Here is a 72,089-nt window from a genome sequence, read left to right as displayed (position 1 = left end):
TGTACCCTAAGATTTTTTTTTAACTTGAATAAGAATTTTACTCATATGATGAATTTAAAAAATAATTGAATTAGATTCTCTTGCTAAATAAAATTAAAAGATTTAATTATTTGGTTTTAACATAAAAAACAATTTATTCTATGCTGATCAGATCTTAATATTAGTTCATCTCTTGTTTTGAATATTTAATATTAATTATAATTTTATCCACTATAAATTTTATTTTCAAAGAGTAAAATATTGATATGACATTTCACTTTTAGATCGTTACGCCTGTAGAATCATTAGTGGTATTGACTCTTACCAACCATTTTTTTCTTTCTCACACATTTATATTCTTAAATATTTTCTTAGTTTCTGTTTAATAATTGGGTATTTTTTAATATTACACAAAAAATTGATAAAAAAAATTATTTGAGTAGGAAATAGTTCAAATATAATATTAAAATATATTACTGTGGGAGTATTTTTTTCCCCTCAATTTTGACTCTTTATGTGGTTCATTTAATATTAATTTTATTTTTTTGGTATTGGACATTATGGAGTGATAATGTATTGCCAATACGGAAAATTCTTATGAAATTAATTTTATTAAACCTTCCTACATATTTTTAGTAAGTATTTAATAAACCAAAAAGTATTAATTTAACATATTAAATATTAAAAATTAGCGTAAAAGGTTTGTAGTCCAAAAAAAAGTTATTGCAGTTATATCCTTTCCCTATGAGTTCTTCCGTTTAATATTTTAGCGCTACTTTGGTATATTAATATTGTATTTATGCTTTTATAATAATATAAGCTCTCTTTTTTCTAAATGGATTTAGACAATATATTACATTCTCAAGTTAAATTAGTAATAGGACATTATAATACGTTTTCAAATTAAATTATTAATAGGAATTTTTAAGAAGTATATTCTAAAAGTAATAGGATTACATGACTAAAGACATTTACTTATTCAAGTTTATATGAATTAGACATCCTGAAAGTAATTATACTAATAGAATTCCTAACGTGTAGTATTATGTCCTAAAACCGATATGATTATGAGGCTAATATCTAGAATTTCGGTTATGTGCTTTTATTATGAGTATATTATACTTAATATTATATGGTTATTTTTGTAAACCGACAAGTTAGGTTACTTATCATTCGGACATGACATTAGCTTTGAGTCACGATGTAATTTGTAAGAATTTTTTATTTACTTACTATATTTCAAAATACATGAAAATAGATATAAGTAAGGATAAATTAATCTCGATATGTGCATCTCGATATGTGCATTGTGTATGTACCCCATCAATAACTATTCAATGTTGAAAACCCACGTAAATTTTACATTAAACAACATATTTGATTTATGGTATGAAAAGTAAATAATTTTTTTTTTTGTAAATGTTAAATGTTGATTCTATTTAAATAATTAAAGATAGAAAAAATCATGAAGATCAAACAACAAATAAAATAAAATAATCTTAAAACTAATTTTAATTAAAATCGACATAAAATGCAACTACAACTTTTATGAAGGAACTGTATTTTGTTCAAAGTAAAAAAAAATATTCCTTCAATTTATAATATAAATAAAGAAGGTAAAATATATATATTATTATTAGTTTTTAAAACGTTGAGTCAAAGTGGACTCTTGAGTTTACAATCTTTCGATTTTTTTAAATCTAAATTTTTTCAAAGCCTTTCCATACGTATTTAGACCATTCTCTCTTTGAGTTCTTCCAATACAAGGTTACATTTAATGTTTTTATTGATGAATTCTTACCTAATTCAATAAAAAAAGTTTTAATAACTAAAAATTAATTAATTTTAAAGTCATAAATATTAACGTGTAGTATTATGTCCTAAAACTAATAGGATTATAAGGCTAATATCTAGAATTTTGGTTATGTCCTTTTATTATGAGTTATCATACTTAATATTATAAGGTTATTTTTGTAAACCAACATTGTATTCATGCTTTTATAATAATATAGATGAATATTTTGAAATTGTTTTTTTTTTTTCAAAAAGTAGGTTTAAAATTGTGTACCTTTTCAAATGTAAGGTACAATATGTTATACGAAATTAGATGGACGAAGCATAAAGAAAGGGTTAATTTTACTGATAGTCATTCAACTATCTTTCAATTTTACTAAAGTCATTCAGCTATTTTTTGTCACTTAAAAGTAATTAAATTTTATCGTTGTCACTTAAAAGTCATTTTGGCTCAAATCCCTACCATAAATATGACATGACATAAGGTTTAATGAGAAAAATTCAAAAATAAGTGTCACATAAGCCTAAATGGACCGTACCCACTTTAGATCCATTTCTCTCTTAATATGATTTGACCCATAACCCAAATTGTTTCAACAACAACAACAACAGCCCAGTATAATCCCACTTAGTGGGGTCTGGGGAGGGTAGTGTGTACGCAGACCTTACCCCTACCCTAGGGTAGAGAGACTGTTTCCAAATAGACCCCCGACATCCTTCCCTCCAAGAACTTCCCACCTTGCTCTTGGGGAGACTCGAACTCACAACCTCTCGGTTGGTACTCATAACCCAAATTGTTTCGAATTAAGAAAATTGCAGTCCACATTAGTTTAAACTAATTATCTTATATTACAAAATTCTTGTCTTTTTTGTTACATAATGGCCATTTATCATTATTCTATAATAAAAAATTCTTATCTTGTTTGTACGCTCCATCTGAGTCGTTTTGTAACTCTACAAAAGTTAAAATACTATTGTATCCAACTCACATAACATATTATAATTTTCTAGTAAAGTTAAAATAGTATTATATCTATCTCACATAACATATTAATGTTTCGTAAGCATACAAGAATAATAAGGCTAATAAGAATATATTTTCACAATGAGCATGCAATTACAGACAACCTATTACAATTGTTTATACAAAAGAAAGATTACATCTGTACGATCAAAACCCCCCCAAAAAATCACAAGACCTAATTTTATTAGGGGTGTGCGTTTTTTCCCCCTGTCGAAACTCATTTGATTTATGGATCAAATCACATTAAGGAAAAAATGGATTTAGGGGGTATGACCCATTTAAACTTATATAGTAGTATTTATTTTTTGATTTTTTTCATTAAATTTTGTGCCATGTCATATTTGTGGTAGGGTTTTGAGCCAAAAATGACTTTTAAGTAACAATGATAAAGTTTAGTTACTTTTAAGTGACAAAAAATAGTTAAATGACTTTAATGAATTTAAAAGATAGTTGAATGACCATCAGTGAAATTAACCTCATAAAGAAAAGGAACTTTGGCTACCTTAAGGGGTCGTTTGGTTGGAAAAAAGTTATCCAGGATTAATTATTCTGGGATTAGTTATTTCATATTTTTATAGGGATAAAAGAAATACTCCAATCCCGGGATAACTAATCCCAGGATTAGTTATACCGTAATATTCTTCCAAACAAACATGAAATAAGCTTTTCTTAAATTTAGTCTCGGAATTAATTATCTCTTATCCCTCGTGCCAAACGTGCCCTAAGTTGACAGGTAGGTGGTTAGTCGGGAGTGTTCTTAGTTTTGAAAAGGACTTATTAGCTTCCTTGAATGGTGTCTCAAACCAAGTAATTTTAGAATTTTATTTAAAAATATCACTTAATGTCATAAAAATTGCATGACTCTTTGTTGCATTCACAATCCATAAATAAAATTCACCTTTTTTACGGAATAACATTAAATTTGATGATACAATATAATTGCTTATTCTTTTAACTACGCCCGTTAGTTATACTTTATTTCTTTTCAAAATTAGTCCCCAAAAGTAATTTTTAAAGATGCAGCTTTCAGTAGTTATGGTCAAGATTTTTACGAACGAGAAATACTTTAAATCACTTCTCAAATGCTTTTTTTTTTCCCACTTCCCAAATGCTATTGAAATGGTTTATAGCGTGTTTGGCCAAGCTGGAGAAATCAACTTATTTTGAGAAGTGCTTTTAAAAAAAGTACTTTTGGAGAGAATCAGTTTGTGTTTGGCTAATCAGTCTGGAAAACACTTTTGAGAAATAATTTGTGTTTGGCCAAGCTTTTCAGAAAGTGCTTTTAAGTGTCAAATTACGAATAAGGACATGAATAGATTTACTTAATAATTAATATTATAAGTAAATAAATAATATCAAAATTTTATTATTACATGCAATAATTAAAAAAAATCATTTTATTTAAGTAAAATATGAAAATAAAATTAAAAAGTACTTAATTCTTTTAATATAAGTTAAATATATTAAAATTCCTTCAAAATATAAAAGCATTCACCCCTAAAGTCAGTATATATTAGAAAGTTTCCTAAAAATAAGAAGAAATATTTATAAATTAATATTCTAAGTATTAGGTTTAAGGGTTATTTTGGTATATACTATATTTTGTTAAGGATATTTTAGGTAAGAAGAAAAGCCAAAACTGCTTCTGCTTTTAGAAAGAAGCTATTTTTTTCTGCTTTTCTGAAACTGCTTTTGCTTTTTCCCAAAAGCACTTTTTTTCCGAAATAAGCTTGGCCAAACACCTCAAATTAGGAAAAAAAAATGCTTTTGAAAAAAAAAACACTTTTTTTGTCTTAAGAAGCTTGACCAAACAAGCTATTAGGTTGTGTAACGCAAGGGCAAAATGGTAACTGAAAGGGGTATTTGATTTGTTTCAGGCATCAGCAGATTTACAGGTTTGTCGGCCTACTTAAATGTCTGGTAGCACTTTTGGGCACTGATCAATGTTTTATTTTATGTAATCAGATCTAGCTGGACCTGATTCATATAATCTATTGCCTATAAAGTTATTCCTTATGGGAATAATCTTATTCCAAACTCCTTTTTCAGTCACTTATTGTTTGTATCTGGGTAAACCACCAGCCCACCATATTCCTCTTGATTTCGGAGTAGGCAAAGCATCTGCTCTTTTCCCCTTTCTGAGTTAAAACTGTTGCATTTTCATTTAGAATTACGTTTTATTACAATGATGTTAAAAAAAAAAAAAAAAAAAACACGTTGAATGTTTGATAGACTCTTAAGTAGTTTGTCATTGTCCTTTTCCGGTTACCAAATCACACTTAGCTTAATTATTTAATTTTAAATGACCTAACCGTATTGTATACGGTCAAAATCGAGTTCCTCTATTGCATGACAGATCGAGATTGAAATATGAAGGGTTGAAGATCGACCCCGGGTTCCATCGAACTAGGATACAAAGCCAGAATGCCCGTCCTCAAGAACATCGAGTCCATGACCCCGGAATGAGCTCGAGGCAACATTGCCAAACCAAATAAAGAAAGGCCGAAATATCCGTAACCGGTTGAGTATCACGGCGGGAATCTCGACACTATCAATGAGAAACCGGCTAATCAGTAAATCATGAAATTTTTACCTTTTATAGAATTGCACCTAAAGTAGGATTCCCCTACTATATAAAGAGGGTCTGATTATTTGTAAAAGACATTGTAACACGCATTCCAAAGCAATATAACATTATTTTTTTCTGTAAGCTACTATTCTTATGTATTTGATATCATTTGAATTACATCCATTTCAAGTGAGACTTACTTTTCAAGGCTATAACTGTTCAAGTTGTACAGTTTGAATTTACTTTATCATTGTTCGCTTTAATTACAATTCAATTTAGCACTTTGTATCAATTTAATCTACGTATCCTTAACACTTACAAATCTAATTGTTATCCGATTTTGATGGTAAACAGTTTGGCGCCAAACGTGGGGCTAAGGATAATAGTGGTTATTTGATACAAATTTTCATAATATACACTATTTTACACTTGTTCTTTGAAGTGTCTCTAATTTCAGGTTAAAGCTCAAAATGTCAAACTCACAATTGGTACCCCTACCTGTTGACAATGAGTTCGGTCACCACGGTGAAAATAACAACATAGCGCCCGATAACGAGATACCACCCTCTGATCCCATCGAAATTCCAGTTGCGGGTCCGTTGGATGCTAACTCGCTTGTGGCTATCGACACAAACCTGCTCACCGACCCCGAGAATAGCATCTGTGGTGGAGCCCGGTCGACAATGTAGAATACTCAAAACAATGGAGGAGACGAGATCAATCTACAGATGATCTTCGAAATGTTACAGGCTCAACAGGCGGAGATAGCTCAGTTACAAAACCAAAGCCGCACAACCAATCAGAATTGAACCCGATCTATTTCGGGAAATCACCCGCAGGGAAGAACCGATCGCAAAGAGGTTGAATGGAGATGAGTCGAGGACTAACCCGAGATTATAAAATGCTTGAGGAGCTGACGAAAAGGATAGAATCAGGGGAAAAGAAAATCAAGGCAAATGACAAGAAGGTAGAAACCTACAATTCCAGGGTCGACCAAATCGAGGGAGCACCACTTGTACTGAAGGCTTGGATTCCAAGAAGTTCGTGCAAAAATCTTTTTCTCCGAGTGCGGCCCCGAAACGGATCCCTAAAAAATTTCGTATGCCTGAGATTCCTAAGTATAATGGGACGACCGACCCAAATGAGCATGTCACTTCCTACACATGCGCCATCAAAGGTAACGACTTGGAGGATGATGAGATTGAGTCTGTTGTGTTGAAGAAATTTGGAGAGACCCTGTCAAAGGGAGCTATAATATGGTACCACAACTTACCTCCTAATTCTATTGACTAATTTGTTATGCTTGCAGACTCTTTCGTAAAAGCAAACGCCGGGGCTATCAAGGTCGAGACTAGGAAGTCGATCCTCTTCAAAGTAAGACAGAAGGATAATGAGATGCTCTGACAGTTCGTGTCCCGGTTTCAAATAGAACAGATGAACCTGCCACCTGTCTCTAATGATTAGGTCGTTCAAGCTTTCACCCAGGAACTCAATGTTCGAAGCTCGGTGGATTCACAATAGTTAAAGCAACATCTGATAGAATATCCGGCTATCACTTGGGCCGATGTACATAACCGGTATCAATCAAAAATTTGAGTCAACGTCGACCAACTCGGGGCTCCTTCAGGGTCCATTTATCCCGTCAGAACCATTGACAGAGTCAAGAGAGATATCGACCGTGAACCGAGGTCAAGTAGGGATTGATATCGGCCTTACAATGGAGATCGAAGAAGTAGTAGGTCCGGGCAGAATTCTATGCAAAGTGAAAGGAGAAGTGATCGAGGACAGAACAACCGGGGACTCATGAGAAAGAACGGTTTCGATAGGCCTACCGGGCCTAAGGAAGCACCGAGGTTATCAGAATATAACTTTAACATCGACGTTGCCGCTATTGTATCAGCTATCAGACTCATCAAAGACACTAAATGGCCTCGACCCCTACAATCCGATCCTGCCCAAAAGGATACTAACCAGATGTGCAAATATTATGGTACTCACGACCATAGAACATAGGATTGCCGACAATTGAGAGAGGAAGTAGCCCAGCTATTCAACAACAGGCATTTTCGAGAATTCCTAAGCGACCGAGCCAAGAAACATTTCAGAAATAGGGATTCTAATAAATAGACGGAGCAAGAAAAACTTCAACATGTAATTAACATGATCACTAGTGGGGTAGATGTTCCCCAAGAGCCGATGCTGAAACGCACCAAAGTATCCATCACAAGGGAAAATCGGACTCGAGATTACATACTGGAAGGAACTTTGTCTTTCAATGATGAAGACGCAGAAGGGATCATGCAGCCCCACAACGATGCACTGGTAATATTTATACTCATAAATGGATCATGTAGCCCCACAATGTTGTACTGGTAATATCTATACTCATAAATAAATCTCGAATTAAGCGTGTGTTAATTGATCCAGGTAGCTCAGCCAACATCATCCGATCGAGGTCGTAGAACAGCTCGTCCTACAAGATCAAATCATGCATACAGTCCAATTTCTAAATGGATTCAATATGGCATGTGAAACCAATAATGAAGAGATAACATTACTAGTAAATGTTGTTGGGACCATCTAGGAAACCTAGTTTTATGTGATCAAAGGAGAGATGAGGTACAACGCCCTGATTAGGAGGCCATGGATTCATAACACGAGGGTAGTGCCCTCGACTCTTCACCAAGTGTTAAAATTCCCAATGCTAGAAGGGATTAAAACAATCTACGGGGAGCAACCGGCCACAAAGGAAATGTTTGCAGTCGAAGAAGTGATTCCAGTATCAACACTGACAACATCAAATGAATCAAGTTCGGATACAAAGCAAGAGACTAAATAGCAATTATCGACATTGGCCATGATCCAATCGGATAAGCAGGGGACTAATGAAGATGATGATAACGAGGTTCCCAAATCTTTTATAGTCCCCGACGATTCCGACGATACTAGATCAATGACCGAGGAGCTGAAACAAGTCACATTGATCGAGCATCTACCCGATCAGAAGGTATACTTGGGCACGGGGCTAACCCCCGAGCTCAGGAAAAAACTAATTCAATTTCTTATAGCTAACATAGATTGTTTCGTTTGGTCCCATCTTGATATGACAGGGATCCCACCGGAGATTACCACTCACAAGATAAGCCTGGACCTGAAATTCCACCCGGTCAAGTAAAAGAGGAGACCCCAGTCCGAGATCAAACATACTTTTATCAAGGACAAGGTATCTAAACTCCTTAAAATAGAATTCATTCGGGAGGTGAAATACCCGGTTTAGCAAACGTAGTGATATTCCCTAAAAAAGGGAACAAATTAAGAATGTGCATAGACTATAAATATTGTAATAAGGCATATCCCAAGGACTCTTTCCCTTTGCCCAACATCGATCGAATGATCGATGCCACGTCCAACCACGAGATTCTCAGTTTTCTCGATGCTTATTCCGAGTACAACCAAATACGGATGAACCCGGATGATCAAGAAAAAACCTTCTTTATCACTAAGTATGGCATATAATACTATAACGTGATGCCATTCGAATTTAAAAAATTCCGGTGCCACTTATCAATGCTAAACCGTATGTTCGAATAACAAATAGAGAAATCAATGGATGTTTACATTAACGATATGTTGGTTAAGTCCATGCGAGCAGATGACCATTTAAAGCATTTACAGGAAACCTTCAACATATTGAAGAAATAAAATATGAAGCTGAACCCGGAGAAATGTGTGTTCGAAGTCGGATCGGGTAAATTCCTCGGGTTCATGGTATCTAATTGGGTAATCGAGATCAAACCAAAAAAATCAAGGCCATCGAGGATATCACGGTGGTGGACAACGTGAAGGTCGTACAATGGTTAACCGGGCACATTGCTGCCCTGGGACGATTCATCTCGAGGTCTTCCAATAAGAGCCACCGATTTTTCTCGCTACTGAAGAAAAATAACAACTTTATATGGACCCTGTAATGCCAACGGGCCTTGGAGGAACTCAAACGATATCTATCGAGCCCACCGCTGCTTCACACGCCGAAGACATATGAACAAGTATACCTATACTTGGCAGTATCGGAGATAGCGGTAAGTGGAGTCCTAGTCTGGGAAGAGCAAGGTACACAATTTTCAATTTACTATGTTAGCAGGACTCTAGATGAGGCCGAATCTAGATACCTACTAAGTGCCTCCAGGGAACTGAAGCCATATTTTTAGTGACATCCTATATGTGTTGTGACTACTTATCCATTACAAAATAAAATCCATAAACCCGAACTCTCGGGACGATTGGCCAAATGGGTCGTGGAAATCAGCGGGTACGATACTGAGTATCGACCACAGACAGCCATTAAATCTCAAATTTTGGCAAATTTTGTGGCCAACTTTACATTGACCCTAATACCTGAGGTTGAAAAAGAGTTGTTAGTAAACTCGGGGACGTCTTCAAGGATTTGGATATTTTTTACGGACGGCGCCTCAAATGCAAAAGGGTTCGAACTTGGCATTGTATTGAAGCCACCCACAAGCAATGTAGTTAGACAATCTATTAGAACTATGAAATTGACTAACAATGAGGCCGAATATGAGGCCATGATTGAAGGTCTTGAACTAGCCAAAAGCTTGGGGTGGAGGTGATCGAAACTAAGTGCGACTCCCTCTTTGTGGTGAACCAAGTTAATGGGACCTTCGAGGTCAGAGAAGAACAAATGAAAATGTACCTAGATAAGTTGCAGGTAACATTACACCGGTTCAAGGAGTGGACTTTGCAACACGTACCTCGGGATCAAAATAGCGAGGCCGATGCCCTTGCAAAATTAGGGTCATTGGTCGAGGATGACGAGCTCAACTCGGGGGCAGTCGTACAACTCATAAGATCGGTGGTAGAAGAAGGTCATGTCGAAATAAACTCTAGAAGCTTGACTTGGGATTGGAGAAACAAATATGTAGAATATTTGAAGACTGGGAAGCTGCCCTTGGATCCAAAAGAATCGAGGACCCTACGAACAAAAAAGCAGCCCGGTTTAGCTTGTCCGAAGATGGAACCTTGTTCAGAAGAACATTCGATAGCCCACTAGCAATATGTCTAGGTCCAGGAGATACCGAGTACGTTTTGAGAGAAGTTCACAAGGGCACCTGCGAAAATCATTCAGGTGCCGAATCATTGGTTCGAAGGTAATCAGAGCCAGCTACTACTGAATAGATATGGAAAAGGACATAAAGGAGTTCGTACGAAAATGTGATCAATGTTAAAGACATGCTCTGATGATACATCAACCCGGAGAACTGTTGGATTCCATTTTGTCACCATGGTCGTGCATGAAGTGGGTAATGGACATCATTGGCTCCCTTCTATGGGCATCTGGTAAGGCTCAATTCATATTATTTATGACTGACTATTTTTCTAAGTGGGTTGAAGCCTAGGCATACGAGAAGGTCATGGAAAAGGAAGTCATCAACTTCATTTGGGACCACATCATATGTCGGTTCGAAATGCCATCCGAAATCGGGTGCGACAACGGGAAACAATTTATCGGCAACAAAGTGACCAAATTTATCAAAGACCATAAGATCAAAAAGATCCTATCAACACCTTATCACCCTAGTGGGAACGGACAAGCAGAATCAACCAATAAAACCATACTCAAAAACCTCAAAATGAGGTTAACTGATGCTCAAAAATGGAAGGAAATCCTACCCGAAGTTCTATGGGCATACTGTACAATCTCGGAGTCCAGTATTGGGGTCATCCCATTCTCGTTGGTTTACGCCGCCGAAGCTCTAATACCGATAGAAGTAGGTGTACCAATTATTAGATTCTGATATACACAAAAGAAATCGAATGATGAGGCCATGAGTACGAGCTTGGAATTATTAGATGAAAGGTGCGAAGCTGCCCTCGTCCAGTTGGCCGCCCAAAAATAATGGATCGAGAGATATTACAATCGAAGAACCAAACTTCGACACTTCAATATAAGGGACATATTACTAAGGAAGGTCACATTGAATACCCGAAACCCGAACGAAGGGAAGTTGGGGTCGAACTCGAAAGGACCATACCAAATTCTTGAGATCATCGAAAAAGGATCGTACAAACTCGGGGCAATGAACGGCAAACGACTATCGAATAACTGGAACATAACTCACTTGAAGCGATACTACTGCTAAGGTACTTTAGCACGACCCCATTCATTTCCTTTTTACTTATTTTTGAACTAACACTTGCAGGTAACTAACAAAAAGCGGCACAAATTTTTAGGTCTAAAAGCACGTGTTGCATTCTTTTTCTCTTGAACTAGTTTTGTCTCAATTGAGCTTTTCCGGCAAGATTTTTAACGAGGCAATAGTGGATCGTGCTAACTTAGAATAGAAGGCCAATCATGAACCGGTGTCAAAGATTGCATCAACAGTATCTAAGGCTTCTCTTTATGATCAACCTCGAATACTTGGGGCATTACCCTCAGATATCGATTTTAGCAAGGAAAGAAACTCCGTGATTGAAAGGTCTCGATAGATAGGATTTATTGTAAGGTCCAAACGGTCAAATGAACCATGCCCGCATAGACTACTCGAGCCCTAGCATAAAGTATGTACACATGTATAATTATTTTGCACAAGAATAAAAAGAAGTCTCTTCCTTGCGGATAAATATCTTGTCCTTTGAAAAAATATTCCTTGCATTTCTCAAGGAATTTCCTACATCCGATCCCCTAAAGGTATCGAGCCCAAGGTCCACCTTAATCCGAATTAGAACAATCACTCTCACTCGGGGACTACCATCCGAAAACAAGCTCGGATGGTCCGGGCTATCGGAGTTCGTGGGCATAAAACCTATCAGGCAACACCCGAATCTTAAAGGTCATGGTCATCCCCACTCGGGGACTATTATCTTAGGCAAGTCCGGATAACTCGGGGTGACAAGTCCACTAGGCAGCACCCGAATTAAAAATGCTACAGCCAAATTAAAAACGCTACAGCCGAATTAAAATGCCTCAGAGACGTCCGAGACTCGTAACAAAAATAACAAGGCCTTAAAATTTCTTAACCGGTTCTAAAGGCTACCCTTGGCAGATTATGACCTAAAAAGGTCTATGTACTTTGGGGGGAAAAAAATCCCGGTCATACCGAACCTCCGCAAAGCCTTAAAACAAAATAAAGTTGAAGGCAAGGTTTGTTCGGACCTCCGAACATAACCTAACTATTGCATGCTAAGGCATTTACATCTTTTACAAATATAAGTAAATAAAGCAAATAAAAAATTCAAAAGTTGTTAAAGGGAAAAAAGCCTTGTATACATAATCAAAAATTCTTTCTACAAGAGCCGAACAGCCCCAATGCAAATTTTTATAAAGTCCAAACGTCCTCAACAAAAAAGATAATACAAGAAACAAAAATATCTAAAAAGGCCTAAGTGGCCTAGTCTTCGTCAGGGGCAGCATCATCACCTTCGGGGTCTCCACCACCCTCGGACTCGCCCAAATATTTGGACTCCTCGTCGACCTCGGGATAGGCCAATTTTTTGGCTTCGGCTTCAAGCTCTTTGGCACTCTCAATCTCAGCCGATAAGTCGAAACCCCGAACGTGAATTTCTTCAAGAGCCTTCCTTCGAGATTGCCACTTTGCATGCTCGATGAGATCCTTCACTCGAACCTGAGCCACCTCAACATCAGCCTTATAAACGGGCATCATCTCATCGGCATCAACTTTAATTACTTTGGCCTCTGACTTGACCATTTCAAGCTTATTGGCCAGATTTTCTCGATCAGAGATGGCCGAATTCAACTGGGACTGGAGCTCTTCGATCTTCTTGGCCTGCACCAAAGGACTTCTTCTTTATAGCTCGAAGATGGACCTCAATCGAAGTCAGTTGTACCTAGGCGGTCTTCTTTTCTGAGGCCAGGCGGTCCATGTTCTTCTTTCATTCTTCGGCCTCGGCCTTTACCGCATCCACCTCTACCCAGAGCTATCCGATCTGGTCAAGCTTCTGTTGGACCTAGGGGTGTTCAAAACCGAACTAAAACCGAAAACCGAACCGAAACCGAAGCTTAATGGCTTATTGGTATCGGGTTAACTGTTTAACGAGCGGGGAACGGATTGAAATTTTTTAATTAACGGCTTATCGGTTTGGGGGCGGATTATTTAATTTTCTTAACGGATAATTCGTTAACCCGTTAAGAATATATATCTATATATATATAAATATATAATATTATTTTTATCCATGTTGAACTCATTTACTGCTGCTCTCTAAACTTTAGAAGAAAGATTTATTTATTTATTACCAGCGTGGGAGGTTTCATAATAAATAATAGTAATACATGAATAAATAAAAAAGCAATATAAGCACGAACCAACACCTGCTTAATAATTTGAATGTTTTGCAGGTTGGCAACCAGCTTCTTGTTAGCATTGCTAGCAATGTTGACTACTAGTATGGCTCAAAAAGAACTGATTGCCAACATCACCATAGTTCACAGTGCCACTGCTCAAGACGCAAGTAAACTACTTCACTACATAATACATTAAGCAACAGAGAGTAAAGAGAATCACATGCAGACTTGTATGAGTACTAAGTATTTATTTGTTTATGAGACATCAAACATTGTGCCTCGATGGAAGCCCGCCAGCATATTATCTTGATAGAGGATATGGTACAGGACTTCGCAGCTGGATTATCAAATTGGTTAAGTTCAATTTTAACCAAGTTGTGTTTTTGTTTTTTAACAGTTTGTCATCTCCTTAAATAATAAGAAATTTGTTCAAATGATACTGTTGATGTATTCTGTTGTGCATTTCTCAATCCCTTACCATCCACTTTGAATGCAGTGTGAGAGGATAAAAGAAGTATTTGATATCCAGTATTTGATTCTAGTAATATGGCCTCATGGTGTAATTTAGTTGATATGTACGAATGAGAAATGTTGACTATATTGTTGTCTTAGGGATGTACTCCCCAATACTGTGTTGAAGGATGTTAAGTTTCAATCAACTGAAACTAAACCGATAACCGCCCGATAATAGTTAAACCGATACCAATCCACCTGATATCTTATCGGGTGGATAGCGGATTAATACATTTAAAAAGCGATAACCGAAATCGTTAAGAGTAAATAACTGTCCAATCCACCCAATAAGCAACCCTAGTTGGACCTACGTGTTAGGACCGTTAGCCACTGATACTTTGGTATTTTACCAACTTATCTCGTCGTTAATCTTAGATTTTTGTGATGTTTGATTGAGTAAATTGCGTATTTAATGTAGTTTACATCCATTTTACAGATTTTATATGATTTAGAAGTGATTGTGAAGAAACCAAGGGAAAAGGAGTTAAAATGAAAACAGGAACACTCCCTAGTAAATTACCCTTCGCGAACGCGAAGGGCTAAACATGAATGCGAAGCTTCAGGAAACAAACATTCGCGAACGCGAAGTGCTGCCCACGAACGCGAAGCTGGAAGAAACAAACCTTCGCGAACGCGAAGGAATAATCGTGAACGCGAAGATGAAGGAAACAAACCTTTGTGAACCTGAAGGTATAATCGCGAATACGAAGAACAAATAGGCAGAAAAACTGGGCAGTTATGGAAATTCGCATTTTTTACCCCAAAACCATTTAATATACGAGCTAGCTCATTTGCAAAACATCTTTGGCAGTCTTTGTACATCTTTGACATATTTTGAGAGGAGAACACAAGTTTTGGAGCAAGGGTTTTTAAGCACACACTTAGATCTTGAAGATTTGAATCTTTTAGTTGAGAATTTCTTACCTATTTATATTCATTTCTCCATTTCCTTGCTTTGTATGGTATCTAAGTGTATAGTATTTTTTCAACACTTGAATCTTGTTTATGAGAATATTCATATTTAAAGTGTGGATTAAATATCTTGTTGTGCTTATGTATTGAACGATTTTTATTTATATTGAAGTAAGTTATTGTTTCTTTAATTATTCTTGTTCTAATGTTTCCAAAGGGATTAGCTAACACTAGGACTCGCCCATTTACTTCGAATTAATTTTGGGAATGATAATTTGGGGTTGTCAAAGATTAATTAACAAGAACTTGAGGCATTAACCCTCACTTTATAGATTCTACCTTGGGATATGATTGAACTACTTGTGGCCATATTCGGGTGTGCTTAATCTCTTAATTGTTTTAGGGATAATTCAATTAGAAAGTCTTGTTAGTCTTTGAAAGAAGCTAATATAAAATTATTACCCGAGATTAATTAACATAAACTCGCTCATATTTGTAAAATCGTGAAATATATTGGATCGTTACTTGAGTGTAATTCCCATTGCATCGATACTTGTAGCCATTGATCATTTTACTTGCTTTCTAGGTTAGTTTATATTTTCGCAATTAGTTATAAATATTTTCACAATCACCTTCTAAGTGTTTGGCTTATCATAATAAGTGATAATTCTCTTACACGCTTAATCGCCTACATATTATTCTTTGTGGGATTCGACCCCGACTCATAGTTGGGCAAATTATATTGCATGCGATCGTGTCCATTTACTTTTTAATAGTGAATTTGAACGTCATCAACCACCGTATCTGACTCATCATCACTAACCTCAAATACTCTCCTTACCTGCTCGACCAGGTTGATATGCTCCTTCCTTCCGAGCCGCCTCTAACTCAGCTTGAAGTTTCTTGACCTCCCCCCCACCCCCCACGTTGCTCACTGAGAAGTTTGTAAGTATCCATCTTCTCAATAAGCCCTCGGATCTCGGCCTCATGTTGGTTAAACTCTTCTCGATATCGGAGAAAAGTCTCATTATAGAGCACCGAGGCCTACAAACACAAAGGAAAGAGTTACAATTTTTTATGACTGTACATAATAAAAGTCATCATGAGGCATTCAAAGTTACCCGATTGTTGGGCTTCGTTGAACAGTAGGGTGCATCCACCTCGTTCATCTTTGCTTGATCCTCTTCGGTCACCAGGAACCAAAGATAACTTGCGACTCCCACCAGGGGTAGAGAGGACTCGGGAATCCTCCCGAATAGACATAATAGTTGACCGCTTCCAGTCAGGATCTGCGCTCGGAGCTGGGAACCGATTTACTAGTTTCGGACTTGAAGAAGGCCTACTAGTTCCCGGAGATGGACTCTTCTTTGGTACCGGTAAGTCACCCAACCCGGTGACGTCCTCCAAGGCAATAGAATTTAAACCTTCAAAAAAGTTTTGAAAGGGCTCTGCCACCCCTTGGGGCCCCTCGTTTGGGGGTCCTTTCAACATCTGGGACTCGTTAATCATGGAGTCAGTAAATGAAGGCAACTCAGAGAGATCTATCACCCCAAGTGCATCCTTCGGGGCATTATCCTCTGCCCGAGAAGCACCAGTTGCGGTCTCTGTATCAACCTCCCTAGCTTAGGCAAAACAACCTCGCCCCTCTCTAGTTCGGATAAGGGTGTTAATCGGGCCGGGTTGGCTCGTTCACAACCCGGTTCAGCCTAGTACTGTAGCATTTGGGGCCGGGCTGGGCCGGGCTGGGCAGGGAGCAGGTTTTAGACAAAAAGCTTCTGGATACCGGTGCACCAGAAGCCGCTAAGCCCGATAACCCATTAACGGGTTTTTAACGGGCTACAGCCCGTTCCAACCCGATTTTCGTTAGAATTTTTTTGTATAAATTTTCTGGACCGTTGCCAACGGTCAAATTTAAAAATGACCATTGGCCAACGGCCCTTTTTTACAGAAATAGCCATTTCGGCCTAGCCCCGTAAGAAAATAGCCCCCCCTGCCCCTAATATTTGCTAAATTATAGTTTTAACCTTTTAAAAAATTATAAATAGCCCCCCTTCTTCTTCATTTTTCCTCACGATTCACTCTCTTGCTGTGAGCACGTGATTTTTGTTTTCGCACGACAATCGCTCCAAAAAGAAATAAAAAAAATATAATTGGCCCTGCTGTACAATTTCGGATTTCTGTGCGGCACCCTGTTGATTTATTTGTGACTTTGGCCCATTTTTATTTATTTACTTTATTAAAATGAAATTCAAAAAATATATGTGTCCTGCATAATTCAAACCGTAATCCGGTCGTTAAATAGAAAATCATGAATAGGCATTTTCGTCCGTTGATTTTATTTGGTTTGACTTTACCTGTTTTGAAATATTTTAGTGTGTGTGCAAATAATTGTATTGAGTGTGTATTTAATTTTAATTTGATTTTTTGGCTTAGTTTTGTTTTTAAAATAAATAAGAAAAAGGAAATAAATAAAATAAAATATAATAAAAAAAAATAAAGAAAAGACCCCTTCCCTTCCGGACTTGGGCCAATTTTAACAAAATTGGCCCAAACAAACTCAGCCCAAACCCAGGCCTGCCCGGTCCAACACCAGTGGATGCCCAGGGTGTCTAAACGACACCGTTTTAATCCAGTGTGGTCTGGGCCGTTGATCTCAGATTGATCAACGGCCAAGATCATTTCCCCACAACCCACTGAGGAACCCGACCCGTTTCCACCCGGACCAACCCAAACCCCTTACCCTCGAAACGACACCGTTCCACTTAAGCCATCAGATCCAGACCGTAGATCTAAATTGATCTAACGGTCGAGATCCGCCTACTCATTCCATATATAAGCCCTTAACATACCCTACCCCCCTATCCAATACCCCGACCTCCGTCTTCAACCTCATCCCCCATCAAACCCTAGAGCCGCCCCTGTATCCTTCACCATGGAAGCCGGCGGCATGAACGCCGGTGACCCTCCCCTTAACACCCTAGAACGCCCTTGCCATCCTGAACCCAAATCTATCAACCATGTAGTTCGAATCCCTCCCCACCTTCTCGAATCTTCATTTGAAGATTCGAGTCAAAACTCGATCTATTCAGTTTAACCCCAGTTTCATACCAGACACTCCCCAGACCCCCCTCGTGACCAAACCATACTTGGTTTGGTCCGAATCTGATCAGGGAAGCATGAATCCCAGATCTGAGTTTTGGAATTTGTTGGTTCTTCGTCACTGGTCCATATCCGTTCGAACCGAAGAGGTTAAGGTCTAATGGACTTTAATCAAAGTGTTTCTCAATTTGAGAAACACTTCGATTAAAGTCCGTTCAGCCTTAAGAAAGGTCTGTCCGAGTCCGGTTTGAGGTTTTGATTTTTCAAGGTTTAAGGTGAGTTCTTTCTTTTCTTATTTGTGTTGGTTCATCTGATTGTGGTAAAGGTTTGTTCATGTTTTGTTTGTGTCCTTGACTTTTAGCAACTGTGCCTTGACCACTTTGCTTGAACCTCTGCTGTTTGATTGAGTCTTTCCATTTGTTTTGATAATGTGTATGTAAGTGTTGGGCAACTAGCTGATTTTCAAATTTGGACTGACTAATTGATTCCTCGGGTACCACTTTGCTTAGTCAGTGTAATTCAAATCATGTGTCGATACTGTTAAATGTCTGATTTTTGGTTACGATTGTATGTGTTATAACTAGTATAGTCGAGTCGACATATGTTGTCAATTAGTTTCAGTTGTCCGAACGATAACAAATCAATGTACTTTTGATAAGCATGGCTTGAATCACTTAGGAACTGAGTTTAGTGCTTATAATTAGTAATTTGAATCAGAAGTGTATAAGAGCAATGTTCTGTTTAGTCACAGTTCTGAAATTGGAGAGCATGTGCACTTATGCACAACATGTGCATTTTGTGCACAGCCTGTGCCCTGCCTAAATGTTTTTGAATTAAATAGTTTGACAGCATGTGCTAGCAGACTACATTCTGCTGCCCATTACCTTACTTTAGTTCAAAAATATTAAACCTTACCTAAAAGTAAGTCTGCCAGGGAATATCATGGGCTGGTGTTCTTATTTAAATAGTAAGTGGAATCTGAAAATAAGGGAGCACATGGGAGGATGTTCTGATTGATGATGGGAGGCTGATATAAAAGGGGGGATTGGGATAAGAGAATAGACAGAGACAGACAGACAAAAAAGGGAGGAGAGGAAAAGGATACCATCTGATAATAGAGGTCAGAGAGAGCATAGATAGAGGAGAGTTGAAGTTCTGGAGATACAGACAGAATTAGAGGCAGAGGAAAGGAAGATATACATACACTGTGAGAATAAAAAAAAAAAGAGATACAGAGAGAGGATCAGACCTGAAAAGAAAATATACACACACAGTGAGGAGACATGGAACCTTAGGAGTTGAAAAGGAAAAAACACAAACACAGATAGAGAGAGGTGAAGGGATAGAAACTATACAACCAACAATCAGAAACTTTTTCCTCCTATTATTACTGGGTTTCAGTTGTTAAACCTGTTTCAAATCAATTCTGATTCTTTGAAATTCCAGTTGTGTCTATTAGTCGAGTGTTTTCATTGGTTTACTACTGGTCTGGTCTGTTTGGATTTCTGTTTCTATTCCACTGGGTGTTGCTGCTATTTGGCTATTACTTTCTATTGGCCATATTTGCATCTCTGCACTCGAGCCTGTTTCTTGCTATTTGTTTTGCCTGCTGCTATTCTGCCCTGTTGCTGTTGGTACTGTTACTGCCGCTGCATTTGTTCATTGTTACTCTACTGATTGCCCTTTTTCTTTAATTGCAAATATTCCCAGGTACACAACCTTTGAACCTTGTATTGTTGAAAGTTTGAAGTTGAAGCAGAAATAAAGGAATGAACGCCAGTTTATGTTATAGCATTGGTGTAAAAAGATAGTTCGAATGTTGTTTGGGCCTGTATTCTTACTGTGAACTGCAAATATTCTGTAGGAACTAGCATACATTTTGTTTAAGATGAACTGTTAGATAGCATGGATCAATAGTAATGACAGTATGACATGGACAGCATGTTTTGATTTAGTATACATTCAGTTCAAGTATAACACTTGTTTGATTTAGTATGACTGTATAACATAGAGTCATGGTAAGCATTGTATGTATTTTGCCTAGACCACTGAATTGACAAAACTGCGATACTGGGGTCCGGGATAAATGTATCCCCAAACAAACTCCCATACAGTCACACTAAGAGTATGGCTATGAATGCCAGTTCTCTTGTCAGTTCATTCGTTCCAATACAGGTTCGATACTGGGTTTCGTTACAGATTTTTATTTCGAAATGATGTAATGATTGTTGAGAAAAACTGATAATCATTTTTGAGTTCAATTAGTAGTAATTTTTTCCTAATAAAACAGCCGATTTCTTTATCAATTTCGAATAGGTTAGAGTGTTAAGAATAGAACTTGGAGGTCGTTAAAACATAACTCAACATATGTTGTTAGTTTGTTTGCAATCTCACTTAGCGAATTAATAAGCATATTCACTTGTTGAAGACAAAGCATGCCGTAGCTCTCACCTCATGAACAATCAATCAAGTAATCAAACAAGTTTAGGTTCGGCAAACATAATAAGGATTCAGTCCGTATTTGTCTAAACCAGCAAAATTCGGCATCATCCTTCCCTTAAAAGATAAATGTAGTAAAATGTAGTTCTTGTAGGGTACCCTTCTAAAATAATGAGACGAGCCTCGCCAAATCAAAAGGCAAATTGCGGGGCCCTCAATAATTGGTCATAATAAATACTTAGAATTTGGGACGGGCTGTTTAGTGAATTCCACTGCCCTCCCCGAAGACAATAACGCGTTAGATTCTTTAGGCGCGACTTAATCAAATCACATTCTTAAATTCGGGTGCGCATTTATGTGACCCAATTTCAAATCTCAACGGAGTCGAAATGTGTTAACAACTACGGGTGCATTGATTGTGACGTGGTTCGAGATACATTTTCACGACGTTGCAATTCTATAAAAGTAAATGATAATAATAAAAACGGTTTAAACTTAATAAAAGCACATAAGTCACAACATGTATTTAAATAAGATATTTAGCCATTATAACAATTTAAGCGACCGTGCTAGAACCACGGGATTCGAGGGTGCCTAACACCTTCCCTCGGGTCAACAGAATTCCTTACTTAGAATTTCTGGTTCGCAGACTTCATTTGGAAAAGTCGAAAATTTCCTCGATTTGGGATTCAAGATAAACCGGTGACTTGGGACACCAAAAGCCAAACCTTTCCCAAGTGGCGACTCTGAATTAAATAAATAATCCCATTTCGAATATTGTCACTTAAATTGGAAAAACTCCACCCGCGCATCTTACCCTTCGGGGCGGGGCGCGCAAAAAGGAGGTGTGACAGCTCTGGCGACTCTGCTGGGGATCTGACCCAGAACCACTGGTTCAGGGTTAGAATTCGAGCTTAGATAAATCGTTATATTTGGTTTTATCTGATTTTTACATGTTTGAGCCTAATGTGCTAAATGCTGCTTTTACCATTTTGATATTATTTGGACTGTACATATAAACTGTGCCGAAACCTTTCTCTTCTTACCTCCGGGGAGAAGCTCGCTGGACGAGACTCCCTATTCTGTTAGTGTTAATACCTGAAATAAGAAAGAGGTCGGACAAGTTACAAAGCCGGACGATCTCGCGGGTCCCCGGTACGTAGCCCCCTCCTCGGCTCGAGTTGTCCGCTCGGGTACACAGTCTAGAACGTATACCCAGGTTATAAGCCAGTATAACAAAACCGCTACTGGAAATTAAACCCAAAACCGCTGGTTCAGGGTTCAAGAATTCGAGTTTAGAATAATTGTTATATTTGGCTTTATTATCTGATTGTTATTACATGTTTTGGCATAACGTGCTAAATGTTGCCTTTTACTACTTTGATATTATCTGAACTGTATATAAACTGTGCCGAACCCTTCTCTCTTTACCTCCGGGGAGAAGCTCGCTGGTCGAGGCTCCCTATTCTGTTAGTGTCGATACCTGAAATAAGAAAGAGGACGGATAAGTTACGAAGCCGGACGACCTTTTGGTTCCCGGTAAGTTGCCCCTCCTCGACTCGAGTTGTCCGCTCGGGTACACAGTCTAGAACATCTACCCAGGTTATAAACCTAGTATAACGAAACCTCATGCCAGATCCCTAGTAGGAACGCTTATTTGCATCATGTTGCATTTGACTTAGGGGACTCAACACAGGGGTTGGGTCCGTCTAGGACTAGCAACCTGAAATGAAAAAGACCACCCTGTTGCATCCTATTTGTTTCTGTGCATTTATTTGTCTCGGACATGCATGCTGCTTTTGGAGTATTTGAAAAAAAAATGAAAAAAAAAATAAAAAAAATAATAATAGTGTATAGGACTAATTTTCTACTTTGAAAAATAGCAATTACTGTCGAAACTCTGCCAAAATTTTGCGATAATAAAAGGGAAAATGTTTTTTTTTCTTCAATAATTTGCTTTACTAAGAAAAAAAAAGAAAAAAAAACGAAAAGATAGAAAAAATAGTCTTTTTGGAAAGTTGTTTGTTCAAAGGAAAGAATTTTGTTCTAAAATAATTCGGTTAATTTGACCGAACTACGCGGGTCTGATTCTCACCGGATGTGAGATACGTAGGCAAACCCCATCGGTTCCGGCCCCAATTTTTTTAAAAAATTCAAAAAAAATATATATTTTTTCTTTAGAAAATACAAAAAAAAAAAAAAAAATAAAAAAAAAATAGAAGTTTTCTTTAAAATCAAATAAAAAAAAATATAAAAAAAATAAATAAATAGTCTTCTTCCTTCTGAAGTCTTTCATATGAAAAATGAAATAAGCAGCAATAAAAATCCAAAAAATACGCTTTGCTTTTAGTCTCTTTTAGTAAAATGTTTTTTTTTTTTTTAAAAAAAATATATATATATTTGAAAAATTGAATTTCGAAATATTAGGATTTTTCTTTAGAAGTGATTTTGTAAATAAATAAAACTCAGAATTTCACATCATTTTCTTAAAAGTCCCTCTTTCAAAATTTAAGGGGCAACATCATATACATTCTTTCTTCCGTAGAAAAGATAAACAAAACGAAAAAAAATCAACCAAACATATTTTCTTTTCTTAATAAATTTCCAGAATTCAAGTCAAAAGCAAATAAATTTTAGAAGTCTTTCTTTAAAAAATAAAACAAAAATCAAAATAAACAAAATTTTCTTTCTTCTTTTAAAGTATTTCTTTCAAAAATTCCAAAAAAAAATTGAATAAGTGAATAAACAAAGAATAGTCAAATCTTTTGAGCCCTATGCTAAATGAGCACTTGCTTCTTTATTTTTGTTAGTTTCGAACTACGTAATAATCTGATTCACGTAGGCATCGTGATACGTAGGCAATCCTCATCGGATCCGGTCGCGCTTCTTTTACTGCAAAATAATAAAACAAAAAGAAAAGAAAAGGAAAGAAAAAAAAACTAATAAGAGGGAAATACCGGAACGACGCATGCTCTCGTAGCAAACATATAGTAGTCCACTTAACTGTATAGGTGCATCATGCCTAACGTGAGATTAACTATCTGTTATTTGCTACAAATTAACCGTGCGCTTGTCGTTGAGTATATCCAGGGTTTTTGAAAAGACGGTTGGTTTGGTAAACGTCTGGCCTCGCACTCATACTTCACAAGGTCGAGGGGAAGTGTTCAACTGCCTGTTGTTAGGGCCAGAAGCAGTACTCACACTTACTTCACCAGGTCAAAAGGAAGTGTGGAAATGTCTTCAGAAATTCCGTTGCAAACAACCTCGGTTTCCGAGGAAAGCTCGATCTCAGCCGTCCTCACACCTGAATCCGCAACTGCGGAGGAAAATAGAATCCTACGGCTCCGCATGCTGGAAATGCTGGACGACTGGAATAGTGGGAAAGAGCCGCCAAGTGTCATCCCCGGATTCCCTGAATTATTCTCCAGGTCAAGTGGGACTTCAAATGTTCCCATAAATTATCCTGCTACCCCATTCGGGTACCCAGCCACCTCAGCCTTCTCTGCTGGATCGCCTTCTGACCCTCATCCCCGAATGTCAGCCACCGATGCAAGCATGAACATCTTTACTGCATCGCCTTGCCCGATTACGACACAGCCTGCCACGTACAAGCCAAGCTTTGACTCATCCTCTTTTACATTCCAAGCACCATCGTTCTCAATGGAACCAACTAGATTCGCTACCAGCACTAATCCTCTACCGCCTCAGTGCGAACTTGCGCCCAGGCAGGATCAGAGCCCCAAGATTGCAGAACAAAATGAGATTGCCAAAAGAATGAGAAGCTTTGAACAAAGTTTGAAAAATATGCAAGGATTGAGCGGACAGAAGAGCGTCTCTTACGCCGACCTATGCATGTTCCCTCACGTGCACCTGCCAGCGGGTTTCAAGACCCCGAAGTTCGAGAAATACGATGGGCACGGCGACCCCATTGCACATCTTAAGAAATACTGCAACCAATTGCGGGGAGCCGGCGGAAAACAAGAACTGCTAATGGCATATTTTGGAGAAAGTTTGGTGGGAGTCGCTTCGGAATGGTATATGGACCAGGACATATCTCGCTGGCATATATGGGATGATCTTGCCAGAGACTTCGTAGGGCAGTTTCAATATAATATTGACATCGCACCAGACAGAAATGCTTTGTCAAACTTAAAGAAGAAACCCTCGGAAAGTTTCAGAGAATACGCCATCAAATGGCGTGAGCAAGCGTCAAGGGTAAAACCTTCCATGGACGAGATAGAGATGGTCACTACTTTTCTCCAGGCTCAAGAGTCCGACTATTTCCAAAACATGATGTCGGCCATGGGAAAGCCTTTCGCAGAAGCGATTAAGATCGGAGAGATGGTGGAGAACGGTTTGAAAACGGGAAGAATTTTGAGTCAGGCAGCCATAAAGGCAACCTCCCAAGCCGTCCAAAGCGAGTCTGGAGGAATAGCAAGAGGGAAGAAGAAAGAGGAAACATCCATGGTAGTGTTAGAGGTGGGAGAATATCGTAATCCCGGGCTTTGTTCTTCGGAAAGAACCTCGCAACATTATTTCCCCCACCAAAATGCGACCTACGCCCCTCAGCCTTACATGGTTATGAACACCCAGCCTTATATCCAGCGGTCACAACCAGTCAATCGGGGGCAGGCCCCACGTCCTAGGAATCAGCCTCCTCACCGAAACCACTACAATCCTCGACCTCCTCAAAATAATTTCCGTCCTCGGGAACCACCCAGGAGACCCAACTACACACCAATCGGTGAACCCTATTCCGTCCTATTCCCTAAGCTTGTCCAATTGAATTTGTTGCAGCCCATACCACCAAATGGGCAGAACCCCGGATCACCATCATATCAGCGGGGTGTCAGATGTGCATACCATTCAGGGGTAGAAGGGCACGACACCAACGACTGTTGGACATTGAAACAAGCTATAGAGAATCTATTAGACCAAGGGAAGATTGTGTTAAGAGACGAGGATATCCCAAATGTGACCAATAATCCGTTGCCCGCCCACAACAACGGGCCGATAGTTGGGATGATTTGTGAAAACGAGGAAGTTGATCCGGCATTTAAAGCCATAATTGCTATTGCTGATACAGAAAAAGGACCCAGGGTAACTCCAGAGCAAGAAAAAGGAATAAGTGATGTATTCAAGCAGGCCTCCATGGTATGGGGGACGATCAAACAACCTCGGCCGAACGAGCCAGTGTTTGTCGGACGCATACCACAGGAACCAAAATACAACAAAGAGGGAGATGATGAGGTGTCCCCGCTCGACGAGAGCGAGGAAATATGTGAGGCGACAAGGGAAGAGCTATGCGAAATACACATGGTCCAGCCAGGAGAGGGCACTAGCATCGTTGAAGTATCGTACATAGGACCAAGCACCTAGTTTCAAAACTAGAAGGCTACGCCATTCTTGATCAAACGGAAGTCCTAATGAACCTGTCTTGCCACTTTTCTCTGCATCACGAGTAACCCCAGAGGGTGGCTCGGATGTTTTTCTTCAGTTTCATGTTTTAATTTCCTGAATGTCAACCTTTTTCCTTATCTTCCCCAAAATGCCAAGAAATGAAATCGTGCTTGATTACTCACTTTCTTCTTCTATGTTTTCTTTTGTGTTCTCTTCAATTCTGATAAATGCAGCTTTAAATAACATGACATGTTTGAGGACTTCATGCCCGGATCACGAGAACTCCGATCAGATTTCAAATAATGAGTCAAAATTTGAGATATAAAGAATTTGAAAGAAGGAACAACTAAAGAAAATTGGTTCATGGTTTGGAAAATGTCCGTCACTAAAGCAGAATTTGAGAGCAGTAAATGGGTTTAGACCCGTACAGAATGATAACATTAATAACTGCGGTTTGTCACGAGCAATTGTACCAAAAAGAAAGAAGGGTCCATACATCATCGAAAAACGTTACCAAATGGAGCATTTGTATCTGGGCGACGTCGGAAGAAACAACGTCAGCCTTGCTTGGAAAACAAGTGCAGTGATATGTCTAAATCACTCTGGCGATATCTTTGCACAGTTTGAGATGACGAAGGCTTTCATTCTCGCTACCCAAACACTATCAACCCTTTGCAAAACCCATTTGAGCTGGTTACTCTTCTTTGATTACCCTCTTTGGAACCTGAAAATATTGTTGAAAATAAAGTGAAAAAAAAAACAAAACAAAACAAAAACAAAACAAAAAAACAGAAACAAAACAAAAACAAAAATCCAAAAAAAAAAAACAAAATTTGATTGAGGCCTGAACTACGTTTGACTTGATTCCGAAAGGATACGTAGGCAGCCTCTCCCTGAGGTTCAGTCACACCAACAATAAAATCCCATTCACCCTGAAATTGAAAACCGGGGCACGTCGAGCAGTTGAGAAGTTAGTATCACTACCTCTCTTTACCAAGCACAAGCCTTCAAATCAATTACCAAATATGGTGGGGAATCAATAAGCGTCACAAACGAAGACCATCACACTCTGAATTGAGAGAGATAAAATGAGAGAGTCTCGGCGGTGAAAACCTTCGGGCACCACGAGGCGACAGGAGAAGAGAAACCAAAATGAGAGAGCTTGTTTAGTAAAAACTTGTAAAGAGTGCTATCAAGCGATGACAGGAAGAGAAATGAGAGAGGTCAGCCAGCGAAAACCCGCAAAGGGCGCTGTTGGCCGAAAAGAATGACGCCATCCCAAGAAAGTTTCGGCAGAATGCCACCAGTTTGGAATCACAGATCCGTTCTGATTCAGGAAAACGCAAGCTCTTAGAAGGTCAGACGTCCAGTCCAAAAAGCATGTCATGTCATTGAAAGCCAGCATTATCTTCCTCAGATAAGTCTTTCTCATCCCGAAAAGGTTACTCCTTTTCTGATTTGTTTTCTCTTTTCTTTGTTTCTTTTCGAATCCCTTTCGCATTTTAACCCCTAGTTCAGGACACACCGGAAAGGACAGGTGGTAGGTTTGTTTGCACGGAATCCCGTCTCATGAAGGAAAGCACCTCATCTCGTTGATATGATTACCCAAGCATGATGAATCATGACGTTTGATGGTGTTCCGGAGTAAAGGAAAAAGAGAGAAATCTTGAAATCTTCCCCAGCAAGTCCACCTTCGGACAAATCCCCACAGAGTCTCCCCCTGTACAAATCCCAACAGAGTCTTGTACAATCTCCCACAGAATCTCCCCAATATAAAAAAAAAAAATGGAATCTCCCCAGCACATCCCAGCGAGTCCTTTTGTAAATATTCCCCAACAAGCTTACCCCAACAAATCCTAGAAATCCCGCTTTGAAATAAATCCCCAGCATGCCCATTGTACAAAAATCCACACAAAGAATCCACTTTGTAAATATTCCCCACAGAGCTTCCCTTTTGTACAAATCCCCACAAAATACCTCCAATAAAATCCCCGTTGAGAACCTCCAAGCAAAACGGGACAAAAAAAAAAGAAAAAAAAGGGGGGCCTTACGAAGCAAGTCATCACAGAATCCAGAAATACAAGCCTGTGTAGTCTAAAGGTTTCGCCATTCGAATCGAATCAATGGCGGGACTTCGCAACAGAAGTAAAGACGCAACGAAGCAATTGGGAACGATCAAGGTCACCGAACCGACCGTCATTTCCGAACTAACAACTGTTCTTTGTCTGAGAAGTTGAAACAGGTTTTAATCCAAGACAACCGTGCAAGAAGCAGGTATCGCCCAAATAAGAAGGTACGCGGATACAAGAAACATTTTGGCAATAAGGAATTCACTCAAAAGGTAAGTTCCCGCAAAACCCCCTTTTATCTTCTATTAAAACAAGAAAACTCAAAAATAGATCGTGTAGTATTCTCGAGCTTTATCCCCAGCCAATCAGCATTAGGGTTTTAAACCCTAAACTGAATTTTCCTTTTAGTCAGCATTAGGGTTTTAAACCCTAAACTGAATTTCCCTTTCAGCCAGCATTAGAGTTTTAAACTCTAAACTGAGCTTTTTCATGCAATCAGCATTAGGGTTTTAAACCCTAAACTGAATTTTCCTTTTTAGTCAGCATTAGGGTTTTAAACCCTAAACTGAATTTCCCTTTCAGCCAGCATTAGAGTTTTAAACTCTAAACTGAGCTTTTTCATGCAATCAGCATTAGGGTTTTAAACCCTAAACTGAATTTTCCTTTTTAGTCAGCATTAGGGTTTTAAACCCTAAACTGAATTTCCCTTTCAGCCAGCATTAGAGTTTTAAACTCTAAACTGAGCTTTTTCATGCAATCAGCATTAGGGTTTTAAACCCTAAACTGAATTTTCCTTTTTAGTCAGCATTAGGATTTTAAACCCTAAACTGAATTTTCCTTTCAGCCAGCATTAGAGTTTTAAACTCTAAACTGAGCTTTTTCATGCAATCAGCATTAGGGTTTTAAACCCTAAACTGAATTTTCCTTTTTAGTCAGCATTAGGGTTTTAAACCCTAAACTGAATTTCCCTTTCAGCCAGCATTAGAGTTTTAAACTCTAAACTGAGCTTTTTCATGCAATCAGCATTAGGGTTTTAAACCCTAAACTGAATTTTCCTTTTTAGTCAGCATTAGGGTTTTAAACCCTAAACTGAATTTCCCTTTCAGCCAGCATTAGAGTTTTAAACTCTAAACTGAGCTTTTTCATGCAATCAGCATTAGGGTTTTAAACCCTAAACTGAATTTTCCTTTTTAGTCAGCATTAGGGTTTTAAACCCTAAACTGAATTTCCCTTTCAGCCAGCATTAGAGTTTTAAACTCTAAACTGAGCTTTTTCATGCAATCAGCATTAGGGTTTTAAACCCTAAACTGAATTTTCCTTTTTAGTCAGCATTAGGGTTTTAAACCCTAAACTGAATTTTCCTTTCAGCCAGCATTAGAGTTTTAAACTCTAAACTGAGCTTTTTCATGCAATCAGCATTAGGGTTTTAAACCCTAAACTGAACTTTTTCCTTTCAGCCAGCATTAGAGTTTTAAACTCTAAACTGAGCTTTCCCATGCAATCAGCATTAGGGTTTTAAACCTTAAACTGAATTCTTCCTTTGTTCGGCGTTAGGGTTTTAAACCCCAAACCGAACCTCTCCCCAGCTAGCCGGTGTCAGGGCTCCAGCCCTGAACTGAGCATGCATATCCTCTCTCATCAATTTTATGAACTTCCTGGTGAATAATTAACGAAATTTTCCTAGTGAAACTGGGCAAGAAATTTCATTCGTTTGTTTGTTTTTTCCCGCAGGTCTAACCTCAAGCCACACGGATCGAAATGACCCACGAGATGAGTCTCAACTCAAAATCAAAGAAGAAAAAGAGGTGTCCCAAGATTCGGATTAAATGGAAGGCGGATTGACTCCAGCATTTAATTAAGGTCCTTAACCCTGCCAGTCGCGCCTCACTCAGTATCCCAGAGATTAAACAGGTCACCACGACTCGCAAGCATCAAGATTCAGATCGGAGTCTGCAAGCAGAATCAGCTAAGACCCAAGATCAAGTCGTAAAAGAATCATAGATAGGAATCTTGTAACTAGCAGTTGACATACACATAAGTAGTTAGCTCAGTTTCCAATTTCCATTTGGTTGTAATAAGGCGGTCAGTAACGTAGCAGTGGCAACAGCAGCAGCAGTAGCAGCAAGCATTGCAATCCCATGGTAGTCCCAGCTACCAAAACCTCCCGAACTACATTGACCTGATTCCTGTTTAGCCCAGGATATGTAGGAAATCTTTGAAGCAAGATTCGGTCAGATCTTTCAAAAAATGCTTCATACGGAGTGTTCTATAGGCAAAAATCGCTCATACACGCTCACTTTATCTTTGCACGAAAACCCTTCGGGTTTCCGAACAAAGAGGGGCAGCTGTGAGCACGTGATTTTTGTTTTCGCACGACAATCGCTCCAAAAAGAAATAAAAAAAATATAATTGGCCCTGCTGTACAATTTCGGATTTCTGTGCGGCACCCTGTTGATTTATTTGTGACTTTGGCCCATTTTTATTTATTTACTTTATTAAAATGAAATTCAAAAAATATATGTGTCCTGCATAATTCAAACCGTAATCCGGTCGTTAAATAGAAAATCATGAATAGGCATTTTCGTCCGTTGATTTTATTTGGTTTGACTTTACCTGTTTTGAAATATTTTAGTGTGTGTGCAAATAATTGTATTGAGTGTGTATTTAATTTTAATTTGATTTTTTGGCTTAGTTTTGTTTTTAAAATAAATAAGAAAAAGGAAATAAATAAAATAAAATATAATAAAAAAAATAAAGAAAAGACCCCTTCCCTTCCGGACTTGGGCCAATTTTAACAAAATTGGCCCAAACAAACTCAGCCCAAACCCAGGCCTGCCCGGTCCAACACCAGTGGATGCCCAGGGTGTCTAAACGACACCGTTTTAATCCAGTGTGGTCTGGGCCGTTGATCTCAGATTGATCAACGGCCAAGATCATTTCCCCACAACCCACTGAGGAACCCGACCCGTTTCCACCCGGACCAACCCAAACCCCTTACCCTCGAAACGACACCGTTCCACTTAAGCCATCAGATCCAGACCGTAGATCTAAATTGATCTAACGGTCGAGATCCGCCTACTCATTCCATATATAAGCCCTTAACATACCCTACCCCCCCTATCCAATACCCCGACCTCCGTCTTCAACCTCATCCCCCATCAAACCCTAGAGCCGCCCCTGTATCCTTCACCATGGAAGCCGGCGGCATGAACGCCGGTGACCCTCCCCTTAACACCCTAGAACGCCCTTGCCATCCTGAACCCAAATCTATCAACCATGTAGTTCGAATCCCTCCCCACCTTCTCGAATCTTCATTTGAAGATTCGAGTCAAAACTCGATCTATTCAGTTTAACCCCAGTTTCATACCAGACACTCCCCAGACCCCCCTCGTGACCAAACCATACTTGGTTTGGTCCGAATCTGATCAGGGAAGCATGAATCCCAGATCTGAGTTTTGGAATTTGTTGGTTCTTCGTCACTGGTCCATATCCGTTCGAACCGAAGAGGTTAAGGTCTAATGGACTTTAATCAAAGTGTTTCTCATTTGAGAAACACTTCGATTAAAGTCCGTTCAGCCTTAAGAAAGGTCTGTCCGAGTCCGGTTTGAGGTTTTGATTTTTCAAGGTTTAAGGTGAGTTCTTTCTTTTCTTATTTGTGTTGGTTCATCTGATTGTGGTAAAGGTTTGTTCATGTTTTGTTTGTGTCCTTGACTTTTAGCAACTGTGCCTTGACCACTTTGCTTGAACCTCTGCTGTTTGATTGAGTCTTTCCATTTGTTTTGATAATGTGTATGTAAGTGTTGGGCAACTAGCTGATTTTCAAATTTGGACTGACTAATTGATTCCTCGGGTACCACTTTGCTTAGTCAGTGTAATTCAAATCATGTGTCGATACTGTTAAATGTCTGATTTTTGGTTACGATTGTATGTGTTATAACTAGTATAGTCGAGTCGACATATGTCGTCAATTAGTTTCAGTTGTCCGAACGATAACAAATCAATGTACTTTTGATAAGCATGGCTTGAATCACTTAGGAACTGAGTTTAGTGCTTATAATTAGTAATTTGAATCAGAAGTGTAAAAGAGCAATGTTCTGTTTAGTCACAGTTCTGAAATTGGAGAGCATGTGCACTTATGCACAACATGTGCATTTTGTGCACAGCCTGTGCCCTGCCTAAATGTTTTTGAATTAAATAGTTTGACAGCATGTGCTGTCAGACTACATTCTGCTGCCCATTACCTTACTTTAGTTCAAAAATATTAAACCTTGCCTAAAAGTAAGTCTGCTAGGGAATATCATGGGCTGGTGTTCTTATTTAAATAGTAAGTGGAATCTGAAAATAAGGGAGCACATGGGAGGATGTTCTGATTGATGATGGGAGGCTGATATAAAAGGGGGGATTGGGATAAGAGAATAGACAGAGACAGACAGACAAAAAAGGGAGGAGAGGAAAAGGATACCATCTGATAATAGAGGTCAGAGAGAGCATAGATAGAGGAGAGTTGAAGTTCTGGAGATACAGACAGAATTAGAGGCAAAGGAAAGGAAGATATACATACACTGTGAGAATAAAAAAAAAAGAAAGAGATACAGAGAGAGGATCAGACCTGAAAAGAAAATATACACACACAGTGAGGAGACATGGAACCTTAGGAGTTGAAAAGGAAAAAACACAAACACAGATAGAGAGAGGTGAAGGGATAGAAACTATACAACCAACAATCAGAAACTTTTTCCTCCTATTATTACTGGGTTTCAGTTGTTAAACCTGTTTCAAATCAATTCTGATTCTTTGAAATTCCAGTTGTGTCTATTAGTCGAGTGTTTTCATTGGTTTACTACTGGTCTGGTCTGTTTGGATTTCTGTTTCTATTCCACTGGGTGTTGCTGCTATTTGGCTATTACTTTCTATTGGCCATATTTGCATCTCTGCACTCGAGCCTGTTTCTTGCTATTTGTTTTGCCTGCTGCTATTCTGCCCTGTTGCTGTTGGTGTTGTTACTGCCACTGCATTTGTTCATTGTTACTCTACTGATTGCCCTTTTTCTTCAATTGCAAATATTCCTAGGTACACAACCTTTGAACCTTGTATTGTTGAAAGTTTGAAGTTGAAGCAGAAATAAAGGAATGAACGCCAGTTTATGTTATAGCATTGGTGTAAAAAGATAGTTCGAATGTTGTTTGGGCCTGTATTCTTACTGTGAACTGCAAATATTCTGTAGGAACTAGCATACATTTTGTTTAAGATGAACTGTTAGATAGCATGGCTCAATAGTAATGACAGTATGACATGGACAGCATGTTTTGATTTAGTATACATTCAGTTCAAGTATAACACTTGTTTGATTTAGTATGACTGTATAACATAGAGTCATGGTAAGCATTGTATGTATTTTGCCTAGACCACTGAATTGACAAAACTGCGATACTGGGGTCCGGGATAAATGTATCCCCAAACAAACTCCCATACAGTCACACTAAGAGTATGGCTATGAATGCCAGTTCTCTTGTCAGTTCATTCGTTCCAATACAGGTTCGATACTGGGTTTCGTTACAGATTTTTATTTCGAAATGATGTAATGATTGTTGAGAAAAACTGATAATCATTTTTGAGTTCAATTAGTAGTAATTTTTTCCTAATAAAACAGCCGATTTCTTTATCAATTTCGAATAGGTTAGAGTGTTAAGAATAGAACTTGGAGGTCGTTAAAACATAACTCAACATATGTTGTTAGTTTGTTTGCAATCTCACTTAGCGAATTAATAAGCATATTCACTTGTTGAAGACAAAGCATGCCGTAGCTCTCACCTCATGAACAATCAATCAAGTAATCAAACAAGTTTAGGTTCGGCAAACATAATAAGGATTCAGTCCGTATTTGTCTAAACCAGCAAAATTCGGCATCATCCTTCCCTTAAAAGATAAATGTAGTAAAATGTAGTTCTTGTAGGGTACCCTTCTAAAATAATGAGACGAGCCTCGCCAAATCAAAAGGCAAATTGCGGGGCCCTCAATAATTGGTCATAATAAATACTTAGAATTTGGGACGGGCTGTTTAGTGAATTCCACTGCCCTCCCCGAAGACAATAACGCGTTAGATTCTTTAGGCGCGACTTAATCAAATCACATTCTTAAATTCGGGTGCGCATTTATGTGACCCAATTTCAAATCTCAACGGAGTCGAAATGTGTTAACAACTACGGGTGCATTGATTGTGACGTGGTTCGAGATACATTTTCACGACGTTGCAATTCTATAAAAGTAAATGATAATAATAAAAGCGGTTTAAACTTAATAAAAGCACATAAGTCACAACATGTATTTAAATCAGATATTTAGCCATTATAACAATTTAAGCGACTGTGCTAGAACCACGGGATTCGAGGGTGCCTAACACCTTCCCTCGGGTCAACAGAATTCCTTACTTAGAATTTCTGGTTCGCAGACTTCATTTGGAAAAGTCGAAAATTTCCTCGATTTGGGATTCAAGATAAACCGGTGACTTGGGACACCAAAAGCCAAACCTTTCCCAAGTGGTGACTCTGAATTAAATAAATAATCCCATTTCGAATATTGTCACTTAAATTGAAAAAACTCCACCCGCGCATCTTACCCTTCGGGGCGGGGCGCGCAAAAAGGAGGTGTGACACTTACTACTCTAATTCTCTCTTGATAATATTGATTATTCTTCCTAAATTCTCAATTACTTATTATTTCAAGTTTCATCAAATATTTAGTTTAGCCATTACAAAATTATTATTATCAAATATCAAGTATTCAAGTGAAGTGTGGTATCAAGTATCAACTATCAAGTATCGGTTTATCAATTGAAGTTTGATTTTTGAAATCAAATTTATTGCAGCATCCAGAATCCCGGTACACTCATTCCATTTCGTTCTCTTATTTTGTGTATTTTTTATTTTATTATTTAGAATTATTAATTTAATTTCTTGATTTAATTTACATAATGGATATATTAAGAGCAACCAAAAAAGCGTGCACTAGTAGAGGTGGTAGTAAGAAAACTTCCAAAAGATTAAGAGGTGGTGTTGGTTCTTCTAGTAGCTTTACACATATATTTGAAAGTTCACCTGAAAATGTAAATGTAGATTATGAGTGACTTCAAGAAAATTATGGTATAGATGATGATTTAGATGATATTCAATCACCTGATAATCTTGAAACACCACCAGCTACACCTGGTAATACTAGTCAAACTCAAAATATTGGGGGTGGAGGTCGTGGTAATACAAGTAGGCCTGCCCTCCCTATTAAGAAGAATCGAAGATTAAGAAGAAAGTGTTGTAATTTTTTTGAAAGACTAGAAGAAGATAAAATGTAAGGTGTAAAATTTGTAAGGATGTATATAAACATAAGCCCGGTAAGGGAAGGGGAATGAGTCAACTTCTTAGGCACATGATAGAGCTCCACCCTGTTGATTGGGTAGTAGATGAGGAAGATGGGCAACAAAAACTTAACTGAGGTACTGGGGGGTTAATGGGTAAATACGATATTAAGAAAGATCGGGAAGAATTAGCTAAAATGATTGTTTTAGGTTGTTTATCTTTTAGTTTTGCTTCTTCACCATATCTTGTTACTTATACTCAAAGAATTTATAAGCCTTTATTTAAAGGTATTCCTAGAAGTACTTGTAGGGATGATATCTTTAGGCGTTTTGGACAATATCAGACATATATACGTTATTTGTTCGCCAGTCTTTCTTGTAGAGTTTCTCTTACTTCTGATATTGGACGTGCTATAAATGAAAATGATTATTTGACTGTTACATGACATTGGATAGATGATAATTTTTATATGCAAAAACGTAATATTGCTTTTAAATATGATGAAGATCAAAGTCATACCGGTGCATTTATAAGTAATACTATCCATGAAGTTGCTATATTTTAATCTTGTAGAAAAAGTTTTGTGTATGTCATTTGATAATGCTTCTAACAATAATGCTGCTATTACAATATTAAAATTGCATCTACACCCACCACTTCCTGAAATATTTCATGTTAGATGTGCATGTCATATTTATAACTTGATTGTGAAGAGTGTCCTTGAATTATTTAGAGATGATATCACTTTAGTTAATAGAGTTGTTGGTGTCATTCAAGAAAATAATAGAAGTGCTAGATTAAATGCGTTTAAGGAAAAATGTGTACACTATGGACTAAAACCAAGACTCATGCCCGAAGAAATAGTCACTAGGTGAAATTATACTTATTTATTCTTAAGATGTTGTTATAAATATAAAATGCCTATAACTGAAGTTCGTAATTCTCGTTGTACCGATCCTAGCCGTTTGTTAACATCTAGAACTTGGGATGTCATTGAAGATGGTGTAAAATATTTACAAAAATTTTATGTGGCTACACTTGAGTTTTCTAGAGCTTATTATCTTACTATTGCAAATGGTTTAGTTCATATTGTTGAAATTTCTGTTTTACTACATGATTTGAAGAAGAAAGAAGAATATACTTTTGTTGTTGAATCTATGCTAGATAAGTTTAAAAAATATTTCTACCAAATTCTCCCTATTTACCTAATTGGTGTCATTTTAAACCCTTCAATCAAAATGGTCACTTGTCACCAATTAATCAGTGCTTTATATACTTATATGAATATTGGACCAACTGAAACTCTTGATTTTGACACTTGTATTTCTGATCTACATAAATATTTACAAACTTTATATAATTATTATGCTAACATTTTTTTATCCTTCTTCTGTTGTAGATGTAAATATTCCTTCAAGTTCAGTTTCAACATTTAGGACCGGTGCTTTGGAAGATAATGATGTTGTTGAAGATTATTTGATTTGGTCTACACTAGGAGAGCATCAACAAACCAGTAGCAGGAATATTGATGAACTCCAATTCTACTTGCAAAAGTTACCAGAGCCCCGCACAAAGGAATTTCTACCGCTAGGATGGTGGAGGAGCAACTCAAATAAATTTCTTGTTCTTTAGGCCATGGCTCGAGACATGCTAAATGTGTCGATTTCAACAGTCGCATCAGAGAGCGCATTTAGCCAAGTAAGACAGCAACTAGGAGATAACCGTCATTCATTGCGCAATAACGCTTTGGAAATTCTAGTGTGCTTCAGAGATTGGATAATATCAGAATGGTGAAATCACGGGGGTGACGAGGTAGATGAAGCGGAAGACCAATAAATTGGAGATATAGTGGTTTATGGTTCCGATGCAACCTATGCCAGAAACCAAGAACCTCATGTTGACATGGATGAACTTAAAAAAATGATGCAAATCATGTGAAGTACTGTTTCTTATTTTTTATAATTGTTGTAAACTTTTAATTTGCAAGTTCAAAAATAAAAAAATAACTTCCAAATTAATTTGAAGTATTATATATTATTTAATAAAAATATCAAATGAAAGCCTTTGGAACTTGATCCTTACATATTGCATGTTGGTCTTATTAAATAACTTTTTGTAGCCACTTACTTTTAAATTTCAATTTTAAAATTTTAAAATTTTAAAATTCAAATTTCAAATTTGAAAGTTGAAACTTTAAACTTCAAAGTGTAATTCTAAGCCTTAATTCTAAGCCTTAAAAGTTTGCAAACACTTAAGTATCAATAACATTGAATAAGAAAAATAAAATTTATTTAAAAAATAAAAATAAAAATCCACGGCCCGCTAAGCCCGAACCCGGACGGACAAAAAAAAATAATAATTAGCCCTGTCCGGTCTGGACCCGTTAAGCCCGAACCCGGGCGGGCCCAAAAAACCTTGTAAATGTACAACCCGCTCAGCTTGTTAACTCAGCCCGCTAACCAGCCCGGAACGTTAAACGAACGACCTATTTTTTTTTGTGTTCAGCCCATCCCAGCCCGCCCGTTAAACACCTTTAGGTTCGGAGGCCTCGGCCCCTGCCCCCTCATCGACCCCCCTGGTTTGAGGCAGTTTGGTGTCACCTTGCACGTGGGACACCTGCTGGGAAGCTTCTTCTTCGGACTCATCCCTTAGCCGATGGATTGAGTCCGATGTGAGCTCTCGGGCGCTGGTGCTTTCCTTGGATTTACGCACCAGCCTCCTTCTCGGTTTTTTCTTCTCCGAGTTCGAAGAACTCATGGCCCTTTTCTCTTCTTTTCCTCACCCTGCCTCAAAGTAGGGGACTCAGCGGGGCTATCCTCGTCACCAGATGGAGGCCTCATAGCGACATCCTTGGAAAGACCTATAAAGAAAAAAGAAATAAGTAAGAACTTAGTAGCACAAGGAAACCCAAGTGTTGTTCACTCGAGAAAGTAATCTTGCCGTGAGAACGGGCCTCTCACCGGCCCTTCGCAAGTTTGCACCATGCACGCTCAAAATATGGTTTCTGTGAGACAATGTCCTTGACCCGCTCCTTCAGTCGAGGAACTTCATCCAGAACCCGAGCAATAGCTGCATCGTCACCAAATATCAATAAGAAAGGGGAAAAAGAGAGTAAAAATATGTCCTTGACCCACTCATTGAGTCGAGGAACTGCATCCGGAACCCGAGCAATAGCTGCATCGTCACCAAATATCGATAAGAAAGGGGGAAAAGAGAGTAAAAATGAAATTCTGGGAAATTTGGAACTTTACTTACGTTTTGTGTTCCACTCATCAGGGAAAGACATATACTTAATCGGTATCAGGTCCGAGGTCCTCACTCAGACAAATTGGCCTAGCAACCTCGGTCTCGATCTTCATCAATGCTCGAGAATGGGGCTTTTGTGGCCCGACGCGCAAGTTTAATCAGTCCCCCCGGATGAAGTGGGGACTGTATAGATGCACCAGATGGTCAACGGTGAATGGAAATCCGTCAATCTTGCCCACGAAAAATTGGAGAAGGAAGCGGTCGCTGCAAATATAATCATGTCCGCAAGTCCGGAGTCGAATCCCACAGAGAACTAGGGCTTAGCTACAGTTGTTCAATATTGCTAAAAAACACAAGACCAAACAATTTCCTAGTTATAAAGATTATAATGTTTATTTCTAACTAATTAGCTAACAACTCTTATAAAGCAGTAAAATTATCAACTAACAAGGATGAAATTTGAGACAAGGTTAAGGAGGTCTACAGTTATGATTTTTTCAATTGTCGAAATCCTTCCCACTACGTCTTATGTACTTTTGCCTAAGTACTCTCTATCGATCGTGAGAAATTTGGGTGTTGTATCTCTCTCTCGAGCAACTACCACAATTTACTAGACATATTCTTTCAAACTACGCTAGCTGGCACTAATTCATCGCTCACTACGATCGCACCAAGGTTTCGTTATCTCTAATCCCACCTTTAAATCCTTCGTATTGATCCCTCATATACGTTGGGAGTGATGTTGTTCAACAACTACTTAAATGCGTACTCTCTCTCTCTCTCTCGAGAAATATACATACTAAATAGGCACAGTTAATTGATGGTCATTCAATCAACAACAATAAACACGTAGTTGAACAAGTAGAGAAATCGAACGACTCAATTATATAAAAACGCAATAAGAATTCATCCTACAAAAGGTTTCATCAAAATCCTAGATAAAGAATTAGTTATTCATAATAGTATGCAAACTACAATACTAGAATTCATATCAATAATGAAAATACGAAGAATGGAGTGAAAAACTCATAGAAGAATTCTCCGCCTTGCTCCTAGTGTGTTCTTGCCTCATTCTATCGATTCTCCTCTCTAAAAACGTCTCTCCATCTCCAAAAACATCTCCACATTCGTCTCTCAAAAGTGATTTTGAAGACTATTTATATGGGATAAGGTTAGCATGGGGGAAATAATACAAGCCCACTTCGAAATAGCCTTTTTAGGATAGCTCGTTCACTCTCTCGTGAGCTCTTCTCTTTTTCTTTTCCTTCTAGATCTCTCGTGCACTTCCATACCTTTTTGCCATAATCCGCTATTTTTTCTCAAGCTTTTCCTTCACTCTCTCGTGTGCACGCGAGAGTGAACGAGCAAAGTCCTTCTTTTATCTTTTGGTCCCGAATCAACTTTTTTTGCTCATTTTTCGTCCAACTTGCTCCTACACATTAGAATGCACGTAATGAGCATAATTCACTAGAAAAACACATATAACCTACCGTAACCACACAAGTTATGAGATGAAAGTACACAAAAAATATGCATTTTTGGCTATTTATCAGCATGCTGAGTTACTTTGAGATCCTAGTAAATATAAGAGTATGATTGGTGCTCTTCAATACTTAACTATGCTTCGTCCAGATATTGCCTGTGTTGTTAACATTGTTTCACAATTTATGCATGCTCCGCGTATTATTCATCTACATTGTGTGAAGCGTATTTTCGGGTATTTACAAGGTACCATCATAGATTGACTGTTCTTACGTGCCTCTCTATCCACCACTTTAATTGTTGCCTATTCGGATGTTGATTGGTGTCTTGATAGCCGACGCTCTACCACAGGGTTTGCAGTATTGTTAGGCTCTAATCTTATTTTGTGGCATGCACAAAAGCAATCAATGGTTTCTAAATTTTCTACCGAGGCCGAGTACAAAGCTATCACTTATACTGTTGCTGCGATATCTTGGATTCGTAATATTCTTCGTGACATCGGGCTCAATCTCCGTAATCCGATTCATGTTCTTTGTGATAATGTGAGCTCTACATATATATGCCCCGTAACCCTATGTTACAAGACCGCTCTAAGCACATGGAAGTTGATTCTTATTATATTCGTGAAAAAAAATTGCTCAAGGGATCTTGTTGTTCGATATGTACCAATTCGGTTACAATTTACGGATATTTTACAAAAGATTTATCCTCATCTCAGTTCAGTTTCTTACATGACAATCTATCTGTCATGTCTGTCAGTCCAGATTGAAGGGACGTATTAGGACTCTAAGGATTTATCTAATAATAATATTAGTAATTATTCCACGTATATGATGGACTCTTAATACTTATCTTTGTAGGTGATATACTTACTATTATTTATATCCATATCCTATAAATACAAGTAATACTGACTCTCTATTTGTCGAGCCATTTATTGAAATCTATCACTCTTTGCGCTCTTCGCCTTATCTACACTAATAAACATTGCAAGATGAGTTAACGCACAATAAATACCGCACAATCCCCATGGTATTATCTATAGCATACAACAACTAAACAAAAACAAGATGGTTGAGTTCTCACTTGAATTAGTAAAACTTGTATAAGTTTTTCTCTTCAAAATATCTTTACAACCATTTTACCAGCAACCAAAAGAGAAAAAAAAGAAGGATAGAGAGGATACCTGTAGTATTTAACTCTAGCCTTCCACTTCCAATTATACTATTAGAGATTTTATTAACATGCTTTTAGAAAGAAAGTTAGACTTTTAACATACAAACTCAGCATTATAAAATATCAAAGCTACCGTTAGCTATACTATCTAAAATTAAATTCTTGCTCTCGAAATGAAAAGAAATGAATTAAAGCTACCGTTAACTCTAGCCTTCCACTTCCAATCATACTATTCGAGCACTGGGTATGAAAAAATCTTTGATAGGAAGCGTTTCCCTCCCCCGAATGAGGTCCTACAGGACTTGAATTCGGATTTAATCGAACTCCAATGTGGGTACCGAATACTGAGTGGAAAACCAAAAAAAACAAACTAAAATTAAATTCCTTAGTGTATCAAGTTTCTCAAATTCAAGCTCTCGAAATGAAAAGAAATGATTTTTTTTTTAATAGGGAGCAATGTTTCCTTTAATAGGCTTTACGTGGCTTGAATTCGTATTAATCGAAGTGCCAAAGTGTGATACCCGACGACAACGGGCGAGAATTTGCTAGACAAAGTTGAAAGTGAAAAAGAGAAGAAAAAGAAACTTAGGTGATCTCTGCGCAATTGATCAAAATATTCATAACTTTCCTTCGCCCTTTCACCGCCCATATACTTCAGGTTTAATCAGAGAGGATTGTGCGGGAGAACCTCCGCAATGGCGCCGGTGAGAACTGCAGGCGCCGTCGCCACACTGCTCTCCATAGCCATAGTTTCTTATTTCCTCTTTAAAACGGAAACCACTCAACAAAAGTCTTCCCAAAAGAAGAAACTTCAAAGACGTAGAAATGGACTCGTCGCCGCCATTGGCAACACTCCTTTAATCAGAATCAATAGCCTATCTGACGCAACTGGCTGTGAAGTATATTCTCTATCTCTCAATTTCAATATACATACGCATGTATCGCTTGCTATATGTCTGAGTGAAAAAAAAAATGTTACTAGTAGTTAGATATGAATAATATCCTGAATTCCAAATTAGTTCGGTTTGGTTATATAATTTTTTTTATTTGTTTCTATTCAGGAATTTTGTATAAGAGGAGGTATAATAGTTAGATTGCTTCCATATGTAGAACTGTGGCTTCTATGCTTTCTAAGAGTGGTTTAGCCTTTCAGATACTTATACATGTAGACAGAGGCGGATCCAGGATTTTAAGTTTATGGGTTCCTGTCGCAATCTCAAATTAATATAAAATAATAACTGGGTTAACAAATAGATATTTATAGATATTTAATAAATTTTTTAACAAAAATACGGGATCTACGCAAAAGTTACTGGGTTCCTGGGAACCCATATATTATGCCTTAGATCCGCCCCTGCATGTAGAAAATGTAGAGGACTTTAATACTACTACTTTTTATTTTTATTTGCATTATAGTGGCACGAATGAGTTTAAATGGAGTAATATGGTCAATGAGGATTCATGTAGCCGACCCCAACTTGTTTCAAACTGAGCATAATTGTTGGTTCTATTTAGGAATTTTGTATTTAAGAGGAGGTATAATAGTTAGCTTACTTTTATATTCACCGTCAACCTATTCCCTCTCCTTCATTCGAGCTTGGATCAGTTATGCTTTGCAAAGCTCATATAGGAGGAGTTGTTTGTAGTTGGATATATATTACGTTTGCATATGTAGATGAATATGGCTAATTGATAGCAACTCCTGTTTAGATTTTGGGGAAAGCAGAGTTCTTGAATCCTGGAGGGAGTGTTAAAGACAGGGTAGCCGTGAAGATTATTGAAGAGGTGATATTCCCTTCGTATTCCTTTTTCTGAGCCAGCATTGTATTAGCTCGTTATAGCTAAATACCTGCTTAAACTGTATCTTTTACGGTTTTAACCAATCTTTATTTCTCTTGGTTCTAAAATATATTTTACAGTTTGATCTAGTTTTCAGAATTTGTCCAATTTATGAAGAGATTTATTGTCTTCAATGGCTTCAATAACATTCCAGTACTCCTTTGTGATTTTTCTAAAGATATCTTTGTTCTTTTTTAACCTCAATTGAATGTTAAAGAAAGTGAGCTTTTACTGACCAGTTATGAACTGGTTCAGTTGTAGGGGTAGAAGATGATCTAAGTGGTTTATGCCCTTGGATGAATGCATATGTACTCTCCACATCTAGCACCTAGCTAAGACGGATTGACATGGGCATGCTTTTCTGGTGCATTGGAGTGGGCAAATTGAGTGACGTCATGTCAACAACCAGACATTTTCCATGGAAGTACCAGGGGTGGATCTGTTACTTATTAAGTCAACTAAGGTGGTTATGCATATATCTCCTAAATAAAGGCAAAAGAATACTCCTATTGGCTTCCTACTTAAGGCACTTCCTTACCTCAAACTCGTCAATAGTTCATCCATTTAGACCCCATGCTTTGCACCTAGCTAAAAAAGGTTGTCAAATGCCATGTCTTTCTTCTGTATTGAAGCAAGCAAAAAAGGGTGCTCTAGGTCGACAACCAGATGTTTGCCTGGGAAATATCTAGGGGAAGTCTAATACCATATAAGGCATCCTTTTGTGGAAGCTACTTTCATCATTCCAATATGTATGGAATGTCAAAGAAGATCTCCTCATTCTAGGAGTTGAACTCAAACAGTCACATGCTAACACCCCTGGTAAAGACATTTATGACATAATTTGGAAGGGAAATGGCTAAATAATTTGCATTTTGGAAAGAAATGGAATTCTTTTATCAGCATCTACCAGTATAATCTGCATGTGTCAGCTTCTTAACAGCCGAGCTTCATTTACGCAAAAGTATATCAATTTAACATCAAGCTTTACTGAAAGTAGGAAAATGCCCGAGCTTCTACAAATAGAGAACCAAAAAATCAAAGGAAACAATCAAACCTGCAGTTGTTCACTTGCAGAACATATTTGTGCGTGGGAGCGATATGAATTTTTTTTTTTTTTTTTTTGGGTGGTGGTGGGGGGGGGGGGGGAAGAAAGGGGGGCTAGAAGGTGGAGCTGTAGAATGTTGGTGGATTGCAGAGTTGTTTTCTTCTGTTTGTGTTGTATAATGTTGGTGGATCACAGAGTTATTTTTCCGTTTGTGCATGTCTGTTTTTATCTCAGGAACAATTTGCAAGGGTGGAGAAAGTATTGATTCAAGATTGCTTTGTTTGATTAAGAAATGGTGGCTTAGTTGCTAGAGACTGAAATTATCACCCTATCCTTTAACAGTGACCAAACTTCAAGAATATTTTTCATATGGATAATTTGTTGTCAAATGTGGTACATACATTTGTTTTAGAAATTTAAAATTAGTGAGTCAATTCCTTTTCGTTGATTAAACCTAAATATCCATCAGCTTATTCATGGTATTAGGTTAAGAAGACCACTGATGCCAGTTTAAGGTTTAAGAGTTCTTGTAAGTGATTGGGATGAGAAGGTTTTAGTGACGATGAAAGCTAAACTCAGGGATTTGCTTGATGTGTTTATTTTCTGTAAATTTGCTTTCACAACGTATTTACAATTAAATTGCTTCTTTACGATTAACAAGGTTCAATAAACTTGGGTATGTTTAAATACATTTTCTTCTGTTAACAGTGGAATATCAATCACAGGCCCTGGAATCAGGAGCATTAGCTGAAGGTGGAGTAGTTACAGAGGGAAGTGCAGGAAGCACAGCCATTAGTCTTGCAACAGTAGCACCTGCTTATGGGTGCAGATGCCATGTGGTTATTCCAGATGATGCTGCTCTCGAAAAGGTTAAACATTTAGGGTGTGTTTTGGTTTTCAATTTTTCCATGTTTGTTTTGCTTAAATGTTTTGGAAAACATTTTCCTCGTGAACGATTTACATACCAAAAGGAGTAAAAACATTTTTCAAAACTCTTTTTCAACCTTCCATGCCCTATTCCCACCCTCACCCCCACCCCAACCCACTCCGGCCCCTAGACCCCGACCTACCACCCTCCCTCGCCCTTACCTATTCCCGACCTACCACCCTCCCTCGCCCTTACCTATTCGTCTTCCATAGTGTTTGCCTAAAGTATATATTTTTTCAAAAATATTTTCTGCTACCTAACCAAACACCAAAAAATAAGTAAGAAAATCACTTATTTTCCAAGAAAATGCTTTTCAGAAAAACATTTTCCTTCACGCAAAACACACCGCTTAACTCTTTTGTTTTCACTCTAGATTTGTATTTTACTGAATTACGTGAGACTTAGTGTTGGTATTCCCTGAGCATGAGGGATAACTACTAGAACAATATTAGGGGTTGAGACCCTCAGACTCTGGAGCGCAAGCTCAAACGATCTTCATCAGCTGGCCTATTACTCAAGCTAATATGTCAGTGCTATACGATAATTCCAACGGTTTCCTCATCGTCCCATCCTTCCTCTATCGCTATGGAACTTCTGATGGAAGGATAGTCATAAAAGAGAATATTAATAACAGCATAAGTTGCTTTTTCTAAAGAAAATAGACTATTGCTACTTATTGAAATTTTATCAATTCTACTCTTCAGTCACAAATACTGGAAGCACTAGGAGCTGCTGTTGAAAGGGTCAGACCGGTTTCTATCACACACCGAGACCATTTTGTTAATATTGCAAGAAGAAGGGCACTGGAAGCAAGTGAATTAGCATCAATCTGCAGAAATGAAAACCAAATCAATGGCAATGATTCTAGTCAAATCAATGATCACTCAATCAGTGAGGAAAAGCAGAATATGAACTTCTCACGTGAATACAAGGGTGGGTTCTTTGCGGATCAGTTTGAAAACCTTGCAAATTTCAGGTCACATTATGAGGGCACAGGGCCAGAGATTTGGGAACAGACAGGTGGCAAGTTGGATGCTTTTATTGCTGCTGCAGGTACAGGTGGCACTGTTGCTGGTGTTTCCCAGTTTTTGAAGGTTGGTTCTTATTCTAAAGTTTCTCATTTTCCACTGCTATGTGATGTATTATTAACTCCTGTATGATCAACAGGAAAAAAACTTTAATGTCAAATGCTTTCTTATTGATCCTCCTGGCTCTGGTTTATTCAACAAAGTAACAAGAGGAGTGATGTACACACGAGAGGAAGCTGAAGGACGGAGACTGAAAAACCCATTTGATACAATAACAGAAGGAATTGGAATAAATAGAATAACTGAAAACTTTAAGCTGGCAAAACTTGATGGAGCTTTCCAAGGCACAGATATGGAAGCTGTTGAAATGTCCAGGTTCGTTCTTGCTCTTGGTCAACTACTCGTTATAGTATTTTCTAGTTATACAAATGTTACTATGCAGATTAATGTGTTAAAAAAGTGTTACCTACCCCTTTCTAGGCTTCTCTGACAAATAAAGGTGAACGCGTCAAAAGAAATGATAAGATTTTGCCCTAATCTACCAAAACTTTTCCACCATTTTGGTCACCTCAATGAACAACTCTTCAGAATTTGATTAGTTTGTTCTGCAAAGAATTGTCTACATGAACCTGTGTTGAAGTTAACTGGTCATATGACTCACAGGTATCTGTTGAAATATGATGGCCTATTTGTTGGAAGTTCTTCAGCTATGAATTGTGTTGGAGCTGTCCGAGTGGCCAAGGCACTAGGTCCAGGGCATACAATTGTGACAATCTTGTGTGACAGTGGTATGAGACATCTGAGTAAATTCTACAATGCTGAATACCTATCTGAACATGGGTTGACACCGTCAGCAACTGGTTTGGAGTTCCTTGGTCTCAGTTGATTTATAATTGGTTCATGATTAAAAAACAATTACATCATAGTCCCAAACAAGTTGGGGGACTAAAATTATTTAATTCAATGACAGCACTTAGGTTCATATCAGGGAGGAAGTTTTTCATTTCAAATGCGGGAGCAACCTTGAGTCAGATATAGTACCATTTAGAAGCCGAGCTAATGTTGTATATACTCTGCTAGAGAATTTTTTTTGACAATTTAACTATATACCTTTCGTTTGTTTATGACAAAGAAGTAAAGAGAGGCCTGTGTGTGTACTTGCATGGATCATATTCGATGATTCAGAAATTAAGTTTAAGCCAGTTGCAATCGCAATAGTTATGCTATTCTCATCTGTCCCCTCTGAAGGCTGAAGTTCGGATTCATAAATTAAAGGAAAAAATGAAACTGCTCTCCTGGAATCTTTTTTTTTCTTTTTTTGTTGATGAAAGTAGGTGTCTCGACCACTTGTGTGCACCTCGCAGTAGGTATTAGTTAACTCTATCCACTAAGTCTTGAACATATAAGAAACAATCACCAGTATTTTTGCCTCCGGGATTTGAACACTAGGCCACACCCTTGAGTACATTGCTCTCCTGGAATCTTTTAGCCTATGATCAATGATTAACTGCACAAACTGGTGTAAGCAATTGTTTTAACCTATTTTTGCAATGTTTTTTCAAAAGAAATTTTACTTTTTAGCTTCTTATTTAGTAGGTGTGGTTCATACAAACCCAAAGTAATTAGGAGATCACAAGACAGTGGATATAAGTAATTTTAATTTCATGTGTTTCCAGTTGCAAAGACCACAAAAGATGGTACTTTTGGACTGTTGAATAGATTCGAACAATTTAATTTGGTACGAGCGTTATGGACCCAATTAAAGAACTTTATCTTCAATCAAGTCCCTCTAATTTTTTTTGTTTAGATTCTCGCCAATGGTGTAAGAATTAATGGATGGCGGACAAGGCAGTTAACATATCATCGTTTTTCTCTATCAGGGTTGGAGACTCTTCCAACTTCAAACACTGCAGTAATGAAGCAACCAAATCATGGGGAAAACACGGGGTTTCGTCAATCTTTTTCCATAAAGAGTTAAAAAACAACAGCTACCATCCAACACCAAGGATCTGTCCTTGGCAGCAAGAAGTAAACCATAAGAAGTTCCCCCATTGTTCTGTTTCACTGTTTGCAAGGTTCCAAGGTGAAATCTTTACATTTTATCCCTTCATGTTGATTTAAAAACAAAGCAAAGAAACAAAAGCTTTTACCCAGTCTCACAACATTCGCTCGCCCAATAATATTACTATTCCAACGAACTTTGGAGCATAATGTAGACAAGTTTACCATCATGCATTCATAAACCAAATATGGTGAAAGAGACGGATAGAGGGATCAAACAAGAGCACAGCCAGAAGACTGTGGTGATATTAGCCCCCCAACATATGTTGAACAAGGGAATTATTTCAAAATACATAAATCTTCTGTTAAAGCTTTCTTTCCCCCCTGAAAGGAAAACTTACTGAAGGTTGAAAGGGGGAGGGATTTTCCTCAGAGTATGTGAAAACTTATGGATGTATTTTATACAACAGATCCGCTAAAGATGCCTCCTTTCAAACATATTCTCATCGCAATGAGTGTCAAGCCACTCTCTTGGGGAGCCCTTTGATCCTGTCGGCATTTTTCCACCCACAAGCTCTCTCAGGTGTTCGACCTTATTCTCGCGACCACTTCCACTGTATCTCCTGTCAGCTTCCTTCAGTTTCTGTCTTAACTTCTGCTTGCGATTATTAGCCGGATTGAGCTCTTGTTGCTTTGATTGTGAAGGAGGAGCGCCGTGAGGTCCAAGGTATAAATTCTCCTCTTTCTTAGACTGCGAAATAATAGTTAGGCAAGGAGATCAATCCAAACTTGAAAGAGATAGCAAGCATTTTGACATAAAAAGTTGTTCTTCTGAGTGGAGAGCGAAAATCCTAAGAGTTAACCTCATCTGAAGATGTCCTTGACTCTTCAACTTCAACAAAATTACTAGTACTATTTTGGCCAGGATCTTCAAGTTCCAAGCTTGGAATTACATATCCTTCAGTGTCTGATGGTCAAAAACATCAAATCAATATGTTAGTTCACATTACATCAAAAGGCTTCGATGTACATTATGAAGTCAAAACATGCTAAAAGGGTAACTTCCAGAACAATTTAACTAAAACAAAACCTTAAATCTAGAGGTGGAGCCGGATATATTAGCAAAGTAATGAAATGGCTGCGCAGGGGGCCAGGATTTGAAGTTCATGGATTCTGAATTTGCCAATGAACTCGCATCTCCTTTTAGTTACTGGGTTTGTAGTTAAATACTTATTCATATTTAATGGATTGTCTAATACAAATATAGTGTCTACGCAAAAGTTACTGGGTTCGTCCGAACCCGTTGGTTCTTCCGTAGCTCCGCCCCTTGACAGACCGAGAATACGTACTTCGATTTTTAAACATGCAGAGACACATACATATTCAAAGACGAGTGCACACAAAGTAGCAAACCTGGCAATTTCCTACCAAAATAAACAGGTATTAAAAACAATCCAGTATAGCAATCGAGCATTTATACAAAGGGAAAAAGCACTAAATCCAGGACAAAGGTCTATACATCCTGTAAACCAAATTTTTATGAATCAAAAAGTTGTAATCTACAGTGAAAAGGATAGATATCTTTCTCCTGCACAACAAAAGCTTTAGCGTAAGTACAGTCATAGCTCCAGATCATTTATGCTATCTTTTTCTTTTATTGGGAATGAATTTATGCTTTTTTCTGTTCATCTAATAATCTTTTTTTATGATTAGAAGTCCACTTTTTCATCTTCGAAACTCAGTAAATAATTGTTCTCTCTTCTACCGCTCTACGCTTAAATATTAGGCTTGGTGCAACAATCAGGTGTCGAACCTGTGATTCATGCCCTCGGTCATATTCCAAATTCCTTCTAAAATTGGGCAACAAAGTATAAAATACCAAAGTCTTCAAAGGATCAATACACACCTAAGCATCTTAAAGACACATAACAGTTAAATCAACCTTTCTAGGGGGATCTTAGTAGCTCAGTTAGTTGGCTACCTGAACTTTGTTAGTGAGAGTTCGTTTCCCTTCCCCCACCCCCAATATAATCAAAAAACAAAAAATCTACCTTTCTAGTGAAACTATACAAAGAAGACACAGATGTAGGATAAGGAATTGTGAATAAAAATTATTCAAGTCAATCCTTTAGTCATCCATATAGGTGTTAAAGGGGCCGGGTTGACCCGGTTCCGGACCGGCCCAGACCGGTTAAACCCGGAACCGGCCCGGACCGGTTAAAGGGGGCTAGGCTGGGTAGGAGGGGTAGAGGGGGTTGGTCCGTTTAGAATTTTAAAACGGGTAACCGGACCGGTTGAACCCGGTCCAATGAACAGTTACACTTACCGGGTTAACCGGCCCGGTACAACGGCTAGAATTTTTTTTTTTTTTTTTTTTTTTTTTATTTTCGAAACAGGTGGGCCCCACTGACCGTTGGCAACGGTCAGACCTTGAATTGGTCCGTTGGCCAACGGAAAAATTGCACAAATAGCCTCTCTTTTTTAATTTTTAACCCTTTTTCAATTTACAAAACTAACCTTCTCTAAAACTATAAATAACCCCCCCCCCCTCTTCATTTCTTCACTCAATACTCATTTCTCAATCTCAATTTCTCTCATTCTCTCATTCTCCAATTTGCAAGACTTCAAGTCTTCAATTCATCTTCTAATTTTATTTGTCTCTCTTTTCTTGAATTTAATTTATCGTGTTTTATCATTCGGAATTTGAAGTTTGAACAATTGAAGTTCAAAATTGAAATACTTGCTTGACGTTTGTTCGTGGTAACATCGGAATTGCGTAATCAAGTACTCAATTTATTGTCGAATTCGGTGCACTCCCTCCAACTGTTAAAAATACACTAAACCCGACCCGACCGGCCCCCTCAATCCGTAACCCTTACGGTTCAATTTTTACCCGGATGAACCCGAACCCGTTAAACCCGTTAAGAACCAACCCGGAACCGGCCCGGATCGTAACCCATACGGGTCCAACATATAGCGGCCCGGCCCGGCCCACCCGTTTAACGCCTCTAGTCATCCAGATGTAAGTACCAAGTATTGAACCCTTGAGACTGACATTACCACAAAAAAAAAGTACCAAAGGATTGAACCCTCTTGACATGTTTTCTAATACAATTACCGTCATATATCAATAATTTTGCTTACAAAAAGAATAATATTTCAGTTCTATGACCTCGTCATTAAAGCAAAAAATCTACTACTGTCTTATTTTTCACATCAGCATGACAAATGTCAACTTGTTTCAAGAAAAAGGAAAACAGACTGATGAAACAGCAAATAGAACTGTTAGGTCAAATACACACACACAAAAGGTTGTGTTTTATTCCAACCAAAAGGGATAATTATTCTGGGTTTGCTAATCCATGTACCCAAATCATCAAATCAAAGCTAAAAGCATATCAATATCCACAAAACATTGATTCGAACAAGACAAAACCCACCTTCAAGTAAACTGTCAGAATAATTAACTCCTTACAATTCTTTTGAAAACGCTTTCGCAGAAATTAACCGAAAAAATTAACCACATCTCTATGCTGTATTCAGCAACATATAAGAACCCTCCTTAACATCAATGAAATAATCTGATTAAATTGACCACCATATATCCAATTAACACTGATCCATCATTTGAAAAATAAAAGTTCAGAATTAAAATGAAAAAAGATGAATAATTTAATTTACCCCACTCGTCATCTTGGATGGAAGGAGTGGATTGCACTGAAGAAGGGTCCATTTATTGGTGCAGACGACGATCATCGATTTCCCACTGCAACGACGAAGCTCGATTCGATTCTCCCTCAAAATTGAAGCAAAGCACGCAACTTTAATACTCTATCATTCACATCAAAATCGAATCTTTCCCGATTTGAAAAAGAAGGTATAGTGTCAACGAAATAAAACAGAGAATCCGAAACCCTAATACTGTGTGCTAAAACCCACTATCCTTAACACGTGGCGAATCAATGAAAAGAAAGTATCAACTTGAAATGACAATGTTAGCCTTTGACAAAGTTGAGCAACGGTACTTATAGCATCCTTTACAATTCAACTTGGGCAAAATTTTCTTCTAACAAATTAGCTATACTAGTTTGTTTAGACTAAGGCTGTATTGTGGCTCGGGCCTAGCCGGGGACCGGTCCGGGCCCGGCCCAGTACCGCGAGCCTAACGGGCTTAACGGGCCGGTTCAATCGGGTCTGGGCTCTAGTGATGCAAAAGCCCGTGGTGGGTCGGTTCAACACAATTAGCCCGTGAGCCCAGGACTGGCAGGCGGGCCTGGGCCAGTTCAACCGGGCCCAACGGGCCTAACAACTAATTTTTTTTAAAAAACAACGGTCAGATTTTTAAAATCTAGCCGTTGGCCTTCAAAATTTATCCTTTAGGCACTTTAAAAACTAGCCATTTGGTCCACAAACTTTTTATAATTACACTTTTTCCCAATTCTCAACTATAATTACCCCCATTCGTTCATTTTTACTCACAAATTCATCAATCTCTCTCTAATTTTCTTCTATAATTGCTTACTTTATTATTGCAATTTCGTGAAAAATTGTGAAGTTCGTGAATTGAAGTATTCAAGTCTTCAACGATATTCAATTTTCAAGAAGTTATTCGTCAATTCGGTAAACTCGTTCAAACTCTTAAGTTTTAATATTATAGTTTTGTTAGTTTTATTTAGTATAATTATAATTAATATGGCATTTTCTTTGAAAAATATTTTTGGTGGTAAGGGTAAGGGAAAATCTAAAATTGGTGAATCTAGTAGCCAAGCTACTACTCTTCCCCCAGCTCCCCGACCCAGACATGTTACCCGTCCTACTCCACCTATTATTCTTGATAGTGATAACCCTTGTTTTCAATTTTCCGATAGTCAATTTTGTCATGATGTTGCACCGGGTCAACAATTAAATGAAGAAGTTATGAATGTTCTTTATCCTAATGAAACTATCTTTGAAAAATGATGAGGAAAATGATTATTTAGATGAAACGCAACCGGATTTAGATGATACACCTACTAGTCCTGTTAATAACCAACTGATTGTCACGACCCCAAACCGGCCCGGTCGTGATGGCGCCTCTCGTGAAGACAAGGTCAGCCGACACAACACTCACCTTAACCCTTTAAGCATTAAGAGTCATTTTTAAGTCTTTAAATTAAACAATGTTTCATAATAAAATCCTGGATTAACAGTGCGGAATAAAATACCAGCCCGACGTCGGGGTGTCACTAGTCATGAGCAACTATCAAGGTCTGAATACAATAAAAGTTTAAAAATGTACTAAATACAGTAACAACAATGAGGGGATGGAAGCGGTGTTGTGAACGTCATGCAGCCACTTTGCTAACTCTGATGACTCCGCAGCTGAGCTATCAACACCCGCTACCGGGTTCCGATATACCTGAATCTGCATACGAGGTGCAGTGAGTAATATGAGTACTCCAACCTAGTAAGTAATAAGAGTAAAAAAGGTTGAGCAGTAGGAAACAATGAATCCACATTTACGCTGGGTTCAATAAACACAACAGGCTTTCAAATCATAATACGAGTCAATCTTCCCTTTTAAAATCCAACTTTTAGTAAAAATCATCTTTGAAATACCTTCCAACAGTTTCAGTAGGGGTTCAATACCATTTAAAATAATAATAGAGATTAAAGTCATAATCGTCCCCTCGGGCAAAGCATAGTTCGTAAAACAGCCCCTCGGGCAAAACAGTAATCACAAACACTTCATAACTTGAAAATCTCAGTGGAAATAACCAATGTCAAATCAGTGATTAATTTCTGAACATCTCATAAACCCCAATTTAAATAAAAGTTGTTTTAAAATATTTGTGCAACTTTCCGACAGAGGCTCAATATAAAGATGAGTGAAAACAGTCAATAAATCAACATATTCGATAGAAACTCATTTTAAGAGGAGTGAAATCAATAAGTCCATAAACAGGCCTCTCAGGCAAAACACCACTCATATGCATGTATATATCTATCGTCCCTCGGGATAGCCTCTTTGTCACTCGTGACTCAACTCTTACCAATCAGTACTTGCACTCAGCATTCACGCTCAATTGGTACCATATAGTAACCGTTGCGGCGTGCAGCCCGATCCGTATATCTCTCACAATAACTGAAATCAAAGTAACTGTTGCAGCGTACAACTCGATCCATGCATCGCTGTGGCGCACAGCCTGATCCATATAAATAGTCGACTGCGCTCACTAGGGGTGTGCAGACTCCGGAGGGGCTCCTACAGCCCAAACGCTATATTGCTGCGGCGCGCAGCCCGATTCATATAAGTATCGCTGCGGCGTGCAGCCCGATCCATAGATATATAATCCTCACAACTAGGTCCTCGACCTCTCTCAGTCATTAACCTCACCATCAAACTCTTAGTCTATATTAGTCATCAATCTCACAATCAGACCCTCGGTCTATCTCAGTAAAACAGAGAACTCAGCCCAAAATAATTTCCACATGTTAAGAATATAGTGATAAAGCCAGATTTGAGCAATAAACAGGTAAAACATGACTGAGAATATGCTTTCAAACAAATAGAGTAAGGAAAGATAGTAAAAATGCCCCTAAGGGTCTCAACAAGTCGGCACAAGGCCCCAAACATGGCATACAGCCCAAAAATATAATAATGTCAAACAATTAACTACCAAATACGCTTTAAAATATTCGTTCGGGATGGACTAGGTCACAATCCCCAGCGGTGCTCTACTCCACGCTCGTCATCCAGCGTGCAAGTCACCTCAAAGTAACATAACGACGTATAATCCGGGGTTTCAAACCCTCAGGACAGTATTTACAATCATTACTTACCTCGAACCGGCTAATCCTCTAGCTCGCGATGCCTTGTCTCTCAAATTGACCTCCGAATGTCTCGAATCTAGCCACAATAATTTGATTCCGTTAATAAAAATTATAGGAATTAATTTCATATGAAATTCTATATTTGTCATTAAAAATCCGAAATTGCACTCAAAATTCGCCCGTGGGGCCCATATCTCGGAACCCGACAAAAATTACAGAATATGAAACCTCATCCAACCAAGAGTCCAACCATACCAATTTTACTAAAATCCGACATCAACTCGACCCTCAAATCTTCAAATTAAACCAAAAGGGTTTTCAATATTTTCCCAACTAAAATCACCAATTAAATGCCAAAACTAGTAATAGATTCGGGTAATCTAACCAAAATTAAGTTAAGAATACTTACCCCATTGTTTTCTCTGAAAATCTCCCGAAAATTCCCTCTCCCCGAGCTCCAATTTGGTAAAAATGGAAAATGGGATTCGTCCCATTTTCTAGAACTTAACATTCTGTCTGGTACTGTTCACGATTGTTCACGGGGTACTGTTCACGCATGTGCGGTCACTGTTCACACGTGCGAAAAATGCAGAAACTGCCCAGAAAATTGCAGCAGCTTTTCTTTTTCACTAAAAAGACTCTAACTCCATCATACGAACTAATAATTTGATGATTCTTGTTCCTATGAGTCACAAATAATAATACGAACATAGCCCTTCAGTCGAAACTCAATTCGGAGCTCATTTTCTCAGTTCAATACCCATTTCGCTTGTTAAATAATTAACTCATGTTTCGTGTCAAAAAACCAATCGCGACTTGATGAAATTAGACCAAACTTTTCAAATCAGTCCTATGATTCAATTTCAAAATTCCGGAAGTCTCGAAATCAAATTTCGATCTCTAGAACTAAAAATGGATCTTTGGATCATTACATGCTTATGCTCAAAACGGCAAAATCTTCCAAAAACACTTCCAAAACTTATCTGAGACTCATGGGACCCCGATCAAACATGCCAACACACCCCATAATATAATTAAAACCTTTTCCAACCTTCAGAACGCTCAAAACAATATCAAAACATCAAATCACCCTCGGATTCAAGCCTAAGAATTCCAAAACTTACCGAAATCCGAATTCGATCAAAAAGTCGACCAAACGATGTCCAAATGACCTGAAATTTTGCACACACATCAAAAATGACATAATGAAGCTACAGAAACTCTCGAAACTCTATTCTGAGCCTCGGATCAAAATCTCCCCTATCAACCGGAATTCGCCAAAATATTAACTTTGCCAATTCAAGCCAAATCCTTCCACGGACTTCCAAAATGCATTCCGATCGCGCTCTTAAGTCATAAATCACCCAACGAAGCTATCCAAATCATAAAATTTCCGATCCGAGCTCATATACAAATAAGTCAACTCTTAGTCAAACCTTTCAAATTCAAAGCTTTCAACTGAGACTGTTCCTTGATTTTTCCCGAAAACCAAACCCAACGATCTACATCAGTCATAATACGTTACACGGGGCAAGTCATGCCCGAAAACTAGCGATCAAAGTATGAAAGCTCAAAACGACCGGTCGAATCGTTACACTGATGCCCCGCCTAACCCTCCTATAGTAACCCCTACTTTTAATAGACAACCTTCTAAACAGCCTGAAACATCTCTTGTTTGGCATTTTTTTACTCAACTAAGAGAAAAAAATAAGGCTAAGTGTAACATTTGTGGGTCTCAACTAGTTCATAAATTTACTGGAGACCGTAGCGGTACGGGCAGTTTGACTAGACATATTGAAACACCCTAGAGATAAAGCTAGATTTTTACAAATGAAAGCTGCGCAAGAGGGGACAAGTGTAGATAGTACGGTTAACCCTAGTACAGGTTCAAATCTAGTTCAACCGGGAATTAACACTGTTACCGGTGGCATTTTATATTATGATCCAAATAAAGATCGTGAAGAATTGGCAAAAATGGTTACTGTTATGTGCTTACCCTATAGTTTTCCTTCTAACCCTCATTTTGTGCATTATATTAGAAGAGTTCTTAATCCTACTTATAAAGGATGGCCTCGCGCAACCGTAAAGAGCGATATTTATAAATATAAACATGAATATGAACAATATTTGCGCTATTTATTTACTCATATAGACTGTCGCATTGCTATTACTACTGATATTGGTAGAAGTGGTAATGACTGAGATTATCTAACTGTTACAAGTCATTGGATAGATGAGGAGTGGATAATGCAAAAGCGCATTATTGCTTATAGAATAATTAATTCACGCCACACATGTAAGTTTATTGCTAACACAGTTGCAGATATTTGTAGATATTTTTGCATTAGAGATAAAATTATATCGGTTTCGATGGATAATGCTTCTAGTAACACTAATGATATAGGCTTGCTTACAACTACACTAAATCCTGCATTTAGTAATATTTTTCATGTTAGATGTATTTGTCATATTTACCATTTAATCGTCGGTGTTGGTATGAAAGTTTTAAATGTAGAAATTGAAAAGGTTAAATGACTCTTAATTGGCTTTTTTATTCAAACCGTAGAAGTAGACTTAGAGACTATTTTAAAAAATGTGATGAATTTGGCCTTAGAAAAAGAAAGGTTCCTAAACCTTGTCCGACTAGATGGAGTTACATGTATGAAAGTTTAGTTGTTGCATATGAATATATGAACCCAATAAATGCAACGTATAATGCTCGTGTAGGTGATGGTGATGATGATGAGCACCTTACAAATCAAGATTGGAGTAATGTTAAAATGCTTGTAGACTTTTTAGAACAATTTCATATTGCTACAAATGAATTATCTGGCCAATATTATCCTACTATTTCTAACTGTTTAGTTTATATTGCAACACTTGTAGATTTATTTACTCAATTTTCTGAGGGTGGAGTAATTTATGAAGAAGCTATTAATTCTATGAAAGCTAAGTTTAAAAAATATTTTTTCCCTATCCCCCCTATTTTTGGTGTTGCTGCATTGTTAAATCCTACAAGGAAATTAGGAGGTCTTCACTTTTGGTATTCAAAATTTTATAACGCTTTATCACTTTCAGCTGAGGAATTTGCTACACTTGGAGATGCAAAAGCCTCAATTAAAATAAATGCTCAAATTATTTATAATGCTTATCAACTTGCCTTAGATCAAGCTAGACCAAATGTTCCAACTCCTACTTCGTCTAGTTCACAAACATCTAAAAGAGCTACGGGGTTAAAAGCCCTTTCTTGGACGGAGTTCAGGGGTTCTCAAGGTGATAATTTTGGTGATAGTTCACAACTAAATGAGCTTCAAGTTTATTTGTCGCAGGGACTTGAATCAGAGAATCCCGACGGCTCCTTCGATGTTTTGGAATGGTGGAAGGACAAACAAAAACACTATCCGGTTCTTTCAAGGATGACTCGAGATATTTTAGGTGTTCAAGCTTCAACAGTGGCATCGGTGATCATAGAGCGTCTATGAGGGAGAGCTTGGAAAAATCAGTATTTTCAGAGATTGGATCCACTCGGAAAGAAGAAATTTTGGACTTGCAGAATCACAACCGGAGATAGATGAAGCTTATGAAGAAATGCTAGCGGAACTTGCGCAGGATGCTGCTTCACCCGGAAACGGTGATGAACAAGCTTCTTTTCCACCACCACCAACGGAAATTCCTCCGGACCTTCAAGGATTTATGAGATTTGTTATAGATAATACATAGACTAATATGTAACTTGTATTTTGGCACATCTTCCTTAGTTTTTTTTCCTTTTAATGATGGTATTAGTACTTGTTGTGCTCATTCCATTGGGGGGGAGGAAGACTGAGAAAGATATTGTCATTCTTTGTTAATGTCGTAATAGTAAAATATATAAGACATTCCCTTGAATATTTCTTTGCAATTTATTTTGTGTTTAAATTTGATATAGTATATATATTATATATCTAATACATATAAACTATATATATATATATATATATATATATATATATATATAATTATATATACATACTATATATACTATATATATTTATATAGCTATATATAAGCAATTTATATTAGTATATACATATATAGTTTACAAGAAATTGCCTTAGATAAAAAAAAATAAAAAAAAATAAACCGGATTTCTGGTTTGAATGTTAGACCAATTGATTTATCTAAAAATTGAAATTTCTGATCAGATTGATTCGATTAATGAAAATTCTGATATGTTTTTAGGAATGATGCAGGTTGTTACGACTCATAAGTGGTACATTAAATGTACTATCTTGATTGATAATACTTTCTCTCTAACTGATGTAGCAATGATTGATAGTGGAACAGATGTAAGTTGTATTCAAGAGGGTCTTGTTCCTACTAAATATTTTCAAAAGACCACTCATTTGGTCAAATCTGCTTCTGGTCATGCTTTAGATATAGAGTATAAATTACCAAATACTCGTATTTGCCAAAATAGAGTTTGTATTCCTCATTTCTTCTTTTTGGTAAAAAAAAAACAGTTATACCATCCGATTATACTCGAAACCCCTTTTATTAATGCTATTTACCCTTTTAATAACATAGATGCACAGGGTTTTTCTGTTACTTATCAATATAGAGGGATAAGTTATTCTTTTGTTACAGATACCGTAACTAGAGATATTAACGCCAGCACGAAAATATATACAAAAGGAATTTTTTAGTGATAAATGGAGCCAGTTTAAAACGTGATTTTTTGATGGTGTAGATGGTATCAGAGCCTAGGATTTTCATGGTAAATATGTAATAGATATGAAATATTCAACATAGATATGAAGCTTTTGGAATGGATCTGGGAGAAACAAGTACTAAAAGTACTAGACTTGAAGAGGTAGATATACCTCAAAACCTTGATTTATTAAGGCTTATCTGCCTTTATTTCATTGTTGAAATCCCTCATTCTTCAACAGATATAATCTGTTTGATAATGATTTTTGAGAAATTATAAACGTTCTCATTTGTGTTATAACACGAAAAGTGCTGGAATTCTACACTACCTGTACTGATTAGAATAGTCTCATAATAAGTGCGGGTTTTATATGATTCACCCGGGTAGTATAATCCATTAATCTGATATCTCTGGAATATCTTCCATGGTTCATCTTTTCGCTGAATCTCAGAGTTTTCTAGGAGAAATATTATTTCTTTCTTTGGTAATTTTTCGTAAGACTTAATATCATCATTGTCTTCTTCTCTAGCGATTGAAGCAAATGTATTGCTTTGCTTTTTGGAAGCCAAATATGCCTGTAGATGACCATATAATGGATCATCTTCTGGAATATCATCCAGATGTATAGACGGACCTGATTAAGAATCTAGTTTATGAAAAATCTTTGAGTTTATTAAAGTCCTTTTTCCTTCTTGTATCACTGGAGAATTTGATGAGGATCCGTATGACGATCCTTGAGAATATGATCTACTAGGGGAAGATCTTACCCTACCTCTGCCTCTGGTGGCCCATGAAGGGTCCATTTTGCACAAATAACAAGTCAATTTAGAAGTAATAATCCAGCATATCATCCCTAATAATTTTAGTATAGGTATGAATTCCTAACAATTTCATCATGATTATGATTTTCAATCAGGTTATCAACGATATCTTCAATTATCAAATCAATTATGAGACTTTGTAGATCTCGATTTAATCTAACCACTTTCAGGATAGTAATTAACAATTCTTCCTCTAAAAAAGTTGTATAGAAATTCATAATTAATCAAGGTATTCTCGGGATAAGAAATCCGGAAGGGAATTATCAATTCCTTTTTTTATTGAATTTCAAATCAAAAGGCGTCAGTTGAGCTTGCCATCTAACAAATATTAATTTAGATGCATCATGTTTGAAATCTTTGTCAAACATATATTTAACAGATTGAGCATCAGTTTTTATTAAAAACTTTTGATTATATAAATCGTCTTGAAATTTTAAAACACATTTAACAATAGTCAACATTTCATGAGCCACAGTAGCATATTTCTTCTAGGCTTCGGTCCATTTATCAGAGTGAAATCTTATCAGGTATTCACTCTTATTGTTGGGATTCACTTGTTTTAAAATCCCACCATAGCCAATGTTGGACGCATCAGTCTCAATAATTTTTTGCCATGTAGGATTAGCAAGAGTTAAGCAAGGTAAAGACTTAACACGTTGTTTAATATTTTTGACTAACGTAGTATGCTGGTCAGTCCAAGGCTTCTTATGATCCTTTTTCAGCCTGTCGTATAGAGGGGCTAGATCACGAGATAAACTTTTGTAGAATTATATATCTCCTTTCTACAAAAGTTTATCTCGTGATCTAGCCCCTCTATACGACAGACTGAAAAAGGATCATAAGAAGCCTTGGACTGACCAGCATACTACGTTAGTCAAAAATATCAAACAGCGTGTTAAGTCTTTACCTTGCTTAACTCTTGCTAATCCTACATGGCAAAAATTATTGAGACTGATGCGTCCAACGTTGGCTACGGTGGGATTTTAAAACAAGTGAATCCCAACAATAAGAGTGAATACCTGATAAGATTTCACTCTGGTAAATGGACCGAAGCCCAGAAGAAATATGCTACTGTGGCTCATGAAATGTTGACTATTGTTAAATGTGTTTTAAAATTTCAAGACAATTTATATAATCAAAAGTTTTTAATAAAAACTGATGCTCAATCTGTTAAATATATGTTTGACAAAGATTTCAAACATGATGCATCTAAATTAATATTTGCTAGATGGCAAGCTCAACTGGCGCCTTTTGATTTTGAAATTCAATACAAAAAAGTAATTGATAATTCCCTTCCGGATTTCTTATCCCGAGAATACCTTGATTAATTATGAATTTCTATACAACTTTTTTAGAGGAAGAATTGTTAATTACTATCCTGAAAGTGGTTAGATTAAATCGAGATCTACAAAGTCTCATAATTGATTTGATAATTGAAGATATCGTTGATAACCTGATTGAAAATCATAATCATGATGAAATTGTTAGGAATTCATACCTATACTAAAATTATTAGGGATGATATGCTGGATTATTACTTCTAAATTGACTTGTTATTTGTGCAAAATGGACCCTTCATGGGCCACCAGAGGCAGAGGTAGGGTAAGATCTTCCCCTAGTAGATCATATTCTCAAGGATCGTCATACGGATCCTCATCAAATTCTCCAGTGATACAAGAAGGAAAAAAGAGTTTAATAAACTCAAAGATTTTTCATAAAAGGAGATTCTTCATCAGGTCCGTCTATACATCTGGATGATATTCCAGAAGATGATCCATTATATGGTCATCTACAGGCATATTTGGCTTCCAAAAAGCAAAGTAATACATTTGCTTCAATCGCTAGAGAAGAAGACAACGATGATATTAAGTCTTACGAAAAATTACCAAAGAAAGAAATAATATTTCTCCTAGAAAACTCTGAGATTCAGTGAAAAGATGAACCATGGAAGATATTCCAGAGATATCTGATTAATGGATTATACTACCCCGGTGAATCATATAAAACCCGCACTTATTATGAGACTATTCTAATCAGTGCAGGTAGTGCAGAATTCCAGCACTTTTCGGGTTATAACACAAATGAGAACGTTTATAACTTCTCAAAAATCATTATCAAACAGATTATATCTGTTGAAGAATGGGGGATTTCAACAATGAAAGAAAGGCATATAAGCCTTAATAAATCACCCATGAATTTTACTTATTGGGATTATATCCAAACATTTGATAGAGTGTTTTATTATAACAATGAGAGGCATAAGCATACTTGGTTTATTAAAGTATGTGCAAAAATATTTACATGACCTATCCCCAACTGGTTCTTAAATTGGTGGTCATACCACGGTCCCACAACGAAAATCCTGTCTGAGCCATTCCTTAAGTTATACAAAGAATGGGAAAAAATTTCACCATTCCCAACCAAGTTATATCACGCAGATCATATATGTTGCCTATAAAAAATTGATCAAATTTGTTTCTTTATTGAATTCTCTATCCCATGGATTCATAAATGGACTCCTGAATTAGGTTTTACGGAGGAACAAATCCCTTGCTTATACAGGGTATTTTACAATAATTTTTGGGACAAATTGATGAAGAATGATCCCAAAACAAAAATGTTATATGGACAAGAATTATTGGATTCTATTAAAACACAAATCCAAGTATACTCGTCCACTCTACAGAAGAAAATATTTGATGACAGCTCCGTCAAACATATTGCTCGAAGAATCTCTGTTCAAGACGGAGATAAAACCGAATTAGTAAATAAATATCTGGAAGAAGTAAAAAGAAATTTACTTCAAACTTTGAATCAATGTGAAAGATCAGACACATCAATGCATAGTGAAACAAGTGGCGATGATATCGCAGAAGAAGATTCACAGCCGATGCAGCCATAAATAATATTATCTGACAAAGAGAGAGAAAAGGTGGAAAATTTCCTCCAAAAAATGAACGATTTAGACAAAAGAAGACTTTGACTAAAGCCGTCGAAGACCCCACACAACAGTAGATACATTGTTCCCAACAGTAGAAACACTGTATAAGGGACCCAGATACGCTATTCCCAACAGTAGAAAAACTGTATAAGGATCCAGATGTGGGACCCAATCTACTATTTAAAGATTCTTTATATTTTTTTCCTTCTTTAAATAGAGGACCTTTTCATTTGAAGAGGCAGGTCGTGAGAACCCCCCCTCTCTCTAATCTCTCTCTCTAAACTCTCTCCTTCTTGTAAAACTTTTAGCTTATTAGTTTTGTAAATCACTTGAAGATTAATAAAAGTTTTGAAGTTCAGTTCATCTTCAGGCCCTTGCTTCTCGACCTTAAAGGTATTTATTTTATTTTATTATATAGTATTTTATATACTTAGTTTCTCTCCCTAGCCGTGACTATGTTCGGCTAAACGGATTCATATCTATATTGAAAAACTAATTTCTCTTGCATATTAACCATGAAGAATCCAGACTCTTTCAAAATATAAAGGAATATTAATATAGTTTCTTGGCTTGGTTCCAAGATTGTGGTACAGTCGACTCTGGTACTACTCTTATTGGCTTTGCCTTAGTGGCTACGTCTAGCCAGCTGTGACATTAAAGCCCGCTGAAGTTGTCAAAAGGGTTATCCCTTTCACAGTTAGAACTGCTAGACACATGGGCTCAATAAGAGTATGTATCGGACCTAGACATGCCCCTTGCTTGGGTAAAAGGATAGATCCTTCCATACAGTCATTAAAACTATAATAAAATTCCCGTATATTTCGAATCTTTACTGGTCGCGCGGACTACCACCAACCTTCAAAGCTCCTGAAACAGCTAGATCTAGATGGCCGTGCAAACTACCGCCTGCCTACCCTGATCTTGGTGTAGATGATATCAGAGCCTAGGATTTTCATGGCAAATATGTAATAGATATGAAATATTAAACATAGATATGAAGCTTTTGGAATGGATCTAGGAGAAACAAGTACTAAAAGTACTAGACTTGAAGATGTAGATATACCTCAAAACCTTGATTTATTAAATAAATGGATAATTCCTAAAGTTTCTATAAAAACCATTTATGATTATGGTTGGTTTGATAAACTTTCTTCTAAACAATTGATAAAAACGACTGAACAGTCTTTGGCATTAAATTCGTCTGAACAGACTATTCGTTTGTTAAACAAACACAATATAAATTTATATAAACATCATTATCATTATCTGCATATTGGTATGGTTCAAATTGCGTTTAAACCGTTAACCCTTAAAGGATTACCAGAGACTTTTTTAGCAGCTCTTAGAGATGCTAGAAATCTGAACTTCAGATAATCTCTGATGGGTTCGATTGAATCTACTGTGGCCTATGGTCCAGTATATTTTAATACTCAACCCAATCTGCAACTATCTCTTTCTGATGTTAATATTCTTGATGCCTTGACTTTAAATGTGAAAACGCATGGTTATAATTATGCGCCTGGTTCTGAACTTATATGTTTGTCTTATAGGATTTATTTTAAATTATTATCTACTTTGAATCCTAGATGTAAGTTATATGATACATCAGATCAGACCATACTGGTAGAAACCAACTTTGCAAGGTCCAAGGTCACCACTAGGAGACCTATTAGGTGGGAAGAAATTAATTTCCCAACTACTTGGACTTTAAATTCGGTTATATCCCCAAGTCAGATTACTAACGACTTGTCGAATACTAAATTTTCGCATGTTACTCAAAATCCGGATGGTAGGATTTGTATTCAATTTGATGATAAGTCTACTATTTATAATAGACATTCGTTTTCTAATCATAGACTTCTACCTGCTATTCAACATATTTCTCCTGTTGAACCAGTCTACGGTCCAGCTCGCAATCGTGCAGCCTCTTTACACACTATTACTAGTAAAGTTAGTAATAAGCCTGTCGAAAGGGTTGAAAGGGTTAAAGTTAACCCTTAAACAAATATTGTTCAGGAAATGACAATATTTCAGATAAGGATATTCCTTTTGTATCCGAGATGGATTTCGACCCCAATAGTACTTAATGATTCCACACCAAATTGATTTTAGCCCCGGTTCTCGGGCACGAAAATATAAAAAGGAATTTTTTAGTGATAAATGGAGCTAGTTTAAAATGTGGGTTTTTGATGCTTATAGCAAAGATGATTTGAATAGTATTTCTCAAGAATTTTATGAAACTTGTGCTTTGCATAATCAAATTATGTATTTTGTTCCTTGGTTTATAACAACTTATTTGCCTCTTTTTATAAAGGTACTAGAAAGATCTTATAAAGATGGGAGTGGTAATATTACTAAAGTCATTATCCTCCTCAGACCCCCTTTATTTTACCTAATAATATTGGTATTACATTCACTGCCTTTCAAAAATTTATTGATGATAACGTTGCAGCTATTAGTATCGCAGAAATTAATAAATCGATTTCTCAAAACAATTATTTGGGTTTATATGTAAAGATTTTAGGAGAAAATATCGGTTATCTTGATAAAAAACTTGATGATTTGACTTTTTTAATAAAAGAAATGAGTACTAAGAAAGGACCAACTGATATTGCCTCCACTTCAGGTAGTAAAACAGTTGATCAAGCTATTATTACTCATATTCAAAGACCTCCTGAGATTCAGGATTTTAAATTTAAATCTCTTGATGACTTAGCACAACTCCTCGATAAAAAGCTTTCTGGTTTGAATGTTAGACCAATTGATTTATCTAAAAAATTTGCTGATAGAATTGAGACCGTTTCTGATTATAAAACTGAGACATGGTCAGAGTTTAATAAACTCAAAGGTATAGTTAAACCTAATAGTAGGTATGCTGACAAACCAAGGATGCAAACTTATTATTATCCCCGTCCCACTCCTCAAGATGTGTTGATTGAGGAACGCGATTGGAATCAGACTAATACGTCTTATAGCGGTTCCGAAATTTATGAATGGAATCTTGATGGTTTAACTGATAGAAAATTAACCATTCTCGTACTAGAATGCTTATGTATTCGACTATCTGCAAAAGTGTTAAAAATACGGATAGAACTATTTGCAAAATGATTATTGCAGGCTTTACTGGCCAACTTCGTGGCTGGTGGGATAATTATTTATCTGTTGAAGAAAAGGCTTTCGTTATTAATGCTACAGCCATAGACGAAGGTGTTGATAATATAGGTATGACTCTAGTTAAGGGTAGAGAAGATGCAGTGTATACCCTTATCCTTACAATTTTAGAGCATTTCAATGGTAGATTTACCTCAAATCATGAGACCATCAGAACCTTACTTAATGGGCTTAGATGTAAGACCCTTAGTGAATTTAGATGGTATAAAGATACTTTTATGAGTAGGGTTATGGAACTACCCGAGAATAAATATGAGCATTGGAAAGCTAAGTTTATAGACGGTCTCCCTTCCTTATTTGCTGAAAGGGCGTATTAAGGGGTAGTTACGGTGAAATTCAGTATGGTAATTATACCTATGGTAAACTTATAGGAGTGTGTACACAAGAAGGATTAAACTTGTGTAATGAGCTAAAGCTTTCTAGACAGCTTAAGATTAATAAGCTTAAAGAGAAATCTCAATTAGGTGACTTTTGTACCCAGTTCGGTTTACCCAGAACCTCTACTCAAAGTAGGAAGAAGAAGAAAAACAGATATCATAGGTATCCTAACCCGGATAGCCCGTATAAGAAAAAGGGATCTAGATATAAGTCTAAGGAAGAGCGTGATACTAGAAAAGCGCATCGGAAATCTACTCGATTTACGAAGAATAGATCAAAGAGAGATCTCGCTGATATAAAGTGTTATAAGTGTGGAAAGTTTGGTCATATTTCTCCAAATTGCAAGCTTCAAAAGCTGAAAACCTTAGAACTCGATGATGAGTTACGCGATAAGGTTTATGGCTTGTTATACACTTTAGGATCAGAATCTGAGTATTACTCTGAAACTGAATCTGAAGATGAAGTTGATTTAATTGATTTATCTGATAGTGATAAAAATGTTGATACTTCTTTCACTGCTTGCAAAAGTGATATTTGTACTTGTGATGATGACGAATTTTATAAATTGCAATCACAATTTCATGATTTAAATATGAAAACTATTACATCTGAAAATGTAATAGAACTTTTAAAGGAAGTTACCGATGAAAAACTTCGTGAAAAAATTATTAATCTAGCTGCAAGTTCTAGTTCTAGTAGTTCAAAACCTTTTGAAAAATATAAGAACGAATTTGAACATTTTGCGCCTTATTCTTTGTTTGAAATTAATAAACGACTTCATAAGTCCAGTATACCTAGCAGAGATGCTTCTTTTGATGATTTGAAAATCAAAATTGAGAATTTGAAAAAAGATATTAAGTTTCTTAAACAAAATCAAATGATTTGTGATCACCAGATTACTCAAATTGAGAAAAATAATTCTCTAACTAATTTTCCAACTGATTTTTCGGCTAAAGGAATTTTTGAATCGTCAAATGAAAAGGGAAAAGAAATTTCTGATCAGATTGATTCGATTAATGAAAATTCTGATATGTTTTTAGGAATGATGCAGGTTGTTACGGCTCATAAGTGGTACATTAAATGTACTATCTTGATTGATAATACTTTCTCTCTAACTGATGTAGCAATGATTGATAGTGGAGCAGATGTAAGTTGTATTCAAGAGGGACTTGTTCCTACTAAATATTTTTAAAAGACCACTCATTTGGTCAAATCTGCTTCTGGTCATGCTTTAGATATAGAGTATAAATTACCAAATACTCGTATTTGCCAAAATAGAGTTTGTATTCCTCATTTCTTCTTTTTGGTAAAAAAAAACCAGTTATGCCCTCCGATTATACTCGGAACCCCTTTTATTAATGTTATTTACCCTTTTAATAACATAGATGCACAGGGTTTTTCTGCTACTTATCAAGATAGAGAGATAAGTTATTCTTTTGTTACAGATCCCGTAACTAGAGATATTAACGCCTTGATTAATATGAAACAAAGGCATGTTAATTCATTACAATCAGAAATATTAAGCATGAATATATACTTTACAATCTGCTAAGGTTCAGCAAAAGATTAAATTGATTGCTGAACAGATGGATGTTGATGTCTGCGCTGATCACCCTAGTGCCTTTTGGAATCGAAAAAGGCATATTGTAACTCTTCCTTATGAAGAAAACTTCTCTGAAGATGATATCCCTACTAAGTCTCGACCTTTCCAGATGAATGCTAAATTGGTCGAATTCTGCAAAAACGAGATTGACAGCTTGTTACAAAAGGGTTTGATAAAACCCTCAAAATCTCCTTGGTCATGTTCTGCCTTTTATGTTAATAATGCTGCAGAAAAGGAACGTGGTATTCCTAGATTAGTTATAAATTATAAACCATTGAATAAACATCTAAAATGGATTAGATATCCTATCCCCAATAAAAGGGACTTTCTATCTAGATTATATGACGCCAATATATTTTCAAAATTCGATTTAAAATCTTGATATTGGCAAATTCAAATTTTTAAGGAGCATACTTATGGAACTACTTTTAATGTTCCATTTGGGCAATAAGAATGGAATGTTATGCCATTTGGTTTAAAAAATGCCCCTTCTGAATTTCAAAAAATTATGAATGATATTTTTAACCCTTATCTAGATTTTATCATTGTTTATATTGACGACATATTAGTATTTTCTAAAACATTAGAGATGCATATTAAGTATCTTGATATTTTTAAGAAAATTATAATACAAAACGGTTTAGTAATTTCTAAACCAAAAATGAGTCTATTCCAAACAAATGTTCGATTTTTAGGTCATAATATTTGCCAAGGAAAAATTACCCCGATACAAATATCGATTGATTTTGCCTCAAAATTTCCTGATGTTATTACTGACAGGACTCAATTACAAAGATTTTTGGGAAGTTTGAATTATATATCTCCTTTCTACAAAAGTTTATCTCGTGATCTAGCCCCTCTATATGACAGGCTGAAAAAGGATCATAAGAAGCCTTGGACTGACCAGCATACTACGTTAGTCAAAAATATTAAACAGCGTGTTAAGTCTTTACCTTGCTTAACTCTTACTAATCCTACATGGCAAAAAATTATTGATATTGATGCGTCCAACATTGGCTACGGTGGGATTTTAAAACAAGTGAATCCCAATAATAAGAGTGAATACCTGATAAGATTTCACTCTGGTAAATGGACCGAAGCCCAGAAGAAATATGCTACCTTCCGGATTTCTTATCCCGAGAATACCTTGATTCATAATTAATCAAGTGAAATCTTAATTAATCAGTATCAAGGTACCTTGTGATTAATCAAGGTATTCTCGGGATAAGAAATCCGGAAGGTAGCATATTTCTTCTGGGCTTCGGTCCATTTACCATAGTGAAATCTTATCAGGTATTAACTCTTATTGTTGGGATTCACTTGTTTTAAAATTCCACCGTAGCCAATGTTGGACGCATCAGTCTCAATAATTTTTTGTCATGTAGGATTAGCAAGAGCTAAGCAAGGTAAAGACTTAACACGCTGTTTAATATTTTTGACTAACGTAGTATGTTGGTCAGTCCAAGGCTTCTTATGATCCTTTTTCAGCATGTCGTATAGAAGGGCTAGATCACGAGATAAACTTTTGTAGAAAGGAGATATATAATTCAAACTTCCCAAAAAATCTTTGTAATTGAGTCCTGACAGTAATAACATTAGGAAATTTTGAGGCAAAATCAATCGATCTTTGTATCGGGGTAATTTTTCCTTGGCAAATATTATGACCTAAAAATCGAACATTTGTTTGGAATAGACTCATTTTTTATTTAGAAATTACTAAACCGTTTTGTATTATAATTTTCTTAAAAATATCAAGATGCTTAATATGCATCTCTAATGTTTTAGAAAATAATAATATGTCGTCAATATAAACAATGATAAAATCTAGATAAGGGTTAAAAATATCATTCATAATTTTTTGAAATTCAGAAGGGGCATTTTTAAAACCAAATGGCATGACATTCCATTTATATTGCCCAAATGGAACATTAAAAGCAGTTCTATAAGTATGCTCCTTAAAAATTTGAATTTGCCAATATCCAGATTTTAAATCGAATTTTGAAAATATATTGGCGTAATATAATCTAGATAGCAAGTCCCTTTTATTGGGGATAGTATATCTAATCCATTTTAGATGTTTATTCAATGGTTTATAATTTATAACTAATCTAGGAATACCACGTTCCTTTTCTGCAGCATTATTAACATAAAAGGCAGAACATGACCAAGGAGATTTTGAGGATTTTATCAAACCCTTTTGTAACAAGCTGTCAATCTCGTTTTTGCAGAATTCGACCAATTCAGCATTCATCTGGCAAGGTCGAGACTTAGTAGGGATATCATCTTCGGAGAAGTTTTCTTCATAAGGAAGAGTTATAATATGCCTTTTTCGATTCCAAAATGCACTAGGGTGATCAGCGCAGACATCAACAGCCATCTGTTCAGCAATCAATTTAATCTTTTGCTGAACCTTAGTAGATTGTAAATATCGAATATATTCATGCTTAATATTTCTGATTGTAATGAATTAACATGCCTTTGTTTCATATTAATCAAGACGTTAATATCTCTAGTTGCGGGATCTGTAACAAAAGAATAACTTATCTCTCTATCTTGATAAGTAGCAGAAAAATCCTGTGCATCTATGTAATTAAAAGGGTAAATAGCATTAATAAAAGGGGTTCCGAGTATAATCGGAGGGTATAACTGGTTTTTTACCAAAAAGAAGAAATGAGGAATACAAATTCTATTTTGGCAAATACGAGTATTTGGTAATTTATAATCTATATCTAAAGCATGACCAGAAGCATATTTGACCAAATGAGTGGTGTTTTGAAAATATTTAGTAGGAACAAGACCCTCTTGAATACAACTTACATCTGCTCCACTATCAATCATTGCTACATTAGTTAGAGAGAAAGTATTATCAATCAAGATAGTACATTTAATGTACCACTTATGTGACGACCCGAAGGGTCATCACCGTAGTTCTTCGTTGTTCCGTGCTTTCGAGGCCTAGAAATCCTCGCCTTTAGTTGCCTCGATTGGCGTGCGCAGTTCGGGCGCATAGCCAGAAAGTTTTGATGTTAGAATATGTGAATTATGTGAAACATTTGATGAATTTTGGTATTAATATGCATAATGTTGTCTTCGGACAACATTTTGGGTAAACAGACCCGGACCTGTGATTCGACGATCCTAGAGGGTCCGTAGAAAAATATGGGACTTGGGCGTGTGCCCGGAATCAAATTCTGAGGTCCCAAGCCCGAGAAATGAATTTTTGAAAGAAATTGTTTTTCTAAAATTTGATATGAAAATTTGAAATGAAAAAGGGGTTAGAAAATATAGGTATCGGGCTCGTATTTTGGTTCCGACGCCCGGTACAAGTCTTAAATATGTGTTAAGCACTATCTGTAAAGTTTGGTTAAAAACGGACGTCATATGACGTATTTCGGACTAAAAATGGAGAATTTGAGTTATGAAAGTTGAAGAAAGAAAATCATGTGTTTGAGGCTTGATC

General features: G+C 37.1%; 2 protein-coding genes across 4 annotated transcripts; one reads left to right on the top strand and one right to left on the bottom strand.

Annotated features, from left to right (window-relative positions):
• Nucleotides 1-41,815: 41,815 nt before the first annotated feature.
• LOC107826345 (cysteine synthase 2-like) lies at nucleotides 41,816-47,342 on the top strand. Of its 3 annotated transcripts, XM_075223119.1 has the most exons (7): nucleotides 42,238-42,270; nucleotides 43,082-43,156; nucleotides 43,466-43,673; nucleotides 44,981-45,124; nucleotides 45,888-46,277; nucleotides 46,351-46,586; nucleotides 46,875-47,342. In XM_075223119.1, the coding sequence occupies exons 3-7, from the start codon at nucleotides 43,629-43,631 to the stop codon at nucleotides 47,095-47,097; spliced, it is 1,038 nt and encodes a 345-aa protein (XP_075079220.1). In that variant the 5' UTR covers nucleotides 42,238-42,270; nucleotides 43,082-43,156; nucleotides 43,466-43,628; the 3' UTR covers nucleotides 47,098-47,342. The 3 variants fall into 3 exon arrangements, with proteins under 3 accessions (XP_016508802.1, XP_016508796.1, XP_075079220.1); XM_016653310.2 differs by lacking the exon at nucleotides 43,466-43,673 and having other exon boundaries at nucleotides 41,824-42,270; XM_016653316.2 differs by lacking the exons at nucleotides 43,082-43,156; nucleotides 43,466-43,673 and having other exon boundaries at nucleotides 41,816-42,270.
• Nucleotides 47,343-48,477: 1,135 nt separating this feature from the next.
• Nucleotides 48,478-52,129, bottom strand: LOC107826336 (uncharacterized). Its single transcript, XM_016653302.2, has 3 exons — nucleotides 51,894-52,129; nucleotides 49,076-49,179; nucleotides 48,478-48,963 (listed from the first exon to the last, which is right to left on the bottom strand). The coding sequence occupies exons 1-3, from the start codon at nucleotides 51,943-51,945 to the stop codon at nucleotides 48,688-48,690; spliced, it is 432 nt and encodes a 143-aa protein (XP_016508788.1). The 5' UTR covers nucleotides 51,946-52,129; the 3' UTR covers nucleotides 48,478-48,687.
• Between the last annotated feature and the right edge of the window lie 19,960 nt (nucleotides 52,130-72,089).

The sequence above is a fragment of the Nicotiana tabacum genome, chromosome 10 (assembly GCF_000715075.1).
Source record: "Nicotiana tabacum cultivar K326 chromosome 10, ASM71507v2, whole genome shotgun sequence".
In the NCBI taxonomy this organism is placed as follows: domain Eukaryota; kingdom Viridiplantae; phylum Streptophyta; class Magnoliopsida; order Solanales; family Solanaceae; genus Nicotiana; species Nicotiana tabacum.
The sequence above is the reverse complement of the archived record's forward strand: the minus strand, read 5'-3'. Positions and strand labels throughout refer to the sequence as shown.

Excerpts from the sequence above, each read along its gene's own strand:
- LOC107826345 (XM_016653310.2), top strand. The coding sequence starts at position 42,067 with ATGGCGCCGGTGAGAACTGCAGGCGCCGTCGCCACACTGCTCTCCATA. Across the intron at positions 42,271-43,081 it reads CTGACGCAACTGGCTGTGAA|ATTTTGGGGAAAGCAGAGTT; the intron begins GTATATTCTCTA and ends ACTCCTGTTTAG. Across the intron at positions 43,157-44,980 it reads CCGTGAAGATTATTGAAGAG|GCCCTGGAATCAGGAGCATT; the intron begins GTGATATTCCCT and ends TATCAATCACAG.
- LOC107826336 (XM_016653302.2), bottom strand. The coding sequence starts at position 51,945 with ATGGACCCTTCTTCAGTGCAATCCACTCCTTCCATCCAAGATGACGAG. Across the intron at positions 49,180-51,893 it reads CATCCAAGATGACGAGTGGG|ACACTGAAGGATATGTAATT; the intron begins GTAAATTAAATT and ends TTTGACCATCAG. Across the intron at positions 48,964-49,075 it reads CAAGGACATCTTCAGATGAG|TCTAAGAAAGAGGAGAATTT; the intron begins GTTAACTCTTAG and ends ATTATTTCGCAG.